At 40.4% G+C, this 60,784-nt stretch overlaps 2 protein-coding genes across 2 annotated transcripts; both read right to left on the reverse strand.

Annotated features, from left to right (window-relative positions):
• Positions 1–4,166: 4,166 nt before the first annotated feature.
• Positions 4,167–37,074, reverse strand: LOC114829525 (mucin-5AC-like). The gene is made up of 39 exons (XM_034288165.1): positions 37,028–37,074; positions 36,807–36,945; positions 35,765–35,872; positions 34,056–34,146; positions 32,585–32,739; positions 31,863–31,989; positions 31,602–31,702; positions 30,079–30,227; positions 27,762–27,900; positions 27,491–27,598; positions 27,069–27,248; positions 26,659–26,898; positions 25,670–25,826; positions 25,190–25,241; positions 22,977–23,060; positions 22,152–22,235; positions 21,327–21,410; positions 20,502–20,585; positions 19,677–19,760; positions 18,852–18,935; positions 18,027–18,110; positions 16,974–17,057; positions 15,926–15,939; positions 14,458–15,011; positions 14,186–14,357; positions 13,819–14,063; positions 12,702–12,885; positions 10,892–11,090; positions 10,454–10,632; positions 9,452–9,521; positions 9,181–9,323; positions 8,934–8,965; positions 8,169–8,337; positions 7,659–7,754; positions 7,155–7,195; positions 6,238–6,366; positions 5,781–5,820; positions 5,125–5,242; positions 4,167–4,615 (listed from the first exon to the last, which is right to left on the reverse strand). Exons 1-39 carry the CDS (start codon positions 37,072–37,074, stop codon positions 4,444–4,446), a joined length of 5,022 nt encoding a protein of 1,673 aa, XP_034144056.1. The 3' UTR covers positions 4,167–4,443.
• Positions 37,075–37,343: 269 nt separating this feature from the next.
• LOC117593330 (mucin-2-like) lies at positions 37,344–42,290 on the reverse strand. The gene is made up of 8 exons (XM_034288138.1): positions 42,172–42,290; positions 41,731–41,772; positions 41,348–41,618; positions 40,894–41,008; positions 39,195–39,285; positions 38,283–38,386; positions 37,914–38,133; positions 37,344–37,703 (listed from the first exon to the last, which is right to left on the reverse strand). Exons 1-8 carry the CDS (start codon positions 42,278–42,280, stop codon positions 37,498–37,500), a joined length of 1,158 nt encoding a protein of 385 aa, XP_034144029.1. The 5' UTR covers positions 42,281–42,290; the 3' UTR covers positions 37,344–37,497.
• Positions 42,291–60,784: the final 18,494 nt, after the last annotated feature.

Below are 60,784 nucleotides of genomic sequence, written 5' to 3' on the forward strand. Positions count from 1 at the left end.
ATATTATTCATTTGAGTTGCCAACCTAAAATGTTTGTGTTTCATAAAAAATATGACTTTAATCATACCTGGCGTGGTTCACAGCACAAACTCCGAGCACATTTGTTCTGCTCGATCCACGTGATCATATGCGTAAGTGCGCTAAGTGCAGATGCAGAAGCACTCCACCAGGTGGCTCCCTACTAATAGCTATACACGAATTCTGCTGCTGAAATATGGAGAAACTTTGGTTTAGAAGGGGTGCATTCTAACCCTGTTAGAACGGCAACGAATAATCTTCCCCTTTCTAATTGTGTTCTTGTTCTGCCATGCCCTCTCTGTGTCATGTTTACAATGGAGAAAGGGACATATTATTAAAAGGTGTTAAAAACAATGTGGTTGAAAACATTGTTTCCAGTAAACCTATTTCAGTTTAATGCCACGATTTAATGGCATGAGAAGGCCCCTAAATTCAGCTTGGGGCTTCCAATGTACTAATGGCCAGACTCAGAGCCCTGTTAAGATCTTGTCATTCCTGAGATAAAAAATTCTAAATCAATGCTTCATCCAAAACTGACTGTTGCAAGACTTCTTTTCCACCTGACAAAATGGCTAAATAAGATTAAGAAGAAAAGAACAGAGTCATGGAAGCTGCAACAATTTTTAGAAGTGTTAAAACTCTGGATCAAATGATAAAAGTCACTAATCTGCAAAGCGCCAATACAGGACTAATATAAACTCATATTAAACCAACTCTGACGTTTGCCAGATGTGACAAGGCTTCAAACTATCAGGAATGTATCAAGGGGATACAAAGTCACAAGTTGCCCAGTGACATAAGCCCACCAAATCAGCTAAATGCCTTCTATGCTCACCTTGAGACAAGTAACACTGAACCATGCTGGAGAACACCTGCTCTTTTCCTGAGACAATGTGATGTTGCTCTCCCATTCTGATGTGGACAAAATAGTACACAGGGCTGGACAAAATAGCAGGACATCGACACTGTTGTTGCTTGGTCCATGGGATTTCATGCTGGGTGTTTGTAAAACTGCTGATGTAAAAAGGGCTTTATATGAATATAATTGATTGATTTGTTTGATGTACTCAGGTAATGCAATGTCATCATGAAGTCCCTTTTATGGCCCATGTTGAGGGCCATTTTCCAGGATCTCTGGACTCCTATTGCCTACAGCCACAGCAGGTCTACAGAGGATGTCATCTCCATTGCTATTCACATGGCTGCAACACACACAGAGAAGAGAAACATCTGCTGTTCACTGACAATAGTTCAACACTATTGTTCCCTCGCTACTCGTCACCAAGCTCAGAGTGCTGAGTCTAGACACCACGCTGCAACCTGATACTGGATTTTCTGATGGCCAGACCTCAGGCAGTGACGATTGGCAACACAACATCCTCACAGACTCTTCACACTGTCCTGTGTCCTTTGTTTTACTCCCTGTTCATTCATGACTGTATGAGACCATCTCCATCTTCAAACTTGCACACAACAACACAGTTATAGGCGTGGTGACCAGCAACGAAAAGTTCGCCTACAGGTAGGAACAAAAAAACTGGCAGTGTGGTGACAGGACAACAACCACTCCCTCAATGTCAACAAGAAATTAAGAATACTGTTTGTTGACTTCAGGAAGCTGGAAAGGGAACACGACCTAATCCATACCACATTACATACACTACCATTCAAAAGTTTGGAGGCACTAGAAATGTTCTTGTTTTGGAAAGAAAAGCCTTTAAAATAACATCAAATTGATCAGAAATACAATGTAGATATTGTTCATGTTGTAAATGACTATTAAAGCTGGAAACAGCTGAGTTTTATTGAAATATCTATAACCCTGTTTCCAAAAAGTTGGGAAGCTATGTAAAATGCAAATAAAACAAAATGCAATGATGTGCAAATAATTTATCCCTACATTTATTTGAAAATAGTAGAAAGACAACATATAAAATGTTGAAACTGAGAAATTTTATTGTTTTTGGAAAAATACATGCCCATTTTGAATTTAATGCCAGCAACACGTTCTAAAAAGTTGGGACAAGGGCATGTTTATTTAAAAAATACTCTATAAGTGTTTTGGGAACTGAGGAGACCAATTGCTATAGTTTTGAAAGTGTTTTCCCATTCTTGCTTGTTATAGGATTTCAGCTGCAGAACATTTCAGGGTCTTCTTTGTCATATTTTTTGTTTCATAATGCCCCAAATGGTTTCAATGATTTCTACAGAGCTATAATGTCATAATACATGCAGAATGTGGTTTGGCATTGTTTTGCTGAAATAAGCCTTCCTTGAAAAAGATGTAGTCTGGATGGCAGCATAACCTGCAACAAAACCTGTATATATTGTTCAGCATTAATGGTGCATTCACAGATGTGTAAGTCACCCATGCCATGTCCACAGTTGTACCCCCATACCATCACAGATGCTGGATTTTGAACTGTGCGCTGATAACAAGCCAGATGGTCCCTCTTCTCTTTAGCCTGGAGTACGTGGTGTCCATGATTCCCAAAAACAATTAAACATTTTGATTAGTCAGACCACAGGACAGTTTTCCACTTCGCCTCAGAGAAGGAGGTGGCGTTACTGGATCTTGTTTTTATATGGTTTCTTTTTTTCATGGCAGCGTTTTAATCTGCATTTGTGGATGCACCAACATACTGTGTTCACATACAATGGTTTTCTCAAGTGTTCCTGAGCCCGTTCAGTGATTTCCACTACAGAATCAAGTCTTTTTTTAATGCAGTACCCGAAGATCATAGCCATCCAATATTGTTTTTTTGCCTTGTTTTTTTCCATATAGAGATTGCTCTGGATTCTCTGAATCGTCTTATGATATTATGTACCATAGATGATGAGATCCCCAAACTGTTTGCAATTTTACGTTGAGAAACATTATTCTTACATTGTTGCACTATTTGGCTGCGCAGTCTTTCACTGAGTGGTGAATCCCTCCCCATCATTACTTTTGAAAGACATCCTCTCTGGGATGCTCAGTCATGTTAATGATTATTTGCCAATTAACCTAATTCGTTGTGAGATGTTCCACCAGGTTTTTTTCCAGTCTTTTGTTGCCCCGTCCCAGCGTTTTTTAAACTTGTTGCTGGCATCAAATTCAAAGTGGGCATATATTTTTCAAGAATCAATAACATTTCTCACTTTCAAACTTTGATATGTTGTCTTGATACTATTCTCTATGGACTATAGGTTTTAAATGATTTGCACATCATTGCATTCTGTTTTTCTTTACATTTTACACAGCGTCACAGTTTTTTGGAAATGAGGTTGTAAATAGGCGTCAAGGCCCATTATCAGCAACCATTAGACATTTATCTAAGTTACTTTAGACAAGTCTATGTCATGTTTCAAGTCACTGCATGCAAGTCCAAGTCAAGTCTCAAGTCTTTTAAGCATTATAGGCTATTGTTATAGTCTATTAGCCCAAAGCAAGTCCTTTCAACTTAAGGTGCACTTTTTGGGGATGATTGTTATTTTATGGGCTATTTTAAATCAGCAGTTGAAAATCTAGTACACTAATACTGAATTGCAACGTTTAATTTATTATAAACATGCATTTTATGTTTAATTGAAGTATGATCATATTGAGGCTGGGGCTGGCCTATTCTATGAGCCATTAGCCAAATTGTCTGACTATTATACATAGGTTAGCAATGAGTGAACATCTCTCTGTGTTTAGTATGGTTATATAGTTATTAACTACTGTAACTAACTAGCTGGCAAACAGGCCCAGTTCTTGACAGCAAGCTAACATCAGGCTTCTCACTAAATGTTAAAAATCTTTGTAGCCAAATGCGAATTTTACGAATGGAACCGATTCACTTTCGCTAATGTTACCTATGTGACTTTCAACTTTAATCGCTTGAGGTACCAGACCAGAACAAGGAGGGACGGCAGGTTTTTCCTTAGTTTTAGCTATTCTATATTTACCTTCCAAGGCACGAGTCCAATGACTACAAGTCTGCAACCATCAGTCCTGTGTTCCAATGGCACGTTGTGTTTGCTAATCCAAGTTTATCATTTTAAAAGACTAACTGATAAATAGAAAAACCTTTTGCAATCATGTTAGCACAGCTGAAAACTGTTCTGCTGAATAAAGAAGCAATAAAACTGGCAGCAAACAACGTTATAAAAACAGAGGTCATGACTTCATGCTTTGAATAGGTTTAATAAGTTTGCATAGAAAAACAGAAAAAATGGTTTATAATAATGTAGAGATGGAAGTTAAAGTAGTTTAATATGTTTAGACAAATCCTTTAGATGAAAGTGTTTAATATGTCCTACAGTTAAAAGGGTCAGTCTGTGACTGGTTTCACCATTTCTTCAAATTGAATATCACTGTTGTGTTTGAATCACAGACTGTCTCTTTACTTAAAAACTTGTTTTTACATTCATTTTAAAAGACTGTAAATTGAATAAAATACATTAGTGCTTGTCGTCACACTCAGTCACACTGCAGCCACACTTATTAATGTAAGTATAGGACTGAGAGGTCTTCTTTCCATTAGAGCAGACCATATCCACCTGCCTCACACTGGTCGACAACTCCTGACAGCAGGAGCAGGAGTGCATCAAGCCCATTTTCACTGCAGAGTACCTAGCAAATGGAACAACACCAACAGCACTGTTAGGAAAAACAGCAATGATTCTGCCATGAGTCAACAGGGAAAATTCCAAACTTCCACTGAGTTCTCAAATTTCTGGAGGATTAAAAAGTACCATTTACATGTTGAACATTTACTTGCCTTGCTCCTATCTGAAACATGTCCTGTCTAAGGGGTGTACCTGTATAATCAACTGCTTTCTCGCTACAAAAAAGATGAACTCCTCTCTTATGAGCCATTCTGGCTTTTGATCATTTCAGGTTTATTTTTACACCTGGTCATAATTATTACCTCACATGTGTTCCTGATCACTGTCCCTTTTCAAGTTCCTTGCTTGGGTCTCTTGTTGGTCGTCATTTGGATTTTGTTCCGGTGTAACTTCTCTTTTCAAGTCTTAGTTTCTGTTATGTAATGTCTTAGTTCTTTATTAAAAGTTCTACCTGTGACCTGCCTCCAGTCAGCAGTGATACACAATCTTATTATTTAGAGATGTTCTACTCACATAGAAGATGTTCCACAGGCTCCCCCACAGGCTGCCAGCTCCACTGGTATAACAGACCTGCAGTTATTAACCTGGAGGTAGGTGGTGTTCTTCTTCACAGCACAGTTACTTGGTGTGCCTGAGAGAGAGGCAGAGTTTGTCAGGAAGAGGTGAGTTTACCCCAGAGGCGTCGCTAGGATCATAATACATTTGGGGCTTAGCTGGATTTCCTTATCTGGAAATCAATGGTGGCTTCGTAAAACAACCTAGCCTTTGAGGGAGTCTATTTAAAGGCATTCCACTCCCTGGCAATGACACTGCAGGGATAATTCATGTGAATTTCATCACTAGGTTAAAATTCACATTTATAATGACAAATTCATAATTAAACAGTAATTGTAATTAATATGCAACATTTCCAACAACACTGTTTACAAGTAGAATGTTTGCTCAAAACAGATTCTGCATTCCAGGCTATTAAAATCCAATAAATCACCATTACATTTGTAAATTAGTAATAAATCTTATAAACAAAAACGGAAAACATTTATTTTGCTGTATCATTATTTTGAAAAGAGGTCTTTGGATTAATAAACATAAACATGTTTGTGAATACAGCTGTATACAATTTCACACTAATCATAACTATTTATCAAGAAATCATAAAAAAGACTTACATGATACACAGCAGCCATTTGCATCAGTCGTCTCAGTTCCCTGTAATGTCAAAGTACAGCATGCAGTTCAAATTTGGATTTCAATAGTTAGTCTATGACAGTCTACTGAACTATTTACTAGGGCGTAAAATAATTATGACTTGATAAAACCAAGTGATGTGCCACATCTGTAGATCTATTGATAAGTTCATGGTGTTTGCAACAAAATGGTTGTGGGTTCGAATCTCACGGGGGGGCAGGCAGTATAAAAATATAGAGCTAAAATACTTAATGTGTAAAAATATCCCATATTACTACAAATTTTCAGTTTGCTGTAATGATAAATTTACGTTGATGCATAACACACTAATTTTACATGTTCAGTAATTTAGCCAATCAAAGGGTTAAGATAAAGGGTTAAGTGCAGAGTTCCTGCTCATTTTCTACCCTCCATTCAGCTGTTCTCTCATGTACTTACAGGGATGCAGTCTTCTGGACGGAAATCTGGACACTGTATTTTGGAATCCACAGGGATGAACTTGTCTTTTATGTTTGTGCAATTATACTGCACACAGGAATTACTAGGGGATGACCAAACATCCCCAGGCTGTGGAGTAAAAAATCATACATCATAATATCTTTTAATAAATAACAATTAACACACAATTGATAAACTATTAATAAATAAATTATTTGATTATCCACATGGCTGCACACTTAATCTAATAAACAGGAAAATTACCCAAGGCTTATTTAGAAGAAGAATAAATTATCTATATTTTTCAAAAAAATTAAATACTTGCTAATAATCAGTGCTCCCATTACACTAATTTGATAAAATAACTATACAAGCATAAAACTTTAAGTTAAAATAAATAAATAGAACATAAATCAAACAATGGTACATCTGTGTTTTAATACTAATGTAGATGCAAATCATGTATCCCTATATGTAATTGAAAATAGTACAAAGACAACATGCCATGTGTACTAATGCACCCCCTATACGATCACAGATGCTGGCTTATGAACTGTATGCTTAAAACAAGCCGCATGGTCCCTCTCCTTAAAACTCCTCTTAAACCTTATACAACTTTTCCAGTCTTTTGTTGCCCCTGTCCCAGCTTTTTTGAATTGTGTTGCTGGCCTCAAATTCAGTGGGCATATATTTTTCAAGAAACATAAAAATCTCTCAGTTTCAACATATGTTGTCTCTGTTTTATAATCTATTGAATACAGGGTTTAAATTATTTGCATTATGTCTTTCTGGACAGGTTTTTGGAAACCCTTTTGGAAATCTTGACTTGAATAAGCAATTAGTTTATTTCATGAAAACCTGCCAACAGTGTTGCTTTCTGCAGTGATTATAAAAATACAAAACACACAGTTCCTCACCTGATATTCCTTGTTGTTGAAGACACACACAGGTTTGGGAACTGAGTGGACAGACAACAAAAGCGTCAATCACTAACAGTTTCTGAACAGCCATTTTAATCAGAGTAGGTTAGTGGTTCCCAAAACTCTCCTTTCTGGGGACCATTAAGTCACTGTCAAAAGCATGACCAGAGTACATGTTTATTTTAATGTACAATTTCCTTGTACACAATAGTTTTATTCTATCAATTAAATGAATTATGCATGATTATTAAATTCAATCTGCATAATAAACATGTCATGATTGGAATTAATCGAAATTTCTTGTAGGCGGGTAAAAATATTATCTTGTAAGTCAAATTTGGAAAAAGCATTTTTAAAGCTAATCTACCTAAGTAATCTAAGTATGCATGCCCTAATGTTCAGGGAAAGTAATGTAACAATAGGATAATCAAAATAAATGTATGGCATTTGTGCATGCAGGCCCCTATATTATAAGTCCATCATAATAGTCAGAAGTCTTACCGCAGGTGTAAGTCAGGCAGCAACTTCCCTTTGATGTATTCAGCTCAGTTCCTAGTGGGCAGAGGGGTGGTTCTGGACAGCCACTCACATCACACACTGTGGGATAAAGGGGCGGGGTATTTTAGAATCTCTTCCAGTGGTTATCACACGGTCACACCCACAGCAGCTTACAGTTGATTCATTGACAAAAACCAGGCATCAATTCTTGTTCATCAAAATTAAACTGTGGTGTAAAAAACCCAAACTATGGTGTAAAAAACCAAAATTAAACTGTAGTGTAAAAGCACGATATCCAGAGAAACATCACAACTCTGGAATATTAAGTACATTTAATTCAACAAAGTGATAAATATCAAAGTCAGTGCTATAGGACATAATTAAACAAAAAAAACAGTATTACCAATAAAGTTCTCGATACATGAGTTAGCTAGCTAGTAATCTACACCTGTTTTCCACTCCTAGTACTCTGTCATATGCCAAATAGATTGTTGAAATCCTGTCTCTACTCACCACATTTGTTTTGCTGACAGCAGTCCACTGTTTCCTTGACCAGCACCTCACCAACCTCCTTACAAGTAACAACTTGTTGTGTTGGACATACCACTGGCCTACAATGGACACTCATTGTGTCAGCGCTACATTCACACTCAAGGCAGTTACTCCGCCATGTTTCGCCAGGCTATGTGGGGGTGGACAAACAACATTATTAGATTTCAAAATTAGGAGAGGACTGACAACTTTTCAGAGCCTGGTTCCTCTCTAGGTTTGTTCTGGTCTGCCTTCGGTGGAGTTGTTTCCAGCCACTGTGCTTTTGCTTCTACATGCTTACTCAGTGGGGTTTTAGGCAGGGCATCTGCAGAGGACTTGCTGGTTAAAAGGGCTTAATTAAATACATGATTGATTTTAACAACAGGTATCCAGGCATGGAAACATGCGCCACCCCAACTTTGAGAAAAAACACTTGTTCTGTAAGTATGATCTTCTATTTCTCATTCCGTTGATTGAAACGTACATGTTTGTTGATTGTCTGTGATTCCATTATAAGCCCTCAACACTAGCAGTCATCTGCACTCTGCATTATATTGGGTCAGTCTGTGTGTGCAATCAAAAAACTTGACTGAAACTAGTAAACTGATGGAAATAAGTTTTGTGGTTCTATACAAAAACATTTGGAGGACAATAATACCAGATAAAGACAGCTATAACCAGTCGTTGGTTAAATGCAAATACACTGAGTCATGATTCTTCCAAGTTAGCTGATCACCTCTACAGTACCTGTTTATTGGTGCCATCAGGTCCCGTGCATCCTTTAAAAGAAGACCAGATCTTTACTATGGTGTACATGGCGGTACTTTGAAACACATCTTAAAACAACGTATTTCTCAGACCGTGTTGCAATCGAATGTGATGTCAAAGTCTTAATCGCTTTGATTTTATCGTCCCTATCAGAACATTCAGTTCAACAGGCAAAAACTACCAAAGAACGACCTCCACCACCACTAGTCTACTGAAACAACCTTACCACAGTTTTTAACACAGGTGCCAGAGTATGTGTTGAACAAGATGGTTCCCTCGGGGCAGAAACAGCCCTCCCTGACTTCATCACACACAAAGTTTTTTTCTGATGGGACTCCCTCGCATGGCTGTATGTACTTCTCATTGTATCTGTGATGTAAAAAAACAACAACAATGTATACAGATTAGCCACCAACTATCAACCACACTGCCAAACTAAAACACAATGTAGGTGATATATGTATTTTAATTTAGGGTCTTAAAAAGAAGATGGATACCTTGAATTGCAAGTTGGCTGGATAGCCGGGCCACATGCTTTATACACTTTGGGTTTAGGGCATTTATATCCTGCAATATCGTAAAGGTGGAATGACAAATGTGAGGTACATGATTTGTAAAACACGGCTGCAAAAATACAGATAAATCATGATGATGAAAAATATTCATAATATGTAATATTAAGTCCCAACTTAAACCCTATTCTCTACACAGATTAAACCCTATTCTCTACACATATTAAACCCTTTTATCTACACAGATTAAACCCTATTCTCTGCACAGATTAAACCCTACACAGAATAAACCCTGATCTCTAAACAGATTAAACCCTGATCTCTAAACAGATTAAACCCTATTCTCTACACAAATTAAACCCTATTCTCTACACAAATTAAACCCTATTCTCTACACAGGTTAAACCCAATTCTCTACACAGATTAAACCCTATTCTCTACACAGATTAAACCCTATTCTCTACACAGATTAAACCCTATTCTCTATACAGATTAAACCCTATTCTCTACACAGATTAAACCCTATTCTCTACACAGATTAAACCCTGATCTCTAAACAGATTAAACCCTGATCTCTAAACAGATTAAACCCTATTCTCTACACAGATTAAACCCTATTCTCTACACAAATTAAATCCTATTCTCTACACAGATTAAACCCTATTCTCTACACAAATAAAACCCTATTCTCTACACAAATAAAACCCTATTCTCTTACACAAATTAAACCATATTCTCTTACACAAATTAAACCCTATTCTCTTACACAAATTGAACCCTATTCTCTTACACAAATTGAACCCTATTCTCTTACACAAATTAAACCCTATTCTCTTAGACAAATTAAACCCTGATCTCTAAACAGATTAAACCCTATTCTCTACACCCTACATGTGGTAGCAGTCTTGTGAGGAGCAGTCCACTAGGTTGGAAATACAGTGCTACTTGGGACCCAAAACGTATATTTAGCACAAAGTTCCCTCCTACCACATAGTCCGTTAGTTGATCCCCTCCAGTCAATGCAGACGCTATGTTCCACACACGTTTGGGCGTAGGCCTCCAGGCTGGAGCAGCCGATCGTCTTATTTGTCATGTGGCAGACATCGTATTTACAGGCCTCAAAGAAAGGTCCCGGTGGGATCACGTCATGGCATGATTTGAAGACCCTTCCAAATAAAAAGCATTTAAATTAAAATACAACAGGGCCGAACCATGCTGGGCCAAACAACATGTCAGGGTGGATCACCTTGAAATATCAACCATCGTACGCCCAGCATGGGCTTTGTGAAGCAGGGCGGAAATCAATAGTGCTCAGTAAAACAACAATAACCTATAAAAACTCCCTGTTTGGTAAACAGTATGTGTAGTCGAATATTAGTGTACCTTTCAGTTATATTAAGTTAGAAAAATAAGAAGAGGTCTTACTGGCTCATGATGATGTCACAGATCTTTGTCCTGTCTGGCTGGCAGGGGGGTGTTGTAGGGGGTGGTGGTGGGGGCGGGCCAGGTTTACAATAGGTTTTATTGGCATCAGGAATCTGCCACCGATGGGCCGTGTCAGGACACGGAGCGATCTGACCGTTTGGAGATCTGCAGTCGTTTTTCCTATTATTGTCACAAGTGCCTTTTATAAATGTAGAATAGATGCAGGAATGAGGAAAACAAAAGTTAATTTCAATTCAAAAAACAATCATATTTCATTTGATAATAACATGTGCTTGTTCACTTACAAAACCCCAGAATATATGATTTGCAAAGGATTAGTTACCATCTTGTATAGGATATTTCAGAAGACATCTCAACCGGCCCAAGTGATAAAAGGCCATACTGCTAACTTAAGCTAGCCTCCCAAATGTACATATAATGGTTCTGATTAAGTGAGATCACAGTCCTTATTTTAGTGATCCACAGACATCATAAATGCCCCCCCACCCTGTCAGTTTAACAGAGCAGTTACACTTGAGATGCCTGTTTAGGTTGTGGATGACAGTGAACTTTCTCACTAGAAATACTATAATATTTAACTGCCAAGGTTTCATTGAATAGGTGCAGTGTTGTTACTCATACATGTGTCATGTTCTATTCATTGGCACAAAACATAATAATATGCAATAAAAATAACTGTGAATGTTAATAAAGGTGCTACTTGTACTTGACAGAATGACCATGTGGAGACGTTTGTTCTTCAGCAAATATGTACAGCTGCATGAGAAGGTTTTTACCCTTCAGAAATACCTGAACGTGCATTAATGGACTGATCTTCATCCACAACAGTGGATAAATACAGTGTGTTTTAATCATGAACACACACACATATGTACATGTCTTCATTGAACACACTGGTCAAATACAAACAGCTCAGGCCGGAGAAAGTATGAACCTCCAGGATAATGACTTAAGTAGGAAGATGAATTCAGGTGTTCCATGACAGGTGTGGGTTAGGGGTGCCCTTGCAAAATAAAGTCTGGCCTCCCAGTGGTGCAGTGGTCTATTGTGTCGCTATGGCCATGGGTTCAAGCCCCGGGGGTGCCAAATACGATTATGGCTGGGGGGGTCCTGTGAATATTGGGCTGGCATTGTCTGGGGGGTCAGATTGCCTTCATGGTTAAGGGGGGTGTAAAATAGCAGACCAGCTGTTCGGACAGGTCTCGGAGAAAGCGTATCTCTGACTCTCCCAAACATGCAGGGTGACAAGGCTGTACAGTGGAATTGGATACTTGTAAAATTGGGGTAGAAAAAGGGGGTTACAAAATGAACAACCAAAACCTCATTGTAACTGTGAAGCATGGTAAAGGGAGGATCTTGGTTTGGAGCTGCTTTGAAGCCCCAGGGCCTGAACAGCTTATTAACGCTGAGGGAACAATGAGTTCAAACTTGCATCAGAAAATCTTAAAGGAGAATATCAAAGTAACTGTCCATTATCTGAAGCTGAAAATAGGTTTTGTCATGCGCCATGACAATAACCCTACAAACACAAAAGTAAATTATTTACAATAGACTAACTTCTACAACACAATAGACTAACTTCTTCATCTTAGATTTTGCCAAGTCAGTCCTGACGTCAACCCTACTGAAATGCTGTGGCGTGACCTTAAGAAAGCCACTCATGCAACCATGTGAGTATGACTAATTTGTGTTTTGTCAACTTAATGTATCCTCAATTGAACCATGTTCCCTAAATAGTGCACAACTGGTCAAAATTAAGTACTAAAGACCATATATCCAGCATACTTACCACACTGTCCCTCTGTGTTATTGTGGAAAAGGGAGTAAGGCAGGGAAACGCTGAACTGAATACTCCTGAACATCACTTCTGCCTTAATGGCTGGGATCTTCAACAGTAACTGGACACCAGTGCTGGTGATCATGAGGTCTTCATTAGAATAAGTGGGGAAGATCTGCTTACCATTGATGGTGACCTGGTGAGTAATGAAGAAAATATACTGTGACATTATGAGAGGCACTAGAGAACAGAATAACTTTACAATGAAACATTACTGTAGATTAGATCCGAACGGTGTCCAGAACAGGGGACATTTTATTCACAAAGGCACTAGTTTGTCTCTTGATTTAATTTAAACTGAAAGTGGAATTCTTGAATTGTCACAAATGTTTTAGTTCCCTTAAAGCTACTTTTGTTGCTATGATGGCACCATCAAAGGGTTTAATCAAAATGTAACCAGTGTGTGTAGGAGAGGGTCTATTGCTAAATAAGTAACTACTGTAGCTGAAGAACAGCATCTTATGTGAGGCGGGAAAGAGACCAGGAGGAGGGTTTGAGATTAAATTAGGAATCCCAGTCTTTGGTTATGCATGTATGCTTAAACTACCAGACAAGGTTTAAAAATATGGCAAGATAATTTTCAGTCAATAGGAAGTCCAGGGAACAAAGCAACATTTAGGTTTTTGCTAATTATGTAAATACTTATTTAATTAGGTTTGCAATATAATTTTATGTACAAATGCTCAGCTACCAAGCCGTATTGTGCTTAGCTTACAAGGATATACAGTTACAGAGTGCAACATTTACAGTTACACAGCGTAACAAAAGTGAAATGTTACAATTGTAACAGGAATAAATGAAACACATAAGTGTCTTCACTGGTAAAAAATAATATAAATTAAAGGTGAATTGAAAACATATTTGGATGAAAATACAAAGAATTCAAAACCAATGAATATACAATAACCAGTGAATATACCCTACAATGAGTTATCCAATTGTTGCAACTTTGTGGACCACCCAAAAGAACAGCTGCTGTTTCTCAAAAAAAGCTAATTGGAATTTGAAAAAACAAAACCTCATTTAACTTTGTTCCCCAGTCTCTCTTACATAGCATAGTTAGAATTACCAAACTAGTTGTTGTTTCCGTGTTGATAGGAGTGAGAACAATTGTATAGGACTTGTAGTAGACAAAAAGAGACCGAGGACAGGTCACGTGTCTAGATGGGTCGCAGTTGTAGTTGTCAATCTCAATCCTGAAGTTATATCGAGGAACAATTTCTTTAACCAAAACATAGGTGCAATTTTCTTGGAAACTGTAATATAGTCCATCAAATGTGACGTAATGAGGATCTCCCCATCCAGAGCAAATACCTGAGAGACAAAAAAAAAAAAGACAATTCAATCACTTATCGGTACCGGGGTAAAACATTTATTTTAGTAGAAGGAGTGAATGTGGAATAGTCAAAGAATTTAAGTTTTAGTTTTTAACTTACATTCACATTCATACTGAAAGCAGCAACCAGACTCGTCGTAGACCTTCACTGGTGGATATCCATTTTCACACACAGGCACGTCAACATTCCCACAGGCCACAAACGTTTTTATAATTGTACCATTCACACACGTATCAGTTGAGCAGTTGTTTGGCTTCCAAGACTCACCATTCTGAAGTGGAAATGTATGGTTCAGTCCAATAAGTAAAAAACTATTTTCGATCTGTACTACAATAGCTAATAATTAAAACTTCACTAAAGTAATTAGTTACCTTTCTTGGTGGATCAACATATGGACAGTCTTTGGGTGGAGGTGGTGTGGATGTGGATGTCGGGTTTGTGGTAGAGGTAGGACTCTTGGTAGTTATTGGAGATAAAGTGGGTACAGTCATAGGGGTTGATGGTGAGGTTGTAGTTGTTATTGGAGTTGTTGATGGGGTTATGGTAGAGGTAGATGCAGGGGGTATAGTTGTTACTGTAGTTGTAGTTGATGGGGTTACGGTGGAGGTAGATTCTGGGAGTGTAGTTGTTATCGTAGTATTAGTTGATGGTGTGATAGGAGTGGATGTTGGGGATGTAGTCGTTTCTGTAGTTGTAGTTGATGGGGTGTTGGTAGAGGTTGGGGATGTAGTTGTTTCTGTAGTAGTCGTTGATGGGGTAATGGTAGGGGTAGTTGTTGGGGGTGTAGTAGTTACTGTAGATGTAGTTGATGGGGTTGTGATATGGGTAGATTTTGGGGATGTAGTAGTTTCTGTAGTTGTAGTTGATGGGGTAATGGTAGGGGTAGATGTTGGGGGTGTAGTTGTTTCTGTGCTAGTTGATGGGGTTATGGTAGGGGTAGATGTTGGGGATGAAGTAGTATTTTCTGTAGTGGTAGTTGATGGGGTTATGGTAGGGGTAGATGTTGGGGATGTAGTTGTTTCTGTAGCGGTAGTTGATGGTGTTATGGTAGGCGTAGATGTTGGGGATGTAGTTGTTTCTGTGGTAGTTGATGGTGTTATGGTAGGGGTAGATGTTGGGGATGAAGTAGTTTTTTCTGTATTAGTAGTTGATGGGGTTATGGTAGGGGTAGATGTTGGGGATGTAGTTGTTTCTGTAGTAGTAGTTGATGGTGTTATGGTAGGGGTAGATGTTGGGGATGAAGTAGTTTTTTCTGTATTAGTAGTTGATGGGGTTATGGTAGGGGTAGATGTTGGGGATGTAGTTGTTTCTGTAGTAGTAGTAGTTGATGGTGTTATGGTAGGGGTAGATGTTGGGGATGTAGTTGTTTCTGTGGTAGTTGATGGGGTTATGGTAGGGGTAGATGTTGGGGGTGTAGTTGTAATCGTAGTTGTAGTTGATGGGGTTGTGGTAGGGGTAGTTGTTGGGGATGTAGTTGTTTCTGTGGTAGTTGATGGGGTAATGGTAGGGGTATTTGTTGGGGGTGTAGTTGTAACTGGAGTAGTAGTTGGTGGGGTTGTTGAGTGACAAATAGTACAACAACTGACTCTGATCTCATAGTTGTAGCATATTGGTGGTCTTTCTTGATCCTTGTTGTTGCAAATCAGTCCGACCCCAGGATCACATGTAACATTTTGACCCAACATATTTAAAGGAGTATCTGGTAATTCTTTGGCTCTGCAGTCTATGTTCTCAGGTTTGCTGCAAATACTAGGATGAGATTTGACAATATTTTCGAGAATTTCATAATCTCCTCCACCTGGTCCAAATTTGGGATAGTTAGTGTCAATCCAACCTGACCAGTGACAACCAGGCTGACAGGGTGTAAGAGGAGTCGTTGAGGAACCTGTAGTGGTGGATGTTGGGGGTGTAGTTGTTTCTGTGGTAGTTGATGGGGTAATGGTAGGGGTAGATGTTGGGGGTGTAGTTGTTTCTGTGGTAGTTGATGGGGTTATGGTTGGGGTAGATGATGGGGGTGTAGTTGTTTCTGTGGTAGTTGATGGGGTTATGGTAGGGGTAGATGTTGGGGGTGTAGTTGTTTCTGTGGTAGTTGATGGGGTTATGGTATGGGTAGATGTTGGGGATGTAGTTGTTTCTCTGGTAGTTGATGATGTTATGGTAGGGGTAGATGTTGGGGATGAAGTAGTTTTTTCTGTAGTGGTAGTTGATGGGGTTATGGTAGGGGTAGATGTTGGGGATGTAGTTGTTTCTGTAGTAGTAGTTGATGGTGTTATGGTAGGCGTAGATGTTGGGGATGTAGTTGTTTCTGTGGTAGTTGATGGTGTTATGGTAGGGGTAGATGTTGGGGATGAAGTAGTTTTTTCTGTATTAGTAGTTGATGGGGTTATGGTAGGGGTAGATGTTGGGGATGTAGTTGTTTCTGTAGTAGTAGTTGATGGTGTTATGGTAGGGGTAGATGTTGGGGATGTAGTAGTTTCTGTGGTAGTTGATGGGGTTATGGTAGGGGTAGATGTTGGGGGTGTAGTTGTAATCGTAGTTGTAGTTGATGGGGTTGTGGTAGGGGTAGTTGTTTGGGGTGTAGTTGTAACTGGAGTAGTAGTTGGTGGGGTTGTTGAGTGACAAATAGTACAACAACTGACTCTGATCTCATAGTTGTAGCATATTGGTGGTCTTTCTTGATCCTTGTTGTTGCAAATCAGTCCGACCCCAGGATCACATGTAACATTTTGACCCAACATATTTAAAGGAGTATCTGGTAATTCTTTGGCTCTGCAGTCTATGTTCTCAGGTTTGCTGCAAATACTAGGATGAGATTTGACAATATTTTCGAGAATTTCATAATCTCCTCCACCTGGTCCAAATTTGGGATAGTTAGTGTCAATCCAACCTGACCAGTGACAACCAGGCTGACAGGGTGTAAGAGGAGTCGTTGAGGTACCTGTAGTGGTGGATGTTGGGGGTGTAGTTGTTTCTGTGGTAGTTGATGGGGTAATGGTAGGGGTAGATGTTGGGGGTGTAGTTGTTTCTGTGGTAGTTGATGGGGTTATGGTTGGGGTAGATGATGGGGGTGTAGTTGTTTCTGTGGTAGTTGATGGGGTTATGGTAGGGGTAGATGTTGGGGGTGTAGTTGTTTCTGTGGTAGTTGATGGGGTTATGGTATGGGTAGATGTTGGGGATGTAGTTGTTTCTCTGGTAGTTGATGATGTTATGGTAGGGGTAGATGTTGGGGATGAAGTAGTTTTTTCTGTAGTGGTAGTTGATGGGGTTATGGTAGGGGTAGATGTTGGGGGTGTAGTTGTTTCTGTAGTAGTAGTTGATGGTGTTATGGTAGGCGTAGATGTTGGGGATGTAGTTGTTTCTGTGGTAGTTGATGGTGTTATGGTAGGGGTAGATGTTGGGGATGAAGTAGTTTTTTCTGTATTAGTAGTTGATGGGGTTATGGTAGGGGTAGATGTTGGGGATGTAGTTGTTTCTGTAGTAGTAGTTGATGGTGTTATGGTAGGGGTAGATGTTGGGGATGTAGTTGTTTCTGTGGTAGTTGATGGGGTTATGGTAGGGGTAGATGTTGGGGGTGTAGTTGTAATCGTAGTTGTAGTTGATGGGGTTGTCGTAGGGGTAGTTGTTGGGGGTGTAGTTGTAACTGGAGTAGTAGTTGGTGGGGTTGTTGAGTGACAAATAGTACAACAACTGACTCTGATCTCATAGTTGTAGCATATTGGTGGTCTTTCTTGATCCTTGTTGTTGCAAATCAGTCCGACCCCAGGATCACATGTAACATTTTGACCCAACATATTTAAAGGAGTATCTGGTAATTCTTTGGCTCTGCAGTCTATGTTCTCAGGTTTGCTGCAAATACTAGGATGAGATTTGACAATATTTTCGAGAATTTCATAATCTCCTCCACCTGGTCCAAATTTGGGATAGTTAGTGTCAATCCAACCTGACCAGTGACAACCAGGCTGACAGGGTGTAAGAGGAGTCGTTGAGGTACCTGTAGTGGTGGATGTTGGGGGTGTAGTTGTTTCTGTGGTAGTTGATGGGGTAATGGTAGGGGTAGATGTTGGGGGTGTAGTTGTTTCTGTGGTAGTTGATGGGGTTATGGTTGGGGTAGATGATGGGGGTGTAGTTGTTTCTGTGGTAGTTGATGGGGTTATGGTAGGGGTAGATGTTGGGGGTGTAGTTGTTTCTGTGGTAGTTGATGGGGTTATGGTAGGGGTAGATGTTGGGGGTGTAGTTGTTTCTGTGGTAGTTGATGATGTTATGGTAGGGGTAGATGTTGGGGATGAAGTAGTTTTTTCTGTAGTGGTAGTTGATGGGGTTATGGTAGGGGTAGATGTTGGGGATGTAGTTGTTTCTGTAGTAGTAGTTGATGGTGTTATGGTAGGGGTAGATGTTGGGGATGTAGTTGTTTCTGTGGTAGTTGATGGGGTAATGGTAGGGGTAGTTGTTGGGGGTGTAGTTGTAACTGGAGTAGTTGTTGGTGGGGTTGTTGAGTGACAAATAGTACAACAACTGACTCTGATCTCATAGTTGTAGCATATTGGTGGTCTTTCTTGATCCTTGTTGTTGCAAATCAGTCCGACCCCAGGATCACATGTAACATTTTGACCCAACATATTTAAAGGAGTATCTGGTAATTCTTTGGCTCTGCAGTCTATGTTCTCAGGTTTGCTGCAAATACTAGGATGAGATTTGACAATATTTTCGAGAATTTCATAATCTCCTCCACCTGGTCCAAATTTGGGATAGTTAGTGTCAATCCAACCTGACCAGTGACAACCAGGCTGACAGGGTGTAAGAGGAGTCGTTGAGGTACCTGTAGTGGTGGATGTTGGGGGTGTAGTTGTTTCTGTGGTAGTTGATGGGGTAATGGTAGGGGTAGATGTTGGGGGTGTAGTTGTTTCTGTGGTAGTTGATGGGGTAATGGTTGGGGTAGATGTTGGGGGTGTAGTTGTTTCTGTGGTAGTTGATGGGGTTATGGTAGGGGTAGATGTTGGGGGTGTAGTTGTTTCTGTGGTAGTTGATGGGGTTATGGTATGGGTAGATGTTGGGGATGTAGTTGTTTCTGTGGTAGTTGATGATGTTATGGTAGGGGTAGATGTTGGGGATGTAGTAGTTTTTTCTGTAGTGGTAGTTGATGGGGTTATGGTAGGGGTAGATGTTGGGGATGTAGTTGTTTCTGTAGTAGTAGTTGATGGTGTTATGGTAGGGGTAGATGTTGGGGATGTAGTTGTTTCTGTGGTAGTTGATGGGGTAATGGTAGGGGTAGTTGTTGGGGGTGTAGTTGTAACTGGAGTAGTAGTTGGTTGGGTTGTTGAGTGACAAATAGTACAACAACTGACTCTGATCTCATAGTTGTAGCATATTGGTGGTCTTTCTTGATCCTTGTTGTTGCAAATCAGTCCGACCCCAGGATCACATGTAACATTTTGACCCAACATATTTAAAGGAGTATCTGGTAATTCTTTGGCTCTGCAGTCTATGTTCTCAGGTTTGCTGCAAATACTAGGATGAGATTTGACAATATTTTCGAGAATTTCATAATCTCCTCCACCTGGTCCAAATTTGGGATAGTTAGTGTCAATCCAACCTGACCAGTGACAACCAGGCTGACAGGGTGTAAGAGGAGTCGTTGAGGTACCTGTAGTGGTGGATGTTGGGGGTGTAGTTGTTTCTGTGGTAGTTGATGGGGTAATGGTAGGGGTAGATGTTGGGGGTGTAGTTGTTTCTGTGGTAGTTGATGGGGTTATGGTTGGGGTAGATGATGGGGGTGTAGTTGTTTCTGTGGTAGTTGATGGGGTTATGGTAGGGGTAGATGTTGGGGGTGTAGTTGTTTCTGTGGTAGTTGATGGGGTTATGGTAGGGGTAGATGTTGGGGGTGTAGTTGTTTCTGTGGTAGTTGATGATGTTATGGTAGGGGTAGATGTTGGGGATGAAGTAGTTTTTTCTGTAGTGGTAGTTGATGGGGTTATGGTAGGGGTAGATGTTGGGGATGTAGTTGTTTCTGTAGTAGTAGTTGATGGTGTTATGGTAGGGGTAGATGTTGGGGATGTAGTTGTTTCTGTGGTAGTTGATGGGGTAATGGTAGGGGTAGTTGTTGGGGGTGTAGTTGTAACTGGAGTAGTAGTTGGTGGGGTTGTTGAGTGACAAATAGTACAACAACTGACTCTGATCTCATAGTTGTAGCATATTGGTGGTCTTTCTTGATCCTTGTTGTTGCAAATCAGTCCGACCCCAGGATCACATGTAACATTTTGACCCAACATATTTAAAGGAGTATCTGGTAATTCTTTGGCTCTGCAGTCTATGTTCTCAGGTTTGCTGCAAATACTAGGATGAGATTTGACAATATTTTCGAGAATTTCATAATCTCCTCCACCTGGTCCAAATTTGGGATAGTTAGTGTCAATCCAACCTGACCAGTGACAACCAGGCTGACAGGGTGTAAGAGGAGTCGTTGAGGTACCTGTAGTGGTGGATGTTGGGGGTGTAGTTGTTTCTGTGGTAGTTGATGGGGTAATGGTAGGGGTAGATGTTGGGGGTGTAGTTGTTTCTGTGGTAGTTGATGGGGTAATGGTTGGGGTAGATGATGGGGGTGTAGTTGTTTCTGTGGTAGTTGATGGGGTTATGGTAGGGGTAGATGTTGGGGGTGTAGTTGTTTCTGTGGTAGTTGATGGGGTTATGGTAGGGGTAGATGTTGGGGATGTAGTTGTTTCTGTGGTAGTTGATGATGTTATGGTAGGGGTAGATGTTGGGGATGTAGTAGTTTTTTCTGTAGTGGTAGTTGATGGGGTTATGGTAGGGGTAGATGTTGGGGATGTAGTTGTTTCTGTAGTAGTAGTTGATGGTGTTATGGTAGGGGTAGATGTTGGGGATGTAGTTGTTTCTGTGGTAGTTGATGGGGTAATGGTAGGGGTAGTTGTTGGGGGTGTAGTTGTAACTGGAGTAGTAGTTGGTTGGGTTGTTGAGTGACAAATAGTACAACAACTGACTCTGATCTCATAGTTGTAGCATATTGGTGGTCTTTCTTGATCCTTGTTGTTGCAAATCAGTCCGACCCCAGGATCACATGTAACATTTTGACCCAACATATTTAAAGGAGTATCTGGTAATTCTTTGGCTCTGCAGTCTATGTTCTCAGGTTTGCTGCAAATACTAGGATGAGATTTGACAATATTTTCGAGAATTTCATAATCTCCTCCACCTGGTCCAAATTTGGGATAGTTAGTGTCAATCCAACCTGACCAGTGACAACCAGGCTGACAGGGTGTAAGAGGAGTCGTTGAGGTACCTGTAGTGGTGGATGTTGGGGGTGTAGTTGTTTCTGTGGTAGTTGATGGGGTAATGGTAGGGGTAGATGTTGGGGGTGTAGTTGTTTCTGTGGTAGTTGATGGGGTTATGGTTGGGGTAGATGTTGGGGGTGTAGTTGTTTCTGTGGTAGTTGATGGGGTTATGGTAGGGGTAGATGTTGGGGGTGTAGTTGTTTCTGTGGTAGTTGATGGGGTTATGGTAGGGGTAGATGTTGGGGGTGTAGTTGTTTCTGTGGTAGTTGATGATGTTATGGTAGGGGTAGATGTTGGGGATGAAGTAGTTTTTTCTGTAGTGGTAGTTGATGGGGTTATGGTAGGGGTAGATGTTGGGGATGTAGTTGTTTCTGTAGTAGTAGTTGATGGTGTTATGGTAGGGGTAGATGTTGGGGGTGTAGTTGTTTCTGTGGTAGTTGATGGGGTAATGGTAGGGGTAGTTGTTGGGGGTGTAGTTGTAACTGGAGTAGTAGTTGGTGGGGTTGTTGAGTGACAAATAGTACAACAACTGACTCTGATCTCATAGTTGTAGCATATTGGTGGTCTTTCTTGATCCTTGTTGTTGCAAATCAGTCCGACCCCAGGATCACATGTAACATTTTGACCCAACATATTTAAAGGAGTATCTGGTAATTCTTTGGCTCTGCAGTCTATGTTCTCAGGTTTGCTGCAAATACTAGGATGAGATTTGACAATATTTTCGAGAATTTCATAATCTCCTCCACCTGGTCCAAATTTGGGATAGTTAGTGTCAATCCAACCTGACCAGTGACAACCAGGCTGACAGGGTGTAAGAGGAGTCGTTGAGGTACCTGTAGTGGTGGATGTTGGGGGTGTAGTTGTTTCTGTGGTAGTTGATGGGGTAATGGTAGGGGTAGATGTTGGGGGTGTAGTTGTTTCTGTGGTAGTTGATGGGGTAATGGTTGGGGTAGATGATGGGGGTGTAGTTGTTTCTGTGGTAGTTGATGGGGTTATGGTAGGGGTAGATGTTGGGGGTGTAGTTGTTTCTGTGGTAGTTGATGGGGTTATGGTATGGGTAGATGTTGGGGATGTAGTTGTTTCTGTGGTAGTTGATGATGTTATGGTAGGGGTAGATGTTGGGGATGTAGTAGTTTTTTCTGTAGTGGTAGTTGATGGGGTTATGGTAGGGGTAGATGTTGGGGATGTAGTTGTTTCTGTAGTAGTAGTTGATGGTGTTATGGTAGGGGTAGATGTTGGGGATGTAGTTGTTTCTGTGGTAGTTGATGGGGTAATGGTAGGGGTAGTTGTTGGGGGTGTAGTTGTAACTGGAGTAGTAGTTGGTGGGGTTGTTGAGTGACAAATAGTACAACAACTGACTCTGATCTCATAGTTGTAGCATATTGGTGGTCTTTCTTGATCCTTGTTGTTGCAAATCAGTCCGACCCCAGGATCACATGTAACATTTTGACCCAACATATTTAAAGGAGTATCTGGTAATTCTTTGGCTCTGCAGTCTATGTTCTCAGGTTTGCTGCAAATACTAGGATGAGATTTGACAATATTTTCGAGAATTTCATAATCTCCTCCACCTGGTCCAAATTTGGGATAGTTAGTGTCAATCCAACCTGACCAGTGACAACCAGGCTGACAGGGTGTAAGAGGAGTCGTTGAGGTACCTGTAGTGGTGGATGTTGGGGGTGTAGTTGTTTCTGTGGTAGTTGATGGGGTAATGGTAGGGGTAGATGTTGGGGGTGTAGTTGTTTCTGTGGTAGTTGATGGGGTTATGGTTGGGGTAGATGATGGGGGTGTAGTTGTTTCTGTGGTAGTTGATGGGGTTATGGTAGGGGTAGATGTTGGGGGTGTAGTTGTTTTTGTGGTAGTTGATGGGGTTATGGTATGGGTAGATGTTGGGGATGTAGTTGTTTCTGTGGTAGTTGATGATGTTATGGTAGGGGTAGATGTTGGGGATAAAGTAGTTTTTTCTGTATTAGTAGTTGATGGGGTTATGGTAGGGGTAGATGTTGGGGATGTAGTTGTTTCTGTAGTAGTAGTTGATGGTGTTATGGTAGGGGTAGATGTTGGGGATGTAGTTGTTTCTGTGGTAGTTGATGGGGTTATGGTAGGGGTAGATGTTGGGGGTGTAGTAGTTTTTTCTGTAGTGGTAGTTGATGGGGTTATGGTAGGGGTAGATGTTGGGGATGTAGTTGTTTCTGTAGTAGTAGTTGATGGTGTTATGGTAGGGGTAGATGTTGGGGATGTAGTTGTTTCTGTGGTAGTTGATGGGGTAATGGTAGGGGTAGATGTTGGGGGTGTAGTTGTTTCTGTGGTAGTTGATGGGGTTATGGTAGGGGTAGATGTTGGGGGTGTAGTTGTTTCTGTGGTAGTTGATGGGGTTATGGTTGGGGTAGATGTTGGGGGTGTAGTTGTTTCTGTGATAGTTGATGGGGTTATGGTAGGGGTAGATGTTGGGGGTGTAGTTGTTTCTGTGGTAGTTGATGGTGTTATGGTAGGGGTAGATGTTGGGGGTGTAGTTGTTTCTGTGGTAGTTGATGGGGTTATGGTATGGGTAGATGTCGGGGGAGTAGTTGTTTCTGTGGTAGTTGATGGGGTTATGGTAGGGGTAGATGTTGGGGGTGTAGTTGTTTCTGTGGTAGTTGATGGGGTTTTGGTAGGGGTAGATGTTGGGGATGTAGTTATTTCTGTAGTAGTAGTTGATGGGGTTATGGTAGGGGTAGATGTTGGGGATGTAGTTGTTTCTGTGTTAGTTGATGGGGTAGTTGTTGGAGTTGTGCTGCCTTGACACATTCTCTCTAGATATTGATGTGTTCCATCAATTTCGCATATGGCATGAACACAGGATCCATCACTATAATATGTAATATATATGGTAGCTCCAACTGGGTAGGTTGTTCCGTTATAAAAGCAACCACAGCTGTAGGTAATGAAGTCAGTGATTCCGTTTTCTGTGCAGGTGCCATTAGTACAGGTCCCATCCCCGTTATCTGTATGCACGGTCGCTCCATATGGGTATGTTGTGCCCTTGTGGAAACACTTGCAAGCTGCAATATGATTTTAAGTTATCATCATGTGATCATCTTGACACGATACCATCTTGTTAATGTAGGCTGATGTTGAAGGTTGTATTACCTCTCTACTGAAAATGAAAATCCTTACCATTCTTGTCGGGGGTGCAAAGGGTTTTAGTTGATGAGCAGCGACTTGAGAAAAATAAGTTATTCAGTAAGAAAAATTATGTGGGTGATTACCTTTTTTCCATTTTACACGTCTTTGTTTCTATTACAAAAAATGACCAGGCTGCTTGCCAACCTTATTGATGAACATGTAAAATATTAACAACTATTCATTGTGATTTGAAAGTGCAAATATTTATATGGTCACAATAAGAAAGTAAAATAAGTGAAATTTTGGAATAACCACCGTATGCAGTGTGATGACATGGACCAGAAATATGTCTGATACAAACCGTTAAATACTATGAAAGATACTGTATATTTGTATAATAAAATGTTAACATAGAAACATACCATGTATAACAGTTCTTGTCAGAAGGCATAACCTCCTGATCCTTGTAATGATTTCCTTTTCCATCATAGCAACCACACTCTGGCTCAGTGACACATTTCATAGTGCTTTCTTCCAAATAAGGCTGGTCCGAAGGGCATTTTGGATAGCAACCTTTGGAGGCAAACAGCAAATGTAATACAGGACACAAATTAAGACAAAATGTGCTATGCCATTGTATATTCCATAATGTACATTTCTTTAATCATTTGGAATGTGAAGGGTCTGAATGAGATGTTGAGGAAATATCAGTTACCTTCCAGTGCAGGGATCTGTTTTGAGCATGTTCCTTCTGGATTCTGGCAGGTCTTCATACAGGGGTAACCACAAGGCTTATAGTGCCACTCACACTCCCCATCGGGGTTGTAGAAATCACAGAATAGAGCTGGTGAAGGAAAACCGTTACATTTCAACCAGGGTTTGAAAAGAAGATTTCTGGGAAATCTTGTACATGTAAATCTCAGATTTTGCCCCTGTTGTAAAACTTTAACAAGTAAAAAAATACAGCTCTCGAAAACATTAAGAGACCATTGCCCCTTTTTGTTTGCTTTCCAAAAAAGTTGAAAAGGAAGTTTTGGAGTGAGGAACAGAAGGCTCGAAATTAAGAGACCACCGCAGATTGAACGCTTCTGTTCCTCACTCAAAACAGTGGTCTCATAATTTTTTCACTGAGCTGTATGTGAATTTTCAGCCAACTAAAAAAATCTACTTTTATATAAACAAGTAAATGACTCACGGCAGATGTCTGGCGTTCTCCAGCGTATGCAGGTCCCCGCCTCGTTACAGGCCTGGGCGTAGGCTGCTACAGCTGTACAGAAACACTCACAGTCTCCCCCAGTGTCACAGGCACACGAGTCCCTGACACACTCATCATGATATGGGGTGGGGTCCACCTTTCAGGGACAGGCAATTACACATATCTATTTATTAGTTTGATCAACGCAATCACTTGCTAGTTACACTGACCACAGTTGTGCTATCAACAATTATCTGTTTATTATTACTCATTATTAATGATCTAGTGTATTACTAATGATCTAGAGTATTACCAATGGTCTAGAGTATTACCAATGATCTAGAGTATTACCAATGATCTAGAGTATTACCAATGATCTAGAGTATAACCAAAGATCTAGAGTATAACCAAAGATCTAGAGTATTACCAATAATCTAGAGTATTAACAGTGCTCTAGAGTATTACCAATGCTCTAGAGTATTACCAATGGTCTAGAGCATTACCAAAGATCTAGAGCATTACCAAAGATCTAGAGTATTACCAAAGATCTAGAGCATTACCAAAGATCTAGAGCATTACCAAAGATCTAGAGTATTAGCAAAGATCTAGAGTATTACCAACATTACCATATTGCTAATGATCTACCACCAACATTTACATATCCTGTGTATTTGTATATAGATGACTTAATAATGAATTAAATGAAATCACTCAAACCCTTAAAAAAGACTTACAGTCAAACATACAAGTCTATAGACTATTCAAGAGACTAGTGGCCACTGTCTATAGACTATTCAATAGACTAGTGGTCACTGTGTATAGACTATTCAAGAGACTAGTGATCACTGTGTATAGACTATTCAATAGACTAGTGGTCACTGTGTATAGACTATTCAATAGACTAGTGGTCACTGTGTATAGACTATTCAATAGACTAGAGGTCACTGTGTATAGACTATTCAATAGACTAGTGGTCATGGGTTCTGTACCTGGGAGTGGCAGTCTGCGAATACTGGACTCTTGATGATGCTGCAGCGTTTCAGAGACCAGGACTGCCTGTACGACCTCACGGTGCACGGGTCCCTTATGTCAACAGCATCGGGGCAACCGGGAGACACTTTCCAGCTGTTGCCAAATGCCAGCGCTTCCACGACCACTTCCTGGTTTCTGGACGTGAAGTCATTATTCCCATTTCCGTCGTAGTTTCCGCACAGACCACACACTTGTCCCTGGAAGATAATGTTTTGATATGTACACCCAAGAATGTTTTAATGTGAACTAGCAAATTATGTGTTCTGTAAGTACTCTACTGTCGAATAAAAAAGACATATTTAAATGAAAATACAACATTGACACAGAGATAATCAAAGGTTTAAATGGTCCAATTCTAGCCACTCACCTTGAATTTAGAGTCGAGTTTGATGAACAGGCTTGTTCTCTTATCCCACATTAGAATCAGACCATTTCCAGCCTCAATAACAATGTACAGACCAACAGTGTGGACCTTGAAGTCCACATCTATCCCGGTCTCCTGCTTCACCACTTTTACAACTTCATCTTGTAGTATAATCTCTTTGCTCTGAAAGGGAAACACTTTTCTTTCTCTCTTTTTTTTCATAAACTCTGGGCATATAAATTGGTGCTGTGAGTTGGATGGTAATTAGTCACAACCAGCAGTTAAATGTAATACCGTTTACATTGTCCTTGTGTAATTTTTCCTAGTGAATTAATCAGTAATTTAATCAAACGATCAACGAGTTGGTGAATGACGAATGTAATTATTTTTTGCTTTAATGAATCCATTTTAATGGTGTTCTTTACCCCCAAGAAGAGCTTGATGGCCTTGGAACAGGTTGTGCCGGTAGTTCCACAGGGAATGTTCTGCGTGATCACTCTAAAGGTTCCGTTTAGATTGTTGGAACAGTAGTCCTGCAGGATAAATTCAATTAAACACAAAATAATAAATGTTCTTCCTTAGCTTTTATCATTAATTACTTAATCTAAGTCATTATTTGAAGTCTTGTATACCCAAGGATTAAAATGTAAATAAAAGTATTGTTCTCAATCATAGTATAGACCAGTATTGCCGTACCTGAGCTAGAGTGTATTCACAGTCTCCATTGAAATTAAACCTTTTCTCATCGAATGTGATGTAATGACCATCTCCATATATGGCACACGTCCCGGGACACACGTTATTGGTGCAATCCCAATTGCTTCCACTGCAAGTGCTACAGGGATGCAAACACGTCAGGATTGTATTGTGAAACGTTGGCCTATTTTACGTTGGCTTAAAAAACTAATTTAACAAGCTGCTATCTGTTCAATACACCTGCTAAATCATTCAAACATATCTGTTAATGTGTTTCTCTGTATTTAATTTAATAGAATAATTATTGTATATCATAACTGAGAATGACAATAAGTTCTTAACTGACTTATCTGGTTAAGTAAACACATTTAAAATATTGCAATTAGGGCTGTCATTTATTACTATTTTTGTAATCAAATATTTTGTCGGCTATTCTGACGCTTAATTGCAATTTACTTTTCTGAACGGAAAATTTAGACTTGAATTATACACAGAATTTTTTTTTTTCCCCAGCATGGTTATCCACCCTGAGCTGAAGAACAACAACAAAAATATGAAAAGAAAATATTACCAGTTATTGCATTTTATTTTAATTTTCTCCCCAGGTTGGTAGTCGACTCCATTGTGAGAACAGGGACAAAGATCTTCCTTAACACATCCTCCATTCCCATCAGACAGCAGACCATCAGGACACATACAGCCTGACAGGCATTCTTTACTGAACTATAACACAATTATAATACATTAAATATAGGCTTTTGTTATTTTACACCATTTCAAATTGATCCGATTATTTATAAACTTAGCTATGGACAGGATTCATACATTCTATTGGTACAACTGTATTAAAACATTTTGTAAGGCCTGTTCTGTTGCAGACTTACACAGTCATGGTTTATTGTTCGGCAGCTCTTCTGACACTCTGAGCCTTTGGCACCTGGTGCAGCATTGGAACAGTTGAAGAAAACCATTGGACTTTCACAAGCTGAAATGGAACAATGGTAGGATTTAGTAGGTTTTTAGGGCTATACCTGGGGTCAGCTTTATTCTGTTGGGAATGTAATATCTTGTTAGAAAATCATTTTCTGTGTTTGGCAAATAAAGATATGTTTGTAATTTAGGAGTACTCACATGAAGGAGTTACTTCTCCAGTACAGCTTAATATCCCATTTCTGCATGAACTAGTGAAAAATGTATTCAAGAGCAGAGGTTAAGCATGATTTGGCATTTACTCTTCCATTAATCAATAATATTTCAATGCAGCCACAACCAGAGATCTGAGAGACCAATTTGTCGACCAAATATTTAGTTGTGTGACCTTTTATTCTGGTAACACCCGTGGCACTAAAAACCAAACAAATATTTTTTTTTAGTTCCAACAATATCTTGCTGCACCATTCTTTCAACAGCTTAAACAAGATTTTAACAAAACAAACATATTAAGTGGCTTGTCCCATTTCTCACATATGAATTATTCATGTTGGAATGGAAATTAGTTTTTTGCACAACCCACTCCTCCCGAGACATCCCTGGAAAGCGGAGCGTCAGGCAGGGAATCAGACGTTATTGATGACCACCTTGGTGAAATTAAGATTGACAGCCTTGCCCAAGGGCTAAGCATTTATTCACCTTATTTTGTTTGGACAAATCTACATTGGGAGAATGGCCATGAGAGTGCAAAGCTGTGATCAAGGCAAAGAGTGGCTACTTTGAAGAATCTAAAATATAGATTTTTAAAAAGGTTATTCCATAGGTGTAATAATGGTAATTCCATTATTCCATAGGCGTTGTTTAAGTTTGAGCCAATGACTTGTTTCTGTGCATGAGATGAAAACAGGATACATCGCCATGAAAATGCAGACATGTAAAACAGTTCTGGCATAGGTGCATTGTAGCTTTTTAATTCTATCAATCAAATGTATTTATAAAGCCCTTTTTACATCATTCTAAACCAGATAGCATATTCTAAAACCTTTTCAACTGGCCAATATCTTTTTAAATAAGATCTGGGGTGCCAAACATATGGGCTAATCCAGGGGTCCAATACAGCCAGCAGATGGATTTAGTAAAATAAATCTTAAACATTGGAGAAATCTATATACCTTTAAATGAAAAAATTGTGTAAAAATGATAATGGACCTAAATTTATGTCATACAGATGCTGTTGAATGTTTAATGTGTCACCCAGTACGAGTTTGTTGCTCTAAATCAGGGGGTTGACAAAGAAAATGTTCAGTCATTTTTGCACAGATGCCAACTAATTCAACTGCAGGTACAAATTATTTTTCACAAATACCATCGTGGATCAAGTCCTTACCAAGGAGCCCCATTGATACTGGTAAATCCTTGGTCCAGGGGCTTGTCTCCATAGTAGCAGGGGCAGCCTGAGGCAGGGACGCATTCTTCCTGGTCATTCATGTAGGTTCCCTCAGCACAGCCACAACCATCCACAGACACGTGTTCTACCTGTTGAAGTTCAGTCAGAACATGTGTTTGATTCCCTGGGAGGTAAAGGGAACGTCTGTAACAGTAACAACTAATAAAGCTGCAAGCAGCAATACCAGGGCCCAAGCTATCTATGATTCTGTGTGCCAAATGTGAAATAAACAGATTATTTATGTGTATTTTAGATCCTTTTCAATGATTATGACAATCAATGAAAACTTTAAATATCTTTAACTCCAAATAGTGGTAACAATTGGCACAGCCATATACAGGATGTAGCCTATATGGATGAACAAATTCAGGGAATGTAGCCCAATAATAAGACTGCTCTTAGTAATTAAGCTTGCATTAGCATGTGTGCCAAATTGCATCACAGAGAGTAAAACAGGCTTTAATCAGGGGCTAAATAACATTTACCACAAACATTTTACTGAGGTAGGCTAATATTTAGTAGAAAATAAATTGCCATCATCATCATCCTATTATCAGATGGCAAAGGTTCTCAGTAATTGAAACTACTTCAGAATCCTTACAAGTTTTTCCAATAACCCTGTAAAGATTATATCCTTCACAGTATACTTTGTCATTTTTCATTGAAGAACCCACACTGTTTCAAAGTCAAATATACTCTAAGATCCTTTTCCTTTAAGAGTACAGATAAAAGTCTATGAACTTCCCTCAAAATGTATTACCTCGTTAACATTATATGGCATCTGAAATCAGTTTGGTGACATCAAGATGATAATATGATAATAATTTGTCTTCTTTAGAGATGGTTTCAAGCCTTTGTAATGTCTTCAGTCCCAAAATGAATGTTCAAAACTGTATTGTGATCAAACAAGAAGTCTGACCATCATAAAACCACAAACCTGGCAATGTCCTGTGTAACACTACTGGCACATAAGATGTCCATGTAAATCAGGGCTTCCTAAGGTTTTACAGCATGCAATCCAAAAATACAGCTCTGGAAAAAATTAAGAGACCACTGTACCTTTTTCTTTCCTTTCCAAAAAAGTTGAAAAGGAAAGTTATGAGTGAGGAAAAGAAGCATTCGATTTGCAGTGGTCTCTTTATTTTAACCCTTCTGTTCCTCACTCAAAACCTTCCTTTTCGACATTTGTGGAAAGGAAAGAAAAAGGTGCAGTGGTCTCTTAACTTTATCTGGAGCTGTAACTAATGCTAACTAATGAAAATGTTGATATCCCAACACATCCCATCAAACAATGACATTGTATTGTCATTTTTGTGCTTTGTGGATATGTACGTTACCACTAACAGGCTGTCTTCTATAACAGTCGAAGACTATTAGGTTTCTCATTCATAGGAGAAGATGATTTTCTTAGGGATTCTATTCAAATTCCCTATAACGTTTGGTAATCAGTGATGTAAATTTACCTGGCAGGTAAAGTCCTTTTGGCTTAGCGAGCGACAGGTGCGACCACAGCTGGTCATATCGTAGTCATACACCATCGTGTCAGGGCACTGAGCGTAATTTCCTGTAGAAATAGATTAGAGATTCAACATTGAACATTGGTTTAGGGTTTTCACACTGGGATGTAAGGGAGACTTTACTTTAGAACGGGATTCATTTGGGTTGACCGTCAGTGAGTTTAGCATAGTTTTAATATTTAATTCAGCCTCTGATGTTGTTCTCACCACAGGTGGTGTTTCTCCATCCTGTCAGCAGGATGCCAGCAGCAGCACAGGCGTGGACGTAGGAGGAGATTGCTGCACACATGCACTGCTCAGTCTTCTCACAGTTACAGCTGTCATACATGCAATTCTACAGACGAGGGAGAGAAGGGAAAAGATGAGATGGGTGAAACAGAATGAAAACCAGTTTTTCAAAAATTGCTCAAAAAAGCATTTTAATAAAACTACGTATGTAGTTAAATGTAGTCATACACTAAAAAGTTGATGAATTATCTTTTTCTTTGTACTATTTTTTCTAAATATGAATGCAAATCCTTATTATTTCTTACTGCTTGGTAGGGATCTGGGTGGACCTCACTGTGGCATTCAGAAAATATTCCTGCAGCATCAGATAGCATTGAGCACCAGTGCTTGGCATATTTCTCTGTAAAACATATGAGCAGCGTTTAACATGGCAAAAATACAGGTGTATCCACAAAAGTTTACTATGCTTAAATATTATAATATATAATACATTTTAATATAATTATATTATAATAATATTTGATCAAAACAAAAACTCAGATCTATGCACACATACGGTGCTCATTTTCTATGACTGAAGTACCCTAAAGTTACTCCAGCATCTTATTCTCATTTTGTTTCTGCTGGGCCGACATGCGTTTGGGCATGATTTCATTAGATATAGTACATTTAAAAGAGGTTAAAGGAGTACCATTCACTACACTCAGAGAGCATGGGTTCTCATAGCTCTGGGTCACATCGGGGCAGCTTGCTTGGGTCTTCCACGTGTTGGCAAATGTCACAGCCGTTCCTTCCACCAGTCCATTGATGGTTCTAAAGTCATCGGCTTGGACGCTGTTAAAGTCTCCACAAAGACCTGGATAGGAAATATAAAACTTTGTTAGGAAAACAGATTAATTCAGATATGAGATCAACAAACATTTCCTAAAGAAATTCGTTTTTATATGTTCTTAAAATTGTCAGTGAGTATGACCATATGCAGTAGGCTGATTATTCAGTAGGCTGATTATGCAATTGTCTGCATATCTGAAGATCATATCTATGTAAGCATACTCTGGTGAAAACACTTTTGTAACACATTTGTTCTGTTAAACTATGGGGAAATTATGGAGTATAGAATTAAATAGGTTCTACAAAATCTTAAGTCTTGGTCAGACCTGTTTTTCTTCAGTGTATCAACGATACACTGAAGATAATATATGAAACAGAGTAAACAGGTGTGGTATTTACAACAAGTTTTGAAAAGACATTTAGGAAAGTAAGACAAAGTATGGCATTTCTACACAATACATGAATATTTTCGTGAACCGTTTATACAATTGGTTTAATTTATATTTAGCAACTCCCGGGGTAAAATTCCATGTTATGAATGCTTTTCATGAAGTTCGGAATTGTCAAAAGGATTTAAGGGAGGTAATCTGCTGACTCTATTTGTCATAGCCATTGAAAATGCAGCTATGATAAGTGAGCATAATGCATTTCCATTATAATTATTAGTTTTGTACATAGAATTTAGTTTACCAACTAAATGGTATGTTTAAGTAACTCATTACAACATTTAAAATATAAAGTTAGCAAATAAATACAAGATAATGAAGAGGTAAATACTCTATCAATTAATATAATTTGTTGCCTAATTAGGGTAGTTCAGCCCGGAAACCCGAGTGGTAATTGGTCAGCAATGCATCAGCTGATGCAGGATCGCTCTTATCACATGTTAGATTGCAACCTGTCTATATAACCATCAGGCTACTCACTCAGTCAGTTGTTGGGCTTGTACTAGCATGCAGGTGCACCCCCCCCCACCACCCCTGCCTTCACCACACCTGCCCCACCTTGAGGGGGGGATCGATACTGAGTACTTTACTCATTGCCATGGGAATTGCATAGATAATAACTAGGTATGTTATTGTGGTATTATCATATACACAGTCATGTGATGGCAATGATTTACCCTAAAGGAGCAGAACACCAAGACTTGCACGTACGTTCTCTAATAAATGGTTAAACTCATACGTGGTGTTTCCTGTCTGAACTCCTGACAACCTGTTTAATTATATAAATATGGGAATTTAACATGGATTCTCAAAGACTTAAAGATATTTAGCTTTCAGGGGAATGAACTCAAAAGAAACATACCCTGGGTTTTTCATTTAAATTAGAGAAACATACCCTGGGTTTTTCCTTTAAGGGAACTGCTAGCTGTGATGTACACCTGCATTATAGGTGTTAACTGGATCTCCAGACGAAGCCCATAAGAGGTCTGCACAACGATGTAAAACGTAGAGGGCTTGAAGATCGTTACATTCTCTGTGGAAAATAAACCAAATGTCTACAGTAGTCACCATCTGGTAGACAACAAACCTTTACAATCTGGATGGTTATGTGTAACTACTGTCATTTCCATTAAATACCTACACATCTTACTATGATTGAAAATGTACAGGAAAATAAAAAACAAAACATAGAAAAGGTATATGTAATGCATGAGAATAGTATAAACAAGGAACCAGGCAAGTTCAGCCGGGCCACAATAAAATCAGACGATTGTTGTTGCCCTCCCTGGCCACGTGAGAGGCTGTGTCTTTAACCACTATGCCTCAGAGCTGTACATTCACTGGGCATTAGTACAGCCTCTTGACATTGTATAGTTTTGTCACATAGTAACATCACACAGTTTGAATATTTAGCTAGACACCATTAAGTGTTGTATTAAACTGACTAAAGTTTCTGATTAAGTTTACCTCCACCACAAATGACATTGATACAATAAGTATCAATATAGGTGACGATAACTGACTTTTTCGTCAAGTGAAAAGACGAGAGATTTGTGTAGCCAGCAAAGTCTTAGTCTGTCCTGAACAAATCCTAATGCATAATTCGGAAATCCACTAGAAATAGTCATAATATAACAGTAAACTGTTTTATTTTAGGCTTCCTATAATGTAGCCCGACAACTAAAGGTTGTAGCCAGTGACGTTTTTGTCTATCCTGAACAAATCCTATTCTGCCACTGGCCGTTTTTAACAGCTAATTAGCCATTTGTGAATTACATTGATACGGTATCTATCAATATAGGTAACAATCACTGACTTTTCGTCAAGTGAAAAAGAGGAGAGAATCGTGTAGCCGGTGAAGTGTTTGTCTATTCTGAACTAATCCTAATATCCAGCAGAATTTTATTATTTTTGACTTCCTGTAGCATAGCTAATGAAGGTTGTAGCCAGTGAAGTTTGTCTGTCCTGAACAGATCCTAAAGGGGCAATGTGTTTTGACGGGAGTCGATCGGGGAACCTGTTGTTCCGTAGTCCACGTCTCTGACCACTACGCTATTCAACAAGAGTTAGTCCATCAGGCACTCACTCACTCACTCAGTAATAAGAGACATTTGCTATTCAAGGCTTGCTCCGCTTATGCGGTCCAGCAAAAATAAGTAATTCATTAATGACAAAAACAAAACCAGACAACACACATCCTTATCAGTATTCTTGAGTAGCCATGAACCAGCAACTCACCCATGACGATGGGCAACCTTGATAACATTTTGTCCATACTGACGGTTCCACTGGCCTCAATGACGATCATCTGCAATTTAACTTAAATGTGAGCCTCCAGGTGGTAAGAAGTGTGACACAAAATGGGGGTTAATTCCATTTAAGTTCCAGTAAAATAAAAAAGTCAACAAGACTCTTATTTCAATGAAATGGAATTGTAATTTCAGTGTTCTTTACTGAATTGACTGGAATTGAAATGTCTTTGACCCCAATTCTGGTGAGAAATGGTGACAGGAGTCAATGGCAAACCTATTTGAAATGGTTTAATGTTGATGTCTTGATAAAACACAATCAGGTGGGTGTGTCATTGGCCATGGGCAACCTTACTTTGGACTGTGGAATCACCAGGGTTACACCCTTTAGGCAGGTCTCAGTGTCTGTTGTCCCACATTTCTCTATGTCACCCAGGATGGTGAAAACACTCCCATAGATTTGCTGGGGAGAAGTGGGACAAGGTATGACAGTAAAGTTATTCATTTTTTATCAGAAAAAAATTGTCCTTTATTTATTTTATTTGTACTTTATTTCCACAGAGCACAGAATATACTCGGTGATGTGCTTCGGGTCCCTGCTATTGTGAAAATAGCAATGCCCACTGTTTTGAGTACAAGCTAGGACCCAGTATCTCTATTCCTGTGTTGATTAGAAATAGAAGGAACCGTGAGCATGCAACCCATAAAGTAAACTTGTGTCGAAATAGTAGGATAGGAGGAGGAGTGGCTGCCCTATTCAAAGATACATTCCAGTGCAAAGAAAATACTCTAGGTAATTTTATTTATTTTGAATACCTCTGTTTTACATTGAAGGGTACCCCCAGAAGGTTGTCTTCAATCAACTCAGCAATTTTGTGACCTCTCTCTTTTGTGCGGTCTCTTAGACAAATTTCAGTCAAGTTTTCGATCTCACCACAGTACTGAAATGTTATTGTTTTCATATATTTTTCTTTGTAAAGCACACTGAATTGCTTCGATGTATGAATTGTGCTATATAAATAAACTTGCTTGAGACCACTGCACCTTTTTCTTTCCTTTCCAAAAGAGTCGAAAAGTGTTTTAAATTTGCAGTGGTCTCTTAATTTGAACCCTTCTGTTCCTCAGTCAAAATTTCCTTTTCAACTTTTTTGGAAAGGAAAGAAAAAGGTGCAGTGGTCTTTTAATTTTTTCCGGCACTGTGTAGAGTGTATATTGAGTAATTTAAAGCAACCTTAAACTCAGAGAGACAAAAAATGATCTAAGTAGATATATTTAAGTACCAGGACATTTTAGCCAAAAGCCCTTAGAACTAGATGCTAAACATTGAGTTGTGTTGGTGTTAGTCTAATTCTATTAGTGATGTATAAGCCAACAAAATTATATTTCAAGTGTCCCACCTTGGACAGGACATAGGAGCAGTCTCCATGGAAGGTGTAGGCTTTCCCGTCGTAGGTGGTGATGTGGGAACCTCCCTCTATGGAGCAGGTACCTGGACAGTCCAGACCTATACAGCTCCACTGGCCATCCTTGCAGGTACTAGCAGAGAGAATCAGTCAGTAAAGTCTACAGCCACACAAACACAATAATTCAGTGTATGTAAATATAAAGCAATGCTTACCATTCTTGGCATGTTCTAGAGTATGTATCTCCAGGCTTGTAAGACATTCCGTTGTGGAGACAAGAACACTGGTCCACAGCTACACAGCCACTCTGATTAATGTCATCAAACACAGTTCCTAGGAAAGAGGCAATAAATACATTTAATCAAAATAGAAATTACATGAATTACTTTTCTTTTGAATATATGTGAAATTGATAAATGTTGCCAAGTTTATTAGCTAAATTACAATACATAGTAGTTTCTGTAGCAGAACATTTGTATAAAATCACAATGATCTTTAATGTTCTAGTAAGGTTCCTCCTTCAGGTCTGTACTTGGTTGATGATGAAGAAATATTTGTTTAATTGTATTTAAGTTGTATTTACTCTTCCTGTTTTAAAATAGTAAGCGTTGTCAGTAGGCATGGACAGTAGGCATGGACAGTAGGCATGGACAGTATGCATGGTGCAAAGTTGGCATTTTTATCTTTATTTTTTTAAACAACTTAGAGGGCTATTAAGTGGAAATACGATGTGCTTCCCCCAGTGAACCAGTGAGTGTACTGTACCAGCAGGACAGAAGCATCCATCAGTGCAGTGTTCCTCACAATGCTGGTTCGCCTGTGGGTTGGAGCAGGTATCAATACAGGGGCTTCCACACTCCTGGTACTTCATGTTCAAGGGGCATGTCTCCACTGCTCAACACAGACAGACAGACAGAGAGACAGAGAGACAGAAGTCTTTACCTGCAATCTCAAACCTATATCTAATTCTGAGTCTACGGAAGAATCTTTTTTTTAACATATTCCAAACTGTGAAGGCCAGCAAGACAAGCAGACAGTCCAATATAAAATTATAAAAGGAAATTCCCTTACAGCAAATAAAATTATAAAAGATTTCCTTACAGCAGAACTGGTCTGTCCTCCATTTCTGGGGCACGCCCCCTGCGTGAGCACACTGGCGGGAATATTCTGAAATGGTTTGGCAAATGCAGGACTCGCTGTTGTTGCTGTTACCACAGTGACACATGTCTGCCATGCAGGCCTCGACGAAGGAGTCCGTGGAAATCAGGTCCTCACAGCTACTGAAGGCTGAACTGGTGAGAAACTCCTCACACGCTGTCCTCTGAAAGGGGAGGACCACAAAGGAGGAAGAGAAGAATTGATTGTATAATGTGAGCAATGAGGATGTTGGTATGTGAAACTTTTATTCTATTATCTTAAAATAAAGTTTTTAAAGCAGTGAATGGTTGTGCTACAGCTTTCAGACAATACCTGTTCTTCACAATTTTCAGCCTGAAGTGGGACTTCTATGCAAGTTTCTGTAGGGCCATTCATCTTTGAAAGCTCACCATAGTCAATTGTCTTCATTTGAAATCCTGTGGGAAAGTACAATTAGTTTTAATTGTAATTTTCTTTGCATGTTTGATATAAGGACTATTTCTACAATGGGTTGGTCAAAATGAGTATTGTGATCAGTGACCAAGGACAATTACAAACCCTGGATTGCTGAGACCTCGTCTTGGCCAGTAGAAGCTCCTAAGCCAAATCACACCATTACCACACTCTACCGCAAACACATGGCCCATCCATTACCAAACTCTACCATGGCCACATGGCCAGGCCCATTTATTACCAAACTCTACCACAGACACATGGCTTGGGCCATCCATTACCACATTCTACCATCCATTACCACACTCCACCATCCAGGAACTGCTCCTTTTGGTTTACAAAATATAAATCAAGGTAACATTTAATTTATGATGGATTTCATTTTTTTTAATCAAACCTCAATATCAGAAATAAACAACTGCACATTTGATATTTTTTTTTCTGTTATGAATTCCCCTCCTCTTATTTTCATGATGTCCAATTCACAATTCAGGATCTTACAATTAATGATGGCCATCCTGTTAACTGATAAAAGGTCCATAATCATTACCCCAGATGCCAAGACACTGTATTTACATTGCTGTGTATAGTTATCCTCCAATAAATGGTTTAACTAATATGTGGCCTTTATAAACACGTTTGAGCTGTACTGAGTACTATAAGAGTATACTAATATTCTATCATGAGACTTTTTCTGATTTTGTTTACCATTCACGATGACCTAAACCACATATTCATTAGCAGTACAGGAGCATAGTTAGCATCCCTAAGACATGTTCTGATTTTGTTTACCATTCACAATGAACTCGTCGTAAAGCTGGACTCCATTGAAGTCTCCACATAGCCCACAGGTCTGATTCTGGAACTTTGAGTCTAACTCCACCTACAGAGCAAATGGAAAATGACTGTGGATTAAAGTACAGTACCAACAAATATGGCCTACAGCAGGGCATATAAAGTTAGGACCACAATAATGCTTCAAAATGTTGTTGTTGTTTACCTTTTGGGGTTTTAGGCTGGGTGTGTGTATAGGCACTTTATGTGCTACAATATAATACTTTTGCAGTTATTTGGGACATTTGCATTACTGTTGACTTAACACAAAAGACAAGCTACTTAGACTACCTACTTATTTGCACGGACTCTCATTTGGACCACAGAGCATGTTTGTATACTTACCCATAAAACACCACCCCCAGCTCAGTCTGGCACATATCTGTCTATTTGATTCATCCCTTCACCAGTACACTGACTCAGTTGATTAAGTAGACAATGTTTGATAGCAACAGCTTTTCTCTGCCTAACGAGTCATCATAAATCTGATATATGCAACCAGTTAACAGATCAAATATTCACATATCCCTGTCATCACCCAGATGAATGTTAGTTTTAAAGTAACCAGCAGTTTCATGTTTATCTAACAGTTTGCTATGACTCTGATGGCAACTGATGGCACTTTAATTCATAGCAACTAGTTTCTAAGTAATAATTGGATTATTATTCATAAATATTATGATAAATTGTGTCAGGCAGCCATTCATGCAATGGTAAGCAAAATCATGATCATACTAAACAGCGACTTCAACAAGGTTACAATCTCAAACCCTATCTTCTATCTATTTGCAAAACCAACAAAAACATAGGCTGAAAGTAACAAGCTAACGTTAACTGTGAGGGCTGCAACTCGGGTCAAATAGTCAGCTAAAACATCACGTAAATTGGTGAATGATTTAGCCTAGGCTACTCACACAAACACCAAAACATAACATGAACTGTTAAAAATTGCATCAATTTATGCAAACAAATCGATGGAAAGCTGGCAACCTTTGCGTACATTTCTCACCTTGACATTCATCTTCGGGTATGGATTACTTTTCTGTTCTGATCTCAACAAGTATGTTCAACATTACTGAGTAGCGACCAATCAGAGGTACAGTAGCATTGTTATGATGTCATCATGTAGACTTCTCACAAAGTATTTTACAGTTTTTTTAACCTACAAAATACAAAACACTTACGTATTTTGATACAAAATATCATCAACCCTATCAAATACAAATTACAAAATCCTATTTTGTATTTTAAATACATGTATCATAAATACTACCCATCCCTATATATACAGCTCTGGAAAAGATTTAGAGACCACTGCACCTTTCCTTTCCAAAAGTGAGGAACAGAAGCGTTTAATTTTCAGTGGTCTCTTAGTTTTAACTCAAAGAACCATATTTAGTAGCATGAATTCTTAATTATTTTGTAGACCTACTGGTAATTGTGTTTTTTTTATAGTCCTACTGGTAATTGTGTCCACTGTAGCGGTATATAATGGGAAGGTATAGCCCAGTCTTTTTAGAAATGTCTAGTTAAAATGCCAAATGAGTCTCGCTTATTGAAAATTGTATCCGAGGGAATTCATTGTTGAGATCTGTCAATAAAGACCTACTGGAAAATCTACTGCACATCCAACAGATTTAGTGGAAAGAACACATACCGAGAGGGCGTCATCTTCATTCCACATGATGACTAAACCCAGCTTGGCTGTGATCTTCACATAGGAGTTGGTCCTCTCCATGAAGATATTAAACTGACCAAATGGTAACGTGACCCTATGGGGGACAACACAATGAAGTATCCATCAGAGGGGAGATTACATTACCCTAGTCTAAACAATCATTTAAAGAACCCACAGAACATGCTTCTCTTCCCCAGAATCCCTCCCTTCCTTTCAACTGATGTGAATTCTAAATGTCAAATGTCTTCTATAAATTCTAGGAAACTATCCTGTTTTTGTAAACCAACCCTTTTTCCCTACTGATACTGACTACTAAGCGTTGACAGAGTAAACATTTGCTCTCTAGGACTGTGTTATGTGGCTGTCCAACCCAACTACCTAATATGAATTACCTGGTTAAGAGTGTCTGCCAAATCACTAAATTACAACTTACTGTTTCCCATTGACATTGATGCTACTTTGAGTCAGCTCCACGAAGGTCCCATCCAGCTTCAGAGAGACCTTCTGGATGGTGGCCTGACCGTCCACCTCTTCACGCTGCAGCTGAATGTTGAACTCCTCGTAGCCACTTCTGCTTTTGCACAGCGAAGTCAACACGTAGTTACAGGTGTAGGGCAGCTGGAAGAAGTCCCCATCGTAGGTTTTGTAGTGGTAGTTACCCCACGTGCTGCAGACCTGCCTGTTGTGGGATTGACTCACGCCAACTGTAAGGGCGAAGGAGTATTAAGACGATTTCTGACTAAAGCAACAGTGTTTGCTGTGTTTATTAATGTTTATTAGTGTAGTCAGTGTGAAAATATCTTATATATAACATACCTGTGATCACTGGTATCTTCCCAGTCACTGGAATCATAGTAACTGGAAAAAAACAGAAACAAATGTTTTATACTTTATATTTTTCTTTAACTGTTGGATAGGATGTCTAACAAAGTTTGTAAGTTTTTATGCAGAACATTAGAGTCGTTTGGTTAATTTTATCTTGGCAAAAATAATTGCATAAATACTGTAATGTGGTTTTGATTGAATTGAAAGGAACTTAAGCATTTTGGGCAATGGCCAGTTGGGTCCAAAATCTATGCCATAGAATCTTTAATAAAACAATAAAAATAATAATAATAATAATACAATATGTCCCTAGCCGGCTGGCTAGTTTGACCAGCCTGGTTAAAATTGTCAAACGTACTGGGCCCAGTCTACCAGGCTAACTACATCTCCATCTTAACATGCCACTGTATATTATAACATATATTTTATTACCAGAATCAGAGTAAGCAGCAGATAAACCGTAGAGGAGCGAGATCCACAACTTCACCCATTGGTGTGTCATGATTGTTCTTCTAACTAAGTCCTCCAGTCCCACCTGCATAACTAATCCACCTGCTCCTTCTGTAAAAGTGTGAGACCAGGTGCCTGCCTGCCTGCTTTTAAACTATTCATCTCAAGGAAGTACCACGCTGATGCTGAGATGATGTTGATTCTGTCACATACTGATCAAACTTTAGGCGTTGCCATGTAATCAGGATGTGTACCTCAAATCGCACCCTCCATAGCATGTCTGGTGTCTGGTCAAATAGTGCATGACATAGGGAACAGGATGCCATTTAGGACCACTCTAGATTAACATGGTCCAGGCATAACACAATGACACATTCAGTGAAATATTTCCAGCATCCTTATGTACACAGATAAAGAAAATTCACAAAGTAACCCCTTGTGTAAACATCTTGGGACAACTCGTCATGGAGGTTCTGGAAAATATTTGCCTGCCCATTTTGTCATTAACAGGTTTCGAAAAACCTGGCATCGTCAAACATCTGTCCAACCAACGATGTGTCTTCTAGACATTTTACCTGAGGAGTCATAACGAATCGCTTATGCAGGCAAACAGCCTTAAACCTGTCAGGATTTCATGAAGGAGGAGCGGAACTTCAGAGTCAAAAGGGTATATTTTAACAAAGATAAGGTAACGCACAAATACAATGTCTGATGTGGCTCATAGATCGAGACAATCACACACAAAGACCAGGGGAGCAGAGGGAACAGATATACTGGGGGGAATCATAGTAAATGAGAACCAGGTGTGTGCTAAACAAGACAATACGTGAGATGAACTGATGAGATGGGTGGTTGTGTCAGAAGACCGGTGACGTCGACCGCTGAAGCCTGCCCGCTGCAGGGGGAGCAGAGGCAGTAGAGGGCGCAGTCATCACAAAACCCTAAACAGTAAGCAGTAAAATGTTGACAAACTCCCTAGAAAGGAACATAGGAAGAAAACAAGTAATACAATTCTAAAGGTTTAATTAATGTTTTACATGTTTTTGGAATACGTATGTATTGGTCGAGGAAATGAAGCTCTTTATTATTTAAAATAACATAGTAATATTTTTGTCCAATTTTACTACTTTATGCTGTCAAAAGAATAAAAGAAAAAAACAAAAGACAGAATTTAAAGTGTTAGATGGACAGTAATATTTTCTGCTATTTACATCAGTGATGGGAATATTGATTGGGTTCCCATTTTGTTATTTTGAGGCTTGTCTTATGGTTTCACCTTTTCAAATCAATGTTCTGCATGTGTACCAAGATGTTCAAATAAACCAAATAATTTAATATCAAATGGTTTTAAATTGTTTTGTACTGCTATGTATATAATCACTTGACTAATATTTTTTCTCCATGGACACATGCTTTCACACTCTGGCCAAGCCTCCCAAGTCTGAGAACAAGTCTGTTTAGCTACCATATCCAGTCCGTCACAATAAATATTGACATTTCTTTTACACAACTCTGAGTGCAAGAAGCGTAACGTCTAGTTATCGGAGCTTCAGGCTCTTGTCAAAATAAGTGCACTATGCGGGGAAGAGTGTGTTATTTGGAATAAGAAATCATTAAAATGCTCAAGGTCCGGGTTTTAAGATCACAAAAGAAGCCATAAACATCATACAGGACAAGACCAAATATTGACACCAAGATTGTTTCCATTTACTCATCAGTGTTTGGTGACCACGCCGAACAGTCACACAGTTGAGCGCGGGGTCTATCTCAGTGCAATTCCACTTACCTGGATTATTTCAAAAACGATACTTGTACTAACATGGTGCTGCAACGGTCATTGGTTTTCCAATCATACTGGTTGGAGGCTTCCCTGATTTTGGCAGAGCTCCGGGTTCAGAGTCTGCCACCTCAGGACTTGCCCGCCCCTACAAAATGGGTGAAACGATAGAATATTTACTCGGTTGAATATTTACAAACGCACCCTGGTTGTCAGTGTACTGTACATGCCTTGTAATCAGTGGAGTTGGTCGTCGTTGTGGGTCCCACGAACACACTCAACCAGTTATACTGCAGATTTGACTCTCAAAGGCCCCTGAAAACTCAAGTCGATCTCACCCCCCCCCCCACTCTTTGCCCCCCACTCATGCCTACACCCCCCCCCATTCTTCTCCTCCTACCCTCTTCCCCCATCCTTCACAGGTACCACCTACTCATCCATATCTCATATCTCTCCCAACCTGCCCCAGGCTGCTTTACAACCCCCACATCGCTTGTCATCGCAGAACATGAAGTTTAGTGTACTCCACAAGTATTGGCACCCTTGATAAATATGTGCCACACGGTCTGTGAAACAAAAAAGCCTTTGCTGTTCATCCTCTGGTTCTTTCATTCAAAATATTCACAAAAATCAAACCTTCCCCTAAAGTAAAACGATTGAGAAGAAAAGTTAAATAAAATAAACAATCATTATTCTCCAAAACATGTATGACACAATTTTTGGCAACCCTAGAAATCACTAAGTAAAATCTATTTCTATTTAGTATATTCCCATTCATATTTAAAAATGTTATGTTGACCTAAGTTATTAGGAACACTTAAATGGCTTGACTTCCTGTTTCACTGGGGTATGGATGAGGTGACACACAGGCCAAATTCGGATAGTCATGCATCGCTATAGGAAAGAAACCAGAATACAGTAATGATAAAAGATTGTTGTGCGGCAACAAATGAGGAAATTACTATAAGAAAATAGCCATATTAAAATGCCCATTTCCACAAAATAATTTAAAAAGTTTAAAGCAATTGGAGATGTTAACAATTGGTCTGGAGGAGGACTTGGGTCTATATTGACCCCACACACAGTGAGGAAGATGGTTCAAGTTCCCAACGAATCTCCAAGGATCACAGCTTGCAGATGTTAGTTGGGTCTTGGGCTAAGAAATTCCCCAAAACTAGGTTTTTCGCAAGGTCACCATAAAAAAGCCATTGCTGTCATCAATCAACAAACTGAACCACCTACAGTAACTGGTACTTTCATTGGGGCCAGGTTCGATAGTCAGATGATACCAAAATACAGCTTTTTGGAAATCAAGACCTGAGGTGGGTTTGGCGTTGACAGAAAGATTAAGTACCTCATCCCCACTGTGATATAGGGTGGTGGATCTTTAATGTTGTGGGGCTGTTTTTCCCCCAAAGGCCCTGGACAACTTGTTAGGACCAAGTTCAAAGTTTATATATCAAATGCACCAAATAAGAGTCATCCTGCACAATGAAATTCTTGTGACATGGCACACAACGTGTATGTAGTAAGAATTAAGAAACACACAAAGCAACAAGTATAGCAATAATATACATATCAATGTAAACTAGCAGCAATATTAAAAGAGTAAGACTGGGAATATGAACAGTATGGGTAGAAGTATTGAATATAATAGATACAAAATGAGTGTAAAATGCCTATGTCTGGTGTCTGGTCAAATAGTGCATGACATAGGGAACAGGATGCCATTTAGGACCACTCTAGATTAACATGGTCCAGGCATAACACAATGACACATTCAGTGAAATATTTCCAGCATCCTTATGTACACAGATAAAGAAAATTCACAAAGTAATCCCTTGTGTAAACATCTTGGGACAACTCGTCATGGAGGTTCTGGAAAATATTTGCCTGCCCATTTTGTCATTAACAGGTTTCGAAAAACCTGGCATCGTCAAGCATCTGTCCAACCAACGATGTGTCTTCTAGACATTTTACCTGAGGAGTCATAACGAATCGCTTATGCAGGCAAACAGCCTTAAACCTGTCAGGATTTCATGGAGGAGGAGCGGAACTTCAGAGTCAAAAGGGTATATTTTAACAAAGATAAGGTAACGCACAAATACAATGTCTGATGTGGCTCATAGATCGAGACAATCACACACAAAGACCAGGGGAGCAGAGGGAACAGATATACTGGGGGGAATCATAGTAAATGAGAACCAGGTGTGCGCTAAACAAGACAACAGGTGAGATGAACTGATGAGATGGGTGGTGGTGTCAGAAGGCTGGTGACGTCGACCGCTGAAGCCTGCCCGCTGCTGGGGGAGCAGAGGGAGTAGAGGGCGCAGTCATCACAAAACCCTAAACAGTAAGCAATAAAATGTTGACAAACTCCCTAGAAAGGAACATAGGAAGAAAACAAGTAATACAATTCTAAAGGTTTAATTAATTTTTTACATGTTATTGGAATACGTATGTATTGGTCGAGGAAATGAAGCTCTTTATTATTTAAAATAACATAGTAATATTTTTGTTCAGTTTTGCCACTATATGCTGTCAAAAGAATAAAAGAAAAAAACAAAAGACAGAATTTAAAGTGTTAGATGGACAGTAATGTTTTCTGCTATTTACATCAGTGATGGGTATATTGATTGGGTTCCCATTTTGTTATTTTGACAAAATTAAGGACTAGGGTTTCAAATGCAGTATGTTTTATTCATGATGAACTTTTAATCTATTTAGGCTGGTTTTATGGTTTCACCATTTCAAATCAATGTTCTGCATGTGTACCAAGATGTTCAAATAAACCAAATAATTTAATATCAAATGGTTTTAAATTGTTTTGTACTGCTATGTATATAATCACTTGACTAATTTTTTTTCTCCATGGACACATGCTTTCACACTCTGGCCAAGCCTCCCAAGTCTGAGAACAAGTCTGTTTAGCTACCATATCCAGTCCGTCACAATAAATATTGACATTTCTTTTACACAACTCTGTGTGCAAGAAGCGTAACGTTTAGTTATCGGAGCCTCAGGCTCTTGTCAAAATAAGTGCACTATGCGGGGAATAGTGTGCTATTTGCAATAAGAAATCCTTAAAATGCTCAAGGTCCGGGTTTTAAGATCACAAAAGAAGCCATAAACATCATACAGGGCAAGACCAAATATTGACACCAAGATTGTTTCCATTTACTCATCAGCGTTTGGTGACCACGCCGAACAGTCACACAGTTGAGCGCGAGGTCTATCTCAGTGCAATTCCACTTAACTGGATTATTTCAAAAACTATACTTGTACTAACATGGTGCTGCAACGGTCGCTGGTTTTCCAATTATACTGGTTAGGGGCTTCCCTGACTTTGGCGGAGCTCCTGGCTCAGAGTCTGCCACCTCAGGACTCGCCCGCCCCTACAAAATGGGTGAAACAATAGAATATTTACTTGGTTGAATATTTACAAACGCACCCTGGTTGTCAGTGTACTGTACATGCCTTGTAATCAGTGGAGTTGGTCATCGTTGTGGGTCCCACAAACACGCTCAACCAGTTATACTGCAGATTTGACTCTAAAAGGCCCCTGAAAACTCTGGCTTGACTTCCTGTTTCACTGGGGTATAGATGAGGTAACACACAGGCCAAATTCGGATAGTCATGCATCGCTATAGGAAAGAAACCAGAATACAGTAATGATAAAAGGTTGTTGAGCGGCAACAAATGAGGAAATTACTATAAGAAAATAGCCATATTAAAATGCCCATTTCCACAAAATAATTTAAAAAGTTTAAAGCAATTGGAGATGTTAACAATTGGTCTGGAGGAGGACTTGGGTCTATATTGACCCCACACACAGTGAGGAAGATGGTTCAAGTTCCCAACAAATCTCCAAGGATCACAGCTTGCAGATGTTAGTTGGGTCTTGGGCTAAGAAATTCCCCAAAACTAGGTGTTTCGTAGGGTCACCATAAAAAAGCCTTTGCTTTCATCAATCAACAAACTGAACCACCAAAGTTTTGATTACCTGAAATAACATATCTTGACCTTTCAACGATTCACTGATGTTCGTGCAAGTTTATACGCTACCTTCCGGGTAACTTTGTAACGTTTTGCCATATATTGCAACTTAAACGTTTTTTTTTTACAAAAACCACCATTACTCATACATACATGTACCAAAATGATTGTTTTTATTTTTAACAATATCTAAACCCAACCACGATGCAATCAACCTAGTCATAATGTGTGGTCGCCCCAGGGGTTGATTGTTCTTTCAAAATAATAGCATTGCTCATGCAATGTTTGTTTAGTGTTGTGCTTTGTTGGACTACAAACCTTGTGTGAAACATGGGACGTTTTCCATTCTCCATATACTACAGTTCGTAATAGTGGTTATTTAGGAACCATTACTATGGGCAGGTCTGATCTTAAGGCCCCATACCATACCATACCATCTTCTTCCGCTTATCCGGGGCCGGGTCGCGGGGGCAGCAGTCTAAGCAGGGATGCCCAGACTTCCCTCTCCCCAGACACTTCCTCCAGCTCTTCCGGGGGGACACCGAGGCGTTCCCAGGCCAGCCGGGAGACATAGTCCCTCCAGCGTGTCCTAGGTCTTCCCCGGGGTCTCCTCCCGGTGGGACGGGACCGGAACACCTTCCCAGGAAGGCGTTCCGGAGGCATCCGAAAAAGATGCCCAAGCCACCTCAGCTGACCCCTCTCGATGTGGAGGAGCAGCGGCTCTACTCTGAGCTCCTCCCGGGTGACCGAGCTTCTCACCCTATCTCTAAGGGATCGCCCGGCCACCCTGCGGAGAAAGCTCATTTCGGCCGCCTGTATCCGGGATCTTGTCCTTTCGGTCATGACCCAAAGCTCATGACCATAGGTGAGAGTAGGAACGTAGATTAACTGGTAAATCGAGAGCTTCGCCTTGCGGCTCAGCTCTTTCTTCACCACGACAGACCGATACATCGACTGCATTACTGCAGAAGCTGCACCGATCCGTCTGTCAATCTCCCGTTCCATCCTTCCCTCACTCGTGAACAAGACCCCTAGATACTTAAACTCCTCCACTTGAGGCAGGCACTCTCCACCAACCTGAAGTGGGCAAGCCACCCTTTTCCGACTGAGGACCATGGCCTCGGATTTGGAGGTACTGATTTTCATCCCCACCGCTTCACACTCGGCTGCAAACCGTCCCAGCGCATGCTGAAGTTCCTGGTTAGAAGGGGCCAACACAACAACATCATCTGCAAAGAGCAGAGACGAAATTGTGTGGTCCCCAAACCTGACACCCTCCGGCCCCTGGCTGCGCCTAGAAATTCTGTCCATAAAAATTACGAACAGAACCGGTGACAAAGGGCAGCCCTGCCGGAGTCCAACATGCACTGGGAACAAGTCTGACTTACTGCCGGCAATGCTGACCAAGCTCCTGCTTCGGTTGTACAGGGACCTGACAGCCCTTAGCAAAGGACCCAGGACCCCATATTCCCCAAGCACCCTCCACAAGATGCCGCGAGGGACACAGTCGAATGCCTTCTCCAAATCCACAAAACACATGTGGATTGGTTGGGCAAACTCCCATGAACCCTCCAACACCCTGTAGAGGGTATAGAGCTGGTCCAGTGTTCCACGGCCCGGACGAAAACCACACTGTTCCTCCTGAATCCGAGGTTCTACTATCGGCCGTATTCTCCTCTCCAGAACCCTGGCATAGACTTTCCCGGGGAGGCTGAGAAGTGTGATCCCCCTATAGTTGGAACACACCCTCCGGTCCCCCTTCTTAAAAAGAGGGACCACCACCCCGGTCTGCCATCCCAGAGGCACTGTCCCCGACCGCCACGCAATGTTGCACAGGCGTGTCAACAAGACAGCCCCACAACATCCAGAGACTTGAGGTACTCAGGGCGGATCTCATCCACCCCCGGTGCCTTGCCACCGAGGAGTTTCTTGACCACCTCAGTGACTTCAGCCCGGGTGATGGACGAGTCCACCTCTGATACCTCATCCTCTGCTTCCTCAATGGAAGAAGTGACAGGGGGATTGAGGAGATCCTCGAAGTACTCCTTCCACCGTCCGACGACATCCTCAGTTGAGGTCAACAGCCGCCCACCTCTACTGTAAACAGCGTTGGTAGCGCACTGTTTCCCTCTCCTGAGGCGCCGGATGGTTTGCCAGAATCTCTTCGAGGCCAGCCGATAGTCCTTCTCCATGGCCTCACCGAACTCCTCCCAGGCCCGAGTTTTTGCCTCCACAACCACCCGGGCTGCAGCCCGCTTGGCCTGTCGGTACCCGTCAGCTGCGTCGGGAGTCCCACAAGCCAACCAGGCCTGATAGGATTCCTTCTTCAGCTTGACGGCATCCCTTACTTCCGGTGTCCACCACCGGGTTCGGGGATTGCCGCCTCGACAGGCACCGGAGACCTTACGGCCACAGCTCCGAGCGGCCGCTTCGACAATGGCGGTGGAGAACATGGTCCACTCGGACTCAATATCTCCAGCCTCCCTCGGGATCCAGTCGAAGCTCTGCCGGAGGTGGGAGTTGAAGATCTCTCTGACAGGAGACTCGGCCAGACGTTCCCAGCAGACCCTTACAGTACGCTTGGGCCTGCCGAGTCTGTCCAGCTTCTTCCCCCGCCATCGGATCCAACTCACCACCAGGTGGTGATCAGTTGACAGCTCCGCCCCTCTCTTCACCCGAGTGTCCAAGACATACGACCGCAGGTCAGATGAGACGACAACAAAGTCGATCATCGACCTGCGGCCTAGGGTGTCCTGGTGCCACGTGCACTGATGGACACCCTTATGCTTGAACATGGTGTTCGTTATGGACAAACTGTGACTAGCACAGAAGTCCAATAACTGAACACCACTCGGGTTCAGATCATGGGGGCCGTTCCTCCCAATCACGCCCCTCCAGGTGTCACTGTCGTTGCCCACGTGGGCGTTGAAGTCCCCCAGTAGAACAATAGAGTCCCCAGTCGGAGCACTTTCCAGCACCCCTCCCAGAGACTCCAAGAAGGTCGGGTACTCTGCACTGCCGTTCGGCCCGTAGGCACAAACAACAGTGAGAGACCTATCCCCGACCCGTAGGCGCAGGGAAACGACCCTCTCGTTCACCGGGGTAAACTCCAACACATGGCGGCAGAGCTGGGGAGCTATAAGCAAACCCACACGAGCCCGCCGCCTCTCACCATGGGCAACTCCAGAGTGGTGAAGAGTCCATCCTCTCTCAAGGAGTGTGGTTCCAGAGCCCAAGCCGTGCGTAGAGGTGATCCCGACTACCTCTAATCGGAACCTCTCAACCTCATGCACTAACTCAGGCTCCTTCCCCGCCAGCGAGGTGACATTCCACGTCCCTAGAGCTAGTTTCCGTGTCCAGAGATCGGGTTGTCTAGGCCCCTGCCTTCGACTGCCGCCCGATCCTCTTCGCACCGGCCCCTGTGTTACAGGTGTTATCTTAAGGCCCATTTCTTGTTAAAAATAAAAATGGGCTGTAACTCCAAAATCGTAAGTCCAAACCCCTTCTTTATACCTTACAGAAAAAAGCATGTTTCTCACATGTAATTCTGTGCTTGTGGAAAAACACCATGCTACATGCACATTGTAAAATATGGAAGGTTAACCCCCACTGGTTGTAGGACATCTGTTGGACCACTTGTCAGAACATAAAATGGGGTTATAACATTGCTGAACCCTGGTGCCCTTTTGTAAAACACCAAAAATCTTTCCGCTGATACAGAATTTATTTATTACCTGGGAATTTACCATTCCGGAACCCTAAGACCCCATTGTTAAACATCAAACATATTGCACCTGATATAACACACGTCCGGGGTGCTTATCAGTCATTGTAAAACATCAAACATGGACACAACAATGCAATCATAAATTACAAAGTCACTGGACATGCATACGTCATTCTGGAATTTCCGCCCTAACACACGTCATACAGGAAGTCCCACCCAGCAAACCGGATGTCCCGCTCACCTGTCAAATCAATCTGGCACCCCTGCCCACCATCATAAATCATCAAAGTGACACATTATACCCTACAATTACTACTCGCCTGTTTTGCTCATATTTACTAAGGCTGTCATTATTAGTGGAGGGCACTGTAAACTTTCTTTATAATGAGTGTCTGAACTGTGTGCCAGATAGTTAACAAACAGTTTTGGTACTTTGAAAACATAAACAGCTCAGCATTGTAGAGAGCTGAAAGCAGAAAAATCTAGTGTGTTACAGGTGTTATGTTGCTAAATCACCATTCTGAATTGCTTTGAGAGTACGTGGCTGGGTTGTGGGGATGAGAAGTGACTGTAAAAACAAAAAGAGGAGCAAATAAAAACACTGACAAAGCTCCATAAAAAGGTTTTCATAGGTGAGAGAGTGGCGTGGGACTCTAATCTTCCTAGAATAACAACACACAGCAACTCGGCAGAACTGCCTTCATTTTAGGTGACATTGCCGCCCCTTGACAAAAAAATATTACTCCAAAATGCTGTAGTATGTATTTTGTTTTTGTATATAGTTAGCTAGCTACCAAGCTTCTGTTCATCCATTAGAACTTGATGCCCACTGGCTGGTTGGACGGGCAGCTATCAGGAATTAATCTTTCGGAAAAACAAAATAAGGCCAAACCGACTGAATACAGTTAAGCTATTTTTCAGGATCAACTAAACGGGTTATCATACAAATGTCTATGGAAATAGCCAGCTAGAAAGGACGCTAGTAATATTAAAATGCAATACAACCAAAGCTTGATTGTACCGTAATAGCAACATCAACATGGTTTTTATGGTGCTACTGTGCAAACGTGACAGGAATAACAACCTACAGACATTGCTACATATTTTAGACAAAAAAATGCCACCCTTTGCCTTGTTAATAGCTTTGTACACTCCTGGAATTCTCTAAATCAGCTTTATGATGTAGTCACCTGGAATGCATTTCAATTAACAGGTTTGCCTTTTTTATAGTTCATTTGTGGAATTTCTTTCCTTCTTAATGTTTTTGAGCCAATTAGTTGTGTTGTTACAAAGTAGGGTTGGTATACAGAAAACCATCATTGTCTGTACTGTAGTTGTCCATATTCTGGCAAGAACAGCAACAAATAACCAAAGAGTCAGTGTCACTATTTTAAGACATGAAGGTCACTCTATCCAGAAACTCACAAATGTTTTATGTTTCTTCAAGTGCAGTGACAAAAATAATCGATAGCTATGATGAAACTGGGTCTCATAATGACAGCCAGAGGAAAGGAAGACCCAGAGTTACCTGCAGTGGAAGTTCATTAGAGTTACTAGCCCCAGAGTTTACAGCACCTCTGATTGCAGCCAACATAAATTCTTCTGCTGTCTTTGTGAGACAGAGTGAGTGGATAGATTATCTCTGCATGTGTGGTTCCCATGGTGAAGTGTCATGGTGTGGGAGTCTTTTGCTGATGACACTGTCTGTGATTTACTTAGAATTCAAGGCACACTCAACCAGCATGGCAACCAGAGCATTCTGCATTCTAGTTTGTGCTTAGTGGGACTAAGTGGGTTTATAGTGGGATTAAGCGCAAATGTGGAAAGAAAATTTTTATTTTGCAAGAGATTTTTGCTAGAATATTATGTTTTTCATCTATTAATTCTGTCACAATAGATATTCAAGTAACTCAACACAATCACTACTTTTCCACAAAACTCAACAGATGGCTGTCTACAAAGGACTTTGTAGACAGCCAGGAACAAATTTGTACGCCCAGATGGTAAATTTAGAGTAATTATACAAATGCCTTTGTAGACCAGAAATGTGTTACAGTGGGAAGAACAAGTATTTGATGCCGATTGTGCAGGTTGTCCTACTTACAAAGCATGTAGAGGTCTGTCATTTTTATCATAGGTATACTTCAATTGTGAGAGACAGAATCTGAAACAAAAATCCAGAAAATCACATTGTATGATTTTTTTCATAATTAATTTTCATTTTATTGCATGACATAAGTATTTGATACATCAGAAAAGCAGAACTTAATATTTGGTACAGAAACCTTTGTTTGCAATTACAAAGATCATACGTGTTCTGTAGTTCTTGACCAGGTTTGCACACACTACAGCAGGGATTTTGTCCCACTCCTCCATACAGACCTTCTACAGATCCTTCAGGTTTCGGGGCTGTCGCTGGGCAATACAGACTTTCAGCTCCCTCCAAAGATTTTCTATTGGGTTCAGGTCTGGAGACTGGCTAGGCCACTATAATGTGAACAATTCAAAAACAAACTGAAATCTTCGAGGGGCAAAAATTGAAAAATATAAACCTTACAATAACCTGGTTGTGTGCACACCCTCTTATTACTGGGGATGTGGCTGTGTTCAGAATTAACCAATCACATTCAAACTCATGTTAAATTGAAATCATTAACCATCTGTCATCAGGGCTTGACATTGGCACCCGGGTGGCAATCTATACACAGGGTTTTTCCTGCATTCAAAGCAACAGCCTTCTCAAAATCTCGCACCGCCTCTGTGTGTTGGCATGGAAAAACATGGTTTTGCGCTCATATATAAAATACCAACGAAACACTGCAGCTAAAATGACAGTAGGACGAAACTTTTTCCATATTGAGTGTTGCCAGGTGGAGTGTGTTTCCTACACAATTGGACTATTTTTATTGAGCTTGGGCGAGTCGATTTGTTTTCTGGAGACAGTGGCAAAATACATTTTATGGTCAATGAAATCTGACACACGGGTCCAGATTATGCGGAGCTAGTAATGTCGGAAAAACAAGTGGATCCTTCTTTCACACCCAAGCATGTCAAAAATATTCCATTAAAACGTAATAACTTCAAACTACTTATAATCCGATTCATTTAGTTTTTTACTTTTCAAGCGTCTTCTAGTACCCTAAAATTACGAAGATGACAGGTGAAAAGACCATCAGATTAGGGTAAGTACTACCTACAAAAGCCTTAGGCTATATATGCAACATAAAAAACAATTATTTAAGTTACTAACAATATGAATATATGAACGTGAAGACGCTGGATCAGCGACCGCAGCAGAGCCTAGTACAGCTGAAGGAAGTCGAGGGAGATTAACGATATGGCGTCAAGGCAAAGATGGGGGAGAAATTACCTGACAAGCTGTTTTGTTTTTTATGCAAGTCTATATTAACAAGAACATAGCATAAACAAATTAACAACAATAATATTCACTGTGATTAGTTATAAAGCTGATGTGTGATTTCATATTTCTGTTACAACAGAGACATTACCAAGAACTGGACGTCCCTCCAAAATTGATGAAAAGACGAGAAGAAAACTGGTCAGGGAGGCTTCCAAGAGGCCTACAGCAACATTAAAGGAACTGCAGGAATATCTGACAAGTACTGGCTGTGTGCTACATGTGACAACAATCTCCTGTATTCTTCATATGAATGGACTCTGGGGTAGGGGGGCAAGACAGAAGACTTTTCTTGCAAAGAAAAACATCCAAGCCCGGCTAATGTTTGCAAAAACAAACATCAAGTCTCCCAAAAGCATGTGGGAAAAAGTGTTATGGTCTGATGATACCAAGGTTGAACTTTTTGGCCATAATTCCATAATTCCAAAAGGTATGTTTGGTGCAAAAACAACACTGCACATCACCCAAAGAACACCATACCCACAGTGAAGCATGGTGGTGGCAGCATCCTGGTTTGTGGCTGTTTTTCTTTAGCTGGAACCGGGGCCTTAGTCAGGGTGGAGGGTATTATGAACAGTTACAAATACTAGGCAATTTTGGCACAAAACCTTCAGGAGTCCATTAGAAAGCTGAAGATGAAGTTCACCTTTCAGCATGACAACGACCCAAAGCACACATCCAAATCCACAAAAGCACAGCTTCACCAGAAGGAGATCAATGTTTTGGAATGGCCCAGCCAGAGCCCAGACCTGAATCCAACTGAACATCTGTGGGGTGATTTGAAGAGGGCTGTGCACAGGAGATGTCCTCGCAATCTGACAGATTTGGAGCTTTTTTGCAAAGAAGAGTGGGCAAATATTGCCACGTCAAGATGTGCCATGCTAATAGACTCCTACCCAAATAGACAGAGTACAGTAATAAAGTCAAAAGGTGCTTAAACAAAGTATTAGTTAAAGGGTGTGCACACTTATACAATCAGGTGAGTTATTTTTTTTCCTCAAAGATTTCAGTTTGTTTTTCAATTGAATTGTTCACGTTATAGGACACATTAAAGGTGGAAAAAGTTCTGACATTATTTATCTTTGTCTCGTTCTTTTACATCACAAGAACCTGGCATTTTAACAGGGGTGTGTAGACTTTTTATATCGACTGTAACTATTTATATTAAAAACAAAATACATCCTAGCTATGTAATACAGCCAATGGTTTTATTGGTCCTGCTACTTGTATTGCAGGGCGTTAACTCACACGACAGCTATCCAGCATGGTTCACCCGATACAGCACCAACCAGATAGCAAAATATTTATACTAGATCAACAGATGTTCTTCATTTCACATTTAAGGTATAGCCTGCCAAGTTGCTCTGTGGTGTTATTCTAGGAAGATAAGAGCCCCACGCAAATTTCCCACATAAAACTGAAAAATAGTTTTTGGAGCTTTGTAAGTGTTTTTTTCACATTTGCTCCTCTTTTATGTTTTTACAGTCACTTCTCATCCCCACAACCCAGCCACGTACTCTCAAAGCAATTCAGAATGGTGATAGCAACGTAACACCTTTAACACATTGGATTTGACCTTGGTTGGAGAACACATGGCCAGTGATCTGAGACTATTGCTCAGGTTTTTAATGGGGTTTAGGTCAGGGGACTGGGATGGCCATGGCAAAACCTTGATTTTGTGGTGAGTGGGTGCTTTTGATCATTGTCCTTCTGGAAGATCCAACCACAGCCCAGTTTAAGCCTGCTAACAGAAGCAGTCAAAGATATAGATTTTACATCTACTAGCACATGAGTCCATGATACCATGTATCATGATATCACTGATCTATGATCATACTGATCACACATGAACATTCCACATGCTCTGGTGTCTTTCCATGAAAATTCCATGTACATTAGAATATTATTTTGTATGAACCATTCATAGGCTTTTTACACTCATATTGTATCTATAATATTGAATACTTCGACCCATACTGTTCATATTCCCAATCTTACTCTTTTTAATATTGCTGCTAATTTACATTGATATGTCAGTCGGAAAAGGGTGGCTTGCCCACTTCAGGTTGGTGGAGAGTGCCTGCCTCAAGTGGAGGAGTTTAAGTATCTAGGGGTCTTGTTCACGAGTGAGGGAAGGATGGAACGGGAGATTGACAGACGGATCGGTGCAGCTTCTGCAGTAATGCAGTCGATGTATCGGTCTGTCGTGGTGAAGAAAGAGCTGAGCCGCAAGGCGAAGCTCTCGATTTACCAGTCAATCTACGTTCCTACTCTCACCTATGGTCATGAGCTTTGGGTCATGACCGAAAGGACAAGATCCCGGATACAGGCGGCCGAAATGAGCTTTCTCCGCAGGGTGGCTGGGCGATCCCTTAGAGATAGGGTGAGAAGCTCGGTCAGCCGGGAGGAGCTCAGAGTAGAGCCGCTGCTCCTCCACATCGAGAGGGGTCAGCTGAGGTGGCTTGGGCATCTTTTTCGGATGCCTCCGGAACGCCTTCCTGGGAAGGTGTTCCGGTCCCGTCCCACCGGGAGGAGACCCCGGGGAAGACCTAGGACACGCTGGAGGGACTATGTCTCCCGGCTGGCCTGGGAACGCCTCGGTGTCCCCCCGGAAGAGCTGGAGGAAGTGTCTGGGGAGAGGGAAGTCTGGGCATCCCTGCTTAGACTGCTGCCCCCGCGACCCGGCCCCGGATAAGCGGAAGAAGATGGTATGGTATGTATATTATTGCTATACTTTCTATATCTACAATAATGAATACTTCTATATATATTGTTCATATTCCCCATCCTAATCTTTTTATAATGGCTGCTAGTTTATAATGTTATGCATGTAATTGCTATATTTGATGCTATACTTGTTGCTTTGTGGGTTTCTTAATTCTTACTACATACACGTTGTGTGCCATGTCACAAGAATTTCATTGTGCAGGATGACTCTTATTTGGTGCATTTGATATATAAACTTTGAACTTGGTCCTAACAAGTTGTCCAGGGCCTTTGGGGGAAAAACAGCCCCACAACATTAAAGATCCACCACCCTATATCACAGTGGAGATGAGGTACTTAATCTTTCTGTCTACGCCAAACCCACCTCATTTCTTGATTTTCAAAAAGCTGTATTTTGGCACATCTGACTATCGAACCTGGCCCCAATGAAAGTACCAGTAGCATCTGGTTACTGTGGGTGCTTGAGTTTGTTGATTGATGACAGCAATGGCTTTTTTATGGTGACCCTACGAAACACCTAGTTTTGGGGAATTTCTTAGCCCAAGACCCAACTAACATCTGTAAGCTGTGATTCTTGGAGATTCTTTGAGAACTTGAACCATCTTCCTCATTGTGTGTGGGGTCAATATAGACCCAAGTCTTCCTCCAGACCAATTGTTAACATCTCCAATTGCTTAAACTTTTAAAATGATTTCTCTGTTAGTGGAAATGGGCATTTTGACATATGACATATAGTAATTTCCTCATTTGTGCCGCTCAACAACCTTTTATCATTACTGTATTCTGGTTTCTTTCTGATAGCGAAGGATGACAATGCGAATTTGGCCTCATCCATACCCCAGTGAAACAGGAAGTCAAGCCATTAAGTGTTCCTAATAACTCAGGTGAACATAAAAATTAAAAATATGAATGGGAATATACTAAACAGAAAAAGATTTTACTGAGTGGATGAGTAGGTGGTACCTGTGAAGGATGGGGGAAGAGGGTAGGAGGAGAAGAATGGGGGGGTGTAGGCATGAGTGGGGGGCAAGGAGGAGGGGGGGGGGGTGAGATTGACGTGAGTTTTCAGGGGCCTTTAAGAGTGAAATCTGCAGTATAACTGGTTGGGTGTGTTCGTGGGACCCACAACGACGACCAACTCCGCTGATTACAAGACATGTAAAGTACACTGACAACCAGGGTTTACTCATCACCAAACGCTGATGAGTAAATGGAAACAATCTTGGCGTCAATATTTGGTCTTGCCCTGTATGATGTTTCTGGCTTCTTTTGTGATCTTAAAACCCGGAGCTTGAGCAGTTGAATGATTTCTTGGCTGTGTCCCAAATAGCACACTATTCCCCGCATAGTGCACTTATTTTGACAAGAACCCGAGGCTCCGATAAATAAACGTTCTGCTTCTTGCACACAGAGTTGTGTAAAAGAAATGTCAATATTTATTGTGACGGTCTGGATATGAAAGCAAAACAGACTTGTTCTCAGGCTTGGGAGGCTTGGCCAGAGTGTGAAAGCATGTGTCCATGGAGAAAAAATATTAGTCAAGTGATTATATACATAGCAGTACAAAACAATTTAAAACCATTTGATATTAAATTATTTGGTTTATTTGAACATCTTGATACACATGCAGAACATTGATTTGAAAAGGTGAAACCATAAGACAAGCCTATATACTGTAGATTAAATGTTCATCATGAATAAAACATACTGCATTTGAAGCCTTAGTCCTTAATTTTGCCAAAATTACAAAATGGGAACCCAATCACTATACCCATCACTGATGTAAATAGCAGAAAACATTACTATCCATCTAACACTTTATATTCTGTCTTTTGTGTTTTTCTTTTTAACTTTTGACAGCATAACAGAACAGAAATACTACGTTATTTTAAATAATAAAGAGCTCCATTTACCTAACCAATATATACATATTCCTTTAACATGTAAAGCATTAATTTAACCTTTAGAATTGTATTACTTGTTTTTTTCCTAGGTTCCTTTCTAGTGAGTTTGTCAACATTTTATAGCTTGCTGTTTAGGGTTTAAGGATGTTTGTCTGCATAAGCGATTTGTTATGACTCATCAGGTAAAATGTCTACAACACATCGTCAGTTGGTTACACAATGTGTGTTTAACTGCTATCTACAGTAGTCTATAATTATGGTACTGGCGTACCTGCTGCATGTCACTATTCTGGCACACTCAGCCTTGGCACATATGTGCACTTTTTCTGGTCTTTCTTTTATGACCAAATAAATGCATCTGACAAAAAAGTATTTTATGACTGTGCAAATATGAATGAGCAACTTTGATTTGAATGATTCATTGACTAAACAATTACAAGGAGCTGTCATACTGTAATATAGACGATGGCACACATGAATACAAATGTGTACTATGTAATGGAGTGTTTTCTAACTGTGGGGCATCCCGTACTCCGCTGTCATTTTAAAATGTTCCACAGTTCCACAATGTTCAAACTTGCCAGCACGTGGCCAGGAGTCCGAAAGATGTTGGTAGAGCCATAACATTCACTTGGCACTGATCTCAGACCTTTAATTGAAAAAGTAATACAGTAACAGAAATAAGACTGCTGTTATGGTTAGGGAAGCTGTGATTAAATTCTGAACGTCAGTGTTTGGCCGATACCGGACAATACTATGGTATCAGGAATCAACTGCAGGGAGTCAATGTAATAAGCTGATGCCACAACGCAGATTTCCCTGAGCATCTTTTATTAAGAAGACAGATTGATGAGTTGATGTTAAATTTAAATATGAATATAAAATATTAATACACAATTTTTGTATGGAATATCATTCAGTCTTGATGTTTATATTCCTTAGTAAGTTATTGAGTGGGGTATTTAATTTATTGTTGTTTATTATATTTAATTCCAAGAATTATGACAATTGTGGCACGTGTCAACAAAAGGAAAATGTCAGTATTG

This window comes from Esox lucius, chromosome 19, assembly GCF_011004845.1.
Source record: "Esox lucius isolate fEsoLuc1 chromosome 19, fEsoLuc1.pri, whole genome shotgun sequence".
Lineage (NCBI taxonomy): Eukaryota > Metazoa > Chordata > Actinopteri > Esociformes > Esocidae > Esox > Esox lucius.

What these genes read in the sequence shown, in the direction of transcription:
- LOC114829525 (XM_034288165.1), bottom strand. Translation starts at nt 37,074, where the DNA reads ATGTCTTACAAGCCTGGAGATACATACTCTAGAACATGCCAAGAATG. An exon ending in GCTCCTATGTCCTGTCCAAG is followed by an intron (nt 35,873 to 36,806) that starts GTGGGACACTTG and finishes ACTTCTCCCCAG; the next exon opens with CAAATCTATGGGAGTGTTTT. An exon ending in TGTGACATCATCATGAGCCA is followed by an intron (nt 10,633 to 10,891) that starts GTAAGACCTCTT and finishes TTTATTTGGAAG; the next exon opens with GGTCTTCAAATCATGCCATG.
- LOC117593330 (XM_034288138.1), bottom strand. Translation starts at nt 42,280, where the DNA reads ATGCAGGTGGGACTGGAGGACTTAGTTAGAAGAACAATCATGACACAC. An exon ending in GAAGATACCAGTGATCACAG is followed by an intron (nt 41,619 to 41,730) that starts GTATGTTATATA and finishes TCGCCCTTACAG; the next exon opens with TTGGCGTGAGTCAATCCCAC. An exon ending in CGACGAGTTCATTGTGAATG is followed by an intron (nt 38,387 to 39,194) that starts GTAAACAAAATC and finishes ACTTTCCCACAG; the next exon opens with GATTTCAAATGAAGACAATT.